General features: G+C 32.9%; 1 protein-coding gene across 4 annotated transcripts; it reads right to left on the bottom strand.

Moving 5' to 3' along the window:
• Positions 1-1,689: 1,689 nt before the first annotated feature.
• On the bottom strand, positions 1,690-43,026 carry LOC118194045 (uncharacterized). 4 transcript variants are annotated; one of them, XM_035365230.2, is made up of 6 exons: positions 42,720-43,026; positions 16,322-16,400; positions 9,987-10,200; positions 5,396-5,611; positions 2,539-2,754; positions 1,690-2,262 (listed from the first exon to the last, which is right to left on the bottom strand). In XM_035365230.2, exons 1-6 carry the CDS (start codon positions 42,728-42,730, stop codon positions 1,979-1,981), a joined length of 1,020 nt encoding a protein of 339 aa, XP_035221121.1. In that variant the 5' UTR covers positions 42,731-43,026; the 3' UTR covers positions 1,690-1,978. The 4 variants fall into 4 exon arrangements, with proteins under 4 accessions (XP_035221121.1, XP_085676785.1, XP_035221122.1 ...); XM_085820659.1 differs by lacking the exon at positions 42,720-43,026 and adding an exon at positions 19,690-19,726; XM_035365231.2 differs by lacking the exon at positions 42,720-43,026 and adding an exon at positions 19,513-19,708.
• Between the last annotated feature and the right edge of the window lie 29,063 nt (positions 43,027-72,089).

The raw sequence follows: 72,089 nt of genomic DNA on the forward strand, positions 1-72,089 counted from the left end.
GAATGAACGCAAAAATCGCCGAAAACCACTTCTGCGCTTATATCCCCTCCACAATTACAAGCTCGGCAGAAGCACACGTGTACGCTTACGTATTCGACTCTGAGTATTTGCATAAATCTTCGGAACCTTTGGTTTTATACTAGTAAAAAAAATACATAATTCGTAGAGTCTTTTAATTTTGCGTACCAGTTTGCAAAGAACCTCGTTTTCCAGGTTTTAGGAAGACTGTCTGAACTAACCGGTTTAACAAAATGGAATTCTAAATAACTTCCTTTTTGCTCCCAAACATCCCTTTGCTTGTTATAAGCTTTACATTTTTATGAATGTTCTGTTCTATAAAATGCTCAGTTTTTTTATTCTGTGTAGTTATTTAACAGAATGCTGCTTTAAAGTTAAATGTTTTTCAACTCCTCTTACATAAAATTTTGAAGGATTGTGAAGGTATTATTTGCAAATCAAAGCAAAACTAAAGTTGAAACATGACATGGATGTGTAATGAGAAAAATCTTAGTGTTAGAAAAGCATTCAAGAATTGATTTACAAGTGTTAAAGATGTGGCAGTCAGCACTCCATTAATATGGTAGAAAGTTGAAGAAATAGCCATACAAATTGGAAATATGATTTTGTTGCAACAGATGGCTGGTATATCTGTTGGAAGAAAAGAGAAAACATTGTTAACAGACGCAATCATGGTGGAGAAAAAGATGCATCAAAACATCGAATGACTTGAGTCAATGATCGAGTTGCTGCGTCAACATGTATGGTAAATTCAATACATGTAGTCATTAGGTTTCGATAAACCTAAAGACCCTACAAAATGAGCTTTAGAGTCCTTTATAAAGACCATATTAGATTACATGGATATAAGTGTAAATGAATTAGTAAGGAAAAATAGTTTAATGTGCTGCATTTCTTTAACTTCAGTCTGTACCTCAGAAAAGACAACAAAGCATGTTAACCTTTTAACAAATTAGGATCTAGAAGTTGAAGAATTAAAAACAACATTTCTATTGTGAGGAATTTAATATTTGGGTAGATACTGATGAAACTTAAGTTGCATCATCAGCGATAAAAGCTATTTGCCAAACACTCTCTGAAACTAATCCAAGGACATCAATAGATAAATTTTCTGAAGAAGATAATGAAATCGGTGAATTTTCTACAAATGTTGAAATAAGTCATACTGTATGAGTACTAAAATTAGAGGTAAGGTACAACTTAAATAATTTCCAGAAACAACTTTTGCATAACAGTTGAAGACAATCAACTATTAGTGGCATTTTCTTTAATTAAAATGCTGTATTTGTGTGTTTCATATTTATATTAATTCAATTCTATTGATATTCTGAACGATATTTTTCTCATCCCTAAATGCTATGAAAATAGTCATGGACAAATGTGACACATTAAACAGCACCTACTGTAATTAAAATGAAGAAAATTAATTTTTCAGTAAATCAGTGCTTATATAGCCCTCTCAATGCAGTATATGAAATAATACAGTTGAAATGTGCATCATTCTAACTAATATTAACACTATAAAGGTTCATAATTTTTTAAAAATTCTTATTAAAGCAATGAAGGGCTCAGTGTTGTAATGTGACCAATACTTAATTACAGGTAAAATGGTACCAAAAAAAAAAAAAAAAAAAAAAAAAAAAAATTAATAATTTTGTTAAGAACTAAAAATGAATAAATTATCATGTTTATTATACTGTAAACATCTGAAAATGTTTTACAGGTAATAAAGAAAAAGACTTCCAAATTCATTACAACACATGCAAGTTCTACATATGCTGTTAAACTGAAGAACTTTTCAAGCTTAAACTGAAGCTTTTGTAAAATTTTAAAATTTAAGTGTTTATTTATTTTATAAATTTTCTATATGATTATGACACAATTTTTAATTGCTACATCTTTTTTATCAAGGGAACTGAAGGCATTTTCTCCTATTCAATACATAATACCTAACATCTAATTAAACTGGTTTTATACTGTTTGAATCTTTTATAGTCTGTTTATATTTGGAGTAAGAATACAAAATTCCTCCAAACAGGTTTAGACTAATACCAAATGCATTTGTTAAATTGAGTTTTATGCCACCAAATGTGAAAAGTCCAATAACAGTCTGTAAAACACTTTTCAGTATTCCAACTAAACTGGTAGTCAAAGCTGAATTCTTTGCAGTACAAAGAAATAATGAGTAATTGAGTAGAATTCCCATGCATGCTTGAATACCAAAGCACAATACAAAAGCAGGATCTGGAAGAAGGGAAAAAAATAAATTAGAATTTCGTCATTAAACTTTAAAGCAGAAAATTGCAGACTTCAATATCATTCATAAATTAAATTTAGTATTTAACATTTACAGTGTCTGTGAAATAGCAAGAGAATACAATTTTTATTATTTATTTAAAACAAATAATGGAAAACCCTAAGAAATGTTTTGTTAGATTTAACATGGCCTTTCTCAAACAAAATAAGAAGCATTATAAAAAATTCGCTTTAAAAGTTGCTAGATATTTTACAATACTGAACCTGAGAATCCATTGTATTGAGTCACTTCCCGAATTTCAAACAGTAAGCACAAAATAATGAAGAAAGGACTAGAGTTATAAGAGTTAATATATAAGACATCTAATGCAGACATATCTTCTAAAACCCTTTGAGCTAAAGTAAGGTAGAGGCCTTGAACAAAAACACTGAATATCCCATATGCATATGCTTTCGTATCAAATTCCAAATCTCCTAAACCTGAAAGAAAAAAATATGTACATTATTCATATACATTCGTATGTACTGTAACTACTTCAATGGAAAAAAAAAAAAAAAAAAAAAAAAAAAAAAAAAAAAAAATGGAAAAGCTTTCAGATATTATATTACTTCCAAAGGGGCATATTTTCCATTTACACACACATACACATTTAAAGAGCATTTGGGTTAAAAATATTTAAAAACATCATATCTTTAGAACTTTTGATAACTACGCAGTCTCACACACTGGACTTAAAAATGTTTTATTTTTACAGTATTGCCACTGCTTACTATGAAATTGTTCAGTTTTTAATAAAACATCCATTAAAGTTTTACAAAATATGAAAGAGATAATAAAGTAAATTCCAAATTTCGGGCTTCCAGCTGCTCATATTACGTTGGAGGAATATGTTATTCAAAATTTGCTGGAAATCATATGCTTCATTCTAGTAACTAAGAGCTCCTGAATATTTGTTTCTTTTCAGAGCAAAAAAAAAGAAGCTCGAAACAAAGTTCAAAATTCTGGCTTTCAGGTACCCATATTTGGGTGGAGGACTATGTAATTCAAAATTTGCTGGCTTTAGGTATCATTGTTTTTTTACAATGTAAGAAACATACATTATTATTCATGCAGATTCTTCATTATTTAATTTCTTTAAATATAATACAGGGCGATAGTATCTGGTAGTAGCAATTTGAAAAATGATTTAACACTTTTAGTGATTCAATGCAAAATGCCATTTCAAGATTTTGACACAAAATGCCCTTCTAGGCTAATACCTCTTTGGACCCCTTCCCCCCCAAAAAAAAAAGAATTCAAAGTTTTAATTTTGCACAATTTTGGAATTTAATCCTTCAGTCAGCATAGTTTATTTGTAAGATACTTTTCTGTACTTAAGTGAATAAGGAAAAGCAACTGAAAGGCTTATTTTGTTTGGCTAATAAAAAAAGCATTATGATATATGCAGCAAAAATCATAATTTTACTATGGAAAATAAATTTAACTCTCTCAGAAGCAACACCATCTTTATCAGATCATGAGATTTTCTGTTGCTTGGATATACAAGATTATAATTTTAAAATATTTTATTTTCTTACTTTTTTAATAATCTAGATATTACCATAATGAATAGAAGTTTATAAAAACAGAAGCTGATAAAATACAGGTTTTCATGAGCAGATCCAACAAGAAATGCCACTCAGAAAGTTAATAACAGAATAGATAATGAATTCCTTCTCTCTGAATACAGTTTATGATTTATTTATTTATAGTCACTGATGTTAAAGTGGCTAAATATGATTCTAATAATGATTTAAATTATTACAGCTAATTATAATATATTAGAAATACTAATTATGGAAACTGATTACAGTTACATAATTATCCTGATCAGTTACAAAAAGAAACAATGAGCAGACAAAATTTTACCTGTTTTTTAATAATATAAACACAGGTTCTATACATATATTTAATAGAAAGATGAAGAACTCAATTAAAATACTAAATTCCTTTAATATAAATATTTTGTGTGGTTCAAATAATATAATAAGGACCTCCTATGCAGTGGCGTAAATAAGGGTATGCAAAGAATGCTGTCGCATAGGGGCCCGAAGGCTTAGAGGGCCCTTGAATACCCTGCTGAACTACATTTATATGTTTAAAATTAAAAGACAATGGATTCTTTTATAAATACTATATATATATAATAGCATACGTCTTCTTTTAAATTTCCAGGGGCCCATTTTATAATTTGCTTATTAGTGTATTATATAGCATAGTGTATTATATATAAAGCAAGGTGAAAAAATAGATAAAATACTAACTTTAATTTGCAGTCCTTGAATGCTTTTTTCTAATTTGATCCTTTTCCCTTTCTGTCCTAAAAAATGTAGCTCTTTAAAATAAATATCTATAAACTTTTAAATTTAATCCTTCTCACATGATATTTGCATAATGTTAATGATGCAGGCATTTATATAATGCTTCAGCCAATAATAATTTCAAATTAAGGACCTGAAGTTTAAAATTAACAAATAAGGATAAATCTTAACCGAAACCATGAAGTCATTCTGAATCAGTTTTCTTCTTGGATACGTTGCATTTACTCTCTCACTGTTTTTCTGCTGGCACACTACTACCTGCTGCTCATTCCACCATTGAAATTCAAAGTTCTACAGATATCATAAAGGCGTAAATGTGAACAAGAATGGGCACACATATTGTGCCCATTAAGCTGTGTGTGTCTATGTCAAGAACTGTTTTATTCAAAAATAAAAGTGCTAAATCAACAACGACTGAAACTACTTTGCACACTTACATGTCAACATCAACTAGATAATCTCAATTTTAGATTATCATAATCAATATATACATGCATTATTTAAACAGAAGATTTCGTAACATATTTTAATTTAATTGTGTTAAATCATAATTAAAATGGAAAATTCAGTCAAAAATCAAGGTCTAAATGTTACTAATGAAATAAATTTCCAGAATCACATTTTTTTTGACATAGTGGCAAGTCATGTTTTTATTACAATTCCATTTCACATATGAATTTAAAAACTTATCACATATTATCTCTGAACAAAAAGGCAAAAACCTATCTTGTATAGAATAAATTAGAAGAAATATTTATACCTGCTAAAAAGCATCCAACGCATATAAGAACAACTGCTGTAACAATTTTTAAATTGGGAATTTTCTTTTTTAATATCACAACTGACAGGATAAGAGTGATGATTGGAGCACATCTTTTGACAGCAGCATACATCGGAATAGACATGCCACCAAGAGCATGCAAAGCAGTTACAGAATGTAGGGCATAAAATGTAGCTGGCCATGCAAAAGTCCAACCTAAAATATTTGCCTTCTAAGTAAATACATTAAGACAATGCAGAATAAAAACAACATATTTAATAGCAAATGTTTTAACAAGTGAGCTCTGATTAAACTTCTTATTTTGGGGGATTTTTTTTTAGAAGTTTTATTGTTTTAATTATTCTACCTCCAAAATTTTTATTTATTCATGAAGCTACATTATAAACTGAACAGTTTGTATACTAACATAAAAACATAATTAAAAAAAAAAAATACCTAGCTATTAACTCTTTATGATTTATTTTGTAATTTCATTATTTTTAATAAGACATTATTATCTGTTGATTCATTCCCATATAGATTTATAATAGTGTTAACTATAGTTCTCGAGTGGTGTAAAAAATTACACCATATTCTCATATTGAAATAATACAAGGGAGGAGCCTCATTTCCAGATAAAGATTCAAATGGTTCTTTTATAAGCAACCATAGCATTGGAGGGCATTTGATCTTCTTTGAAAAAATTCTCAGTTTCACAGATTCAGTATAAAATGCCTTGCAAAAGCAATAGGTTAGGTTATCTGAATATGGCAAAACGGTACTTTTCCATTTCGCCACCGCAAATCTCGCCAAGCAGACTTTGTAGGCGATAGCATACAGTATACACATAAAAAATTTTAGTTCTAAGAATTTTTTATTTTGAAGGCATAAACATATTAATATAATTTAAAATTTTGTAAAAAGCCAATAAATAAAGACAATAAATTTGTAAAAAGACATTAATTTAAGAATTTACTACGCTTTCATGGTTCAACATCATGATTCGCCGGCTCGTATCACGTGACTCAAAGTGATCTCATCTCATGTAAACTACGCTACAAAAATATAATTCTCTCAGTAATTATCTACATTAATTTCAAGTTAAAATCTTAATTTGGAATACAAGTTTAAATGCAAGAATTATTTCAATTCGTACGAATAGCTTACTCAGAAATTATGTAAAACCGCAGTGCCTTACTTCGCTCAAGCATTCTCATTAGAATTGATGAATTTAACCCTTAATTTTTCCTTTACTATATTTTCGCCTTCGGGTGAGTGGTGCGATTGCATCCTAATTGACTTAATTACCGCAAATGGTCTTAGAGTATAAAATTTAACTATCTTTTGTAAAAATTCTATGTAACTGTATGCCAGTATTGAAAGAAACAATAAATCTGATAAAAAATGGCTGTGACTTGTTTTGAAAATGAAGCGTAAAAGGTTACCATAGAAGATATTCTGTTTGGCTTCAGTTGTACCATTATTGGCGACTTTATTGTTTGCACCAGCAAAATGGAAAAGTACCGGTAAAACATATGAGGGTTATCCACCTAAGGGAAGGGATGCCTTTGTGCTTCGCAAAACCAATAGGTTAGGTAATTTAAATATAGTAAAACAGATGAGGTTTATCCATCCAAGGGAAGGGATGCCTTTATGGAAGGATTTCTAAAAGAAACTGGCTCATATTCACATTACACAAGGAAAAAATACCAAAAAAAAAAAACAAACCATGCAGTCAACCCATTAGCTTGGGACTGAACTCATGTTAAACAACCAAAATAAAAAATTAAAAAAAAAAAAAATTAAACAAAAATAAAACTAATATACTTTTTATACAGATGGTTACTTAATCAATTTTATCAAATTTTCAATCATTTTTGTAATATTTTATTGGATTATTGTTTTCATTAAAATATTTTAATCTTTTTGGTTAATTTTAACCACCAACTAAATTTTGTATTATTATTATTATTATTGGCCTAATTTTTCTTTGGATATTCCGTTTCAATAATTATTATTAGACAAGACTGCACTTGCTGTTGACTTAACCTACTGCCTGATATGATTCCCATTTAGAAATTTTCTGCATGTGCTTAACACTGCACATTTGCAGGTTATTGTGTCTTATGAAGGGAAAAAATGTACTACAGTCAAAAGTCGTTAATTCGGACACCCATAATCCGGACCTTAAAGCTAAAAACTTTCTGCGCATGCGCCGCGTTGACACATGCGCATGGGCGTTTACGCGTGCGCACAAGACCTTTACGACTGTGCATATGTGTGCGCGCAAGCGCAGAATACGTTTTCGCGTGCGCGTTTAATGTATAACGGACGGTATCAGCTAAAATTATCTAATTATCTAATCAGTTAATGTTGATGATTGCGTTGTTCCTTAATCTTCGAATGGGATGCTACTTATTATTTTTTGCAGACTGTAAGAGCAATTTTATAAAAGTAAACTTGAACTTTCGATTATATCAAATAGAATTTCCGATGCTGGAGCTCTCAAAGGATCTACAAAACGAAAGTATGTTTCGATGTCCGTCAAACAGAAAGTGGAATTGCTGCAAAAAAATGGATAAAGACATGAAGAAAGTGACAGAGAGGTTAGTGAAAACGAAGAAATTTTGATTGACAAGTTAGTCGGTACTCTCGGCACAGCGATTACGGGACTTGAACAGCGGAGCTGCTTTGTAACTGAACAAGAAATTATGTCTGTTTATAGAATTAAAGAGAAAGTATTATCACATAAAACGAAGGAACTTAAACAACTTACATTGAAAGAAATGTTTAATAAAGTAAACAAATAAATATTAAGCTTTATTTTTGGAAGTTTTGATACCCTTTAGATCATAATTGTTCTTTATTTCATAAATTACGGTTTCATATTTTTAATTTTAGAATTTCTGCATGCCATCTTACGAGATTTAAACCGATGATCTATAATCTGGAAAAATCGATAATCCGGAATTGCCGAAGTCCCGACGAGTCCGGATTAACAACTTTTGACTGTATATGAAAACACATACTGGAAATCAGTGTGATAAATGCTGTGCCTGATTCTACACAGAATACTTTACACAATATCATTAAATAGTTCTCCAAATAGACATCTATTAAAAAAACATGATTGTTAACCATAATTGATATTTTTTGCTTAAATATTTTAGTTATACCATTATGGTATAAAAGAAAATGACTTTTAGGACAACATTTGATTAAAAATTTGGCAGTTAATGGGTAAAACAATACATATATTTGCATCTGATTAAACAAAATCTTTCATTTCTATATATTAAAGCTTGAGGTTTTGGATATTAAACCAGTACATTTTCTGTTCAAATTTATGAAATCACCAGAATGACGGGATATGAAAATTCTTAGCTTTTATGCTATGAAGTAAACAATTAGATTTAAGAGTTATGAATTTGAAATTAGCTAACGATTACAAGGTTAAGATGATGAGCTTAGTATACTTACCATAATTATTATTATTATCATTTTGTGTGGGGATCACCAGCACCTTGGAAAACTTCCTAAATCACCAATAGCCACTGGCCATATTAGTGTCTTAATTCTATGTTTTTGGAAGTATATGCTGTTAGGTCTTGTTTTGAAATTAAAAAGTTTCAAAATATGAACTATTCATATTATACTAAATAAGATAAAATACAATATGAATCAGTATATTTTTTTTTGGTCACAGTGTTTATAAATTGGAAAAATTTCAATAGTCATACAGAAGTTCCAAACTACAAAATATAGTAATGAGTTTTTGCAAAAAAATTCTATATTTGCAAAACTTTCATTATAATCATGACACTATTGAGCATGTTATAATGGATCTATTGAAGAAGATTATACCGGATAATTCACAGTGTTGCTATACCCTACAATGACTGAAATGATGACAGTCTCTTAAAGAACATTGATGGTTGTACAGACTGGATTATTTGATTACAGTGAAGCACCATGTGCAGAAACAAAGGATACTTTCACGAAGGGTTTTTATAAGAGATAGCACTGTCTTCAAATAACACTGAAATCATGAAAATTAGATGCAGTCACTCTTCAACTATATGACAGAATCCGGGGAGAACTAACTAGTGTTTTAGGCTTTAGTCACATGACCATTGGTTGGCTTATTTTGAAGATGAAAATAAAGATTTGTTATCTCTTATACATATATAGTTTCTAGCAAAGATTCATTACTTTTTGAATGCACATATATTCAAGACTTGCCTTGGTATTCTTTTATTTATTTATATATTTTAAGAAATTAGAAAACATCATTCACCACATTTACCATACAAGAAAGCAAAATTGATTAAGCAATAAATAATAATCAAACAAAGAATTTTAAAAGCATACTTAATTAACATAATTATATTAATTAAAGAATGCTTTAATATGTTTAAGTATGTTTAATTAACAATTAAAGTAGGCTTTATGATATTAAAACATTCTTTAAAGTAAGTTTTATGTTATTAAAAACATTCTTTAAATAACATAATTAAATGACATTTTATTTAGCAAACATATATTTAATAATATTAAAAACACAAAATCATATGTTTGAAGTTCAACATACCTAATTTCAATGAGTACTTAGGAATGTGAGTTAAATGTAACAGTCTTCCCACTTCAAGAATAATAATACAAAGAGACATCTGACAAGACATGATGAAAAATGGAAAATTAAAGCTGAAGCTGGTGATAACTGCTTTGTTTGTAAATGCCATCGAGGTTGAACAAAACCCATACAAGACTGCAGAACCAACACTTTCCAGAAGTGATATAAAACTCTGCATTAACAATTAATAAACATATTAGCAGTCTGTTTACATTAGTTGTCATAACATTTACAAGGGAGCAATATTATTTATTTATGTAAATTGTATTTTATTGAACCAAGCATTCATTTTTAAAAGTATTGTTAATAAAAGAAACTTTTTAAGCTATTAGAACTTTATTTATAACAATTTGATTTAAATGAATCAGTTTAGATTTCTTATGGCCTTTTATTTTTCTAACCACATAATGAAATTCATTGACATATTTACATCAAATATTTAATTAACAGAAGTATTTTCTTTACCAAATATCAATAGAATATTATACATTTACTGCAGTCCTAATTGAAGACATAAATTTAATATATTATAACTAGGAAGCCTGGCGGTCATACGAAATGACTGCTGTTCTAGATATTATAAATTGTAATTGAATTTATTTATGCAAAGGTGTCTGCTAATAAAAACTGAATTACCCAGGGCGGGCGGCAAGGACGCCCCTTTGCTTACTGCCCCACGGATTTTCCTACTTCAACTTGCTTAATTGCTTAAAGTAGAGTGCAATGAAGAAAACCACTGGTGGCACATTTCTAAAGAGCCCACCACTAGCTCAATAAATAAAGGTTATTTAAATAATAAAATGTTAATTCACATGTCAAAGACCTCTTTGTACACAACATTTCTTGTGTAGATCTTTCCATCATTTTTAAGCTCACCTTGCAGAGGACTATCAATTATTTTTAACTTTATGTCTGTTCTTTCACAAACTCTTGAACAGGCACCATAAAGTTGACTGTGTCCAAATGCTGGCTCAGGTACAAAATTGGCAACACACTTAAGTGTTTGGCCCTGAGACTTATTGATGGTCCTAGCAAAGGCAAGTTTTACAGGAAATTATCTACGTCTCAATTGAAACAAAAACTCTGTTCCGTGGCAACTTCACCCCATTGGCTAGTACAGTTACGCAAGCAACCAATAAACTATCGGCAAGAAACAGGCAGTTAAGCCGCATATATATATATATGGGATGAAGTAACATCATCTCCTCCATTGTCATTTGTGTGAATTGTCATGGATCCATTCGGATTTTCTTCATCTTGTCAAGTTCCGTTCACCTGCCAGATGACTTTGGCCTTGTTCCTTTTGCCACCCCTCTTACTTTTCCTTTCTCTGTTTTCTCTTCCGAAATGTCTTCCATTTTCAGAATTCATTATGCATTAGCCCTTGGGCTTAATTTAAGGAACCGGCAACGTTGCGCTTGCTCGGTAATATAGATGTGTCTAAATCATCTCCTCCGAAAGGGCTGGCTCCCGGGCTTAGCGAAGCACACTGTTGCATTCCGCAGATCCGTGGCACGCCATTTTGAACATTTGTGTCTTCGTGGGGCTTTAATTAGCCGAGATATTAATTAAAAACTAATTTTCCTCTACATTTTCCACTTTCTTTCGAGACATGTATCCTCGGATTCCAAAAAATTCTCCGAATCCATCAATGCTGTTCTACTGCGGAAACGTTAATTTCCGCGCTCATTTTTCCAAGTGGCAACAATAAACTATCGGCGACACACACTTTAGCCACTTATATATATAAAGAAGAGAATTGGGTTGCTTAAAGATAATATCCAATGATGAAAAGTATATATATATAATCATTATCAAGTAAGATAAAAAATATGTATTATCATGCAATAATACAGAATATATAACAAGAAGCTACTATTAATTACTTTTTTTCTGCCTTTGAATTTAGTGTATAAAATATTTGTAAATCATTTACAAAGTCCTGAGGTTCAATTAAGTTATTATTGCCATTTTTATTTGTTTAAATATGAAAAAGTATTTAAATTATGGAAAAAAAAACAGGACTGTTATAATTTGAATAAAGTTTTCTTCACTTAATCTTTAAATGATACAATTTTGGTGATTTTTTAATTTTTAAATTGATTATTATTATTATAAAGCAAAATTTAAAACTTCTTTCTTGCAGTTTATCTTTGTCATTCAAATATATCATAAAATGTGTAATAATGTTACAAAAATTATCAAGTTCATCACAATATTTTAAAACAAATTATTTTCTATTATCAAAATACACTATTTTCTTTTATCACCTTGTCTGATTTTTTTTTTTTTTTTTTTTAAATATATGATGTTGCTACTGTTTTGAAAAGACCGTTAGGTTTCCCAGAGGAGAAAATGTGAAAAATTAACTATGTACCACCATGATTTGAGCCATGTAATGTCCAATTTGCCAAATAAATGTGTTAACTACTGATACCAATAGAGCATGCATGGGGGAATATGAAAATTCCTTACATCTTTTCAGTTTTTATGATAAGGATCTTTGCGTGATATGCATCAAACAGCTTTCAGTATAGTACACAGTACAACATAGTGCTCAACATAGCATTTAAAGGGGGGGGGAGAACTGAAGAAAAGAAGTTTTTGTTATTTTTTAAAAATTTAAAATACTATCAAAGACCAATTATTTAATTATTCTTATTCAACACTCATAGTTAGCAACTGCTTTTAAATTTTACTTAAACCACATGCTAAATTATAAGAATTTCCTTCAGTCTTCATTACTTTTTGATACCTAAAATAGATTTTCTCAAATTACTACTTTCATATATCATCTGTATCACATCACTACTTTTTGATACCTAGAATAGATTTTTCTCCACTTACTGTTTTCATATATCATCTGTTTAACATCATATCATAATCATATCCCTGCAATTAAAATACTATCAAAGACCAATTATTTAATTATTCTTATTCAACACTCATAGTTAGCAACTGCTTTTAAATTTTACTTAAACCACATGCTAAATTATAAGAATTTCCTTCAGTCTTCATTACTTTTTTATACCTAAAATAGATTTTCTCAAATTACTACTTTCATATATCATCTGTATCACATCACTACTTTTTGATACCTAGAATAGATTTTTCTCCACTTACTGTTTTCATATATCATCTGTTTAACATCATATCATAATCATATCCCTGCAAAAGTTTTTGTTTTGATAAAAAACACATTTAAAGAACTTGAATTTAAAACAAAGTTAAGACATTTATGTGATAATTTTTTTAATAAAGATTTTAAAGAAATACATTTAATAGCACAGTATAAAACATATTAAGAAAAAGTCTAAAAAATTCAAATATAGGAAATAGTAAAAAATTCAGATTACTGCCAATAATGTCGAAGAAATAAAAATAACTGATAAAAATAAAAAAACATTCAAAATAAATAAAAATACAGCTTTCTTAATTAGCTATTTATCTAAATTCCACATAAAAACTTCTAAAGCGATATCTCATATAAAACTGCTTCACAGAGTAACATTATTTAGAACTATTATGTTCAAGTTTTTTAAACTTAACAACAGATCAATAAAAATTAGAATGTGCTTATTAAATAAAAGTACTGCTAATTTTTAGTTGCATGAATGAATGACTTATTGGTTACTGACTATTCATACAAAATCATTTATCAACAAAATCCAGTCCTTATTTGTCAATCCAAATAATCTCTATGCTCAAATTTGGCACATTTCATTCTTTTCTAGTGTCAGTGAATAATTTCATGTCTCTAATCAGATATGCATCGAACAATTTGTGGAAAATAACTGATAATTACTGAAATATTAAACTTGCATACGTATAAGCTATAGTTTGACTGCCTCATCCATGACCATGAGCGCAAACACGCATGTGCCATTCATACCGAATTATTCTCAAAATATGGTGGAAGGATGAGGACTTTTTTCACTCGAGCATATTCTTTCCAAAGAAAAGAAGACTTTCATGTTGCAGCAAGTAATAACACCCCTTTTGGAAGAGTCTATGTCTTTTGGCAGAATGCCAGCCAACGTTGCATTTGAGATGTCGAACTATACTTATGGGGATTAATTTAAATTATATATATTTTGATGCAAAATTTATGATTATAAAGTTATCTATAGATTTTACATATATCTTAAAAATAAAACTGTGACATTCATCAATTTTTTTGTCTCGAAAAATGAATTAGGGCCTTGTTTCAAAGGACATCTTATTTGTTTGTGCAAAACATTCAATATTTATCAATATATTATAGAATCTATATTTATTCATGCATAAAATATTACATTTCTTCAAGTACAATCATATCATCTTCTGGAACATCATAATAAAGCTGCAAACCCAGTCTGATTTTCTTTTGACTCCATGCCATTAGAATTAAAGATCATAATCTATCATGTTTAGCAATACTTAAATACTTCTTAAATGAGCATTTTTGTCCCTTTTGCCAGTTCATACACAAAGCTTAAGCTGTGTTTAAATAAGAGGGCTCTTGCATTTCTTTTATGCAAATAAACCACAATTTCAATAAAAAATTTCTTTTGATCTTAAAATTTTAATTTTAATAATAAAATTAAAAATCATCTCTAACTTCTGAATGCATGCCTCTCTTTCCCTGGGAAACTAGCCCTCAGAAGAATGTTGAGACTTTTAAGAAAAGAAAAGCCTCACCCACATGTCTAAGGCTTATTCTTTAAGACGTACAATGAATTTATGATAGCAGGTAACTTTTTTCATTCTAGTGCTTCCGTCTTCCTCTAGGAAAAGCACTTACACAGACTTTTTTTAACCATGTAACTAAGTACGAGGAACGAAAATTTGTTATTTTGTTCACAGCTTACTCTTGGATTTGGGAAACTTTTTTCACTCTGTCATACTCTAATTAACAACTAGAATTATATAAGCAGGAAATTGTGAACAAAAAATATGAAGGCTAAACAAAAAATATGAAGGTTAATAATAAAATTAAAAATCATCTCTAACTTCTGAATGCATGCCTCTCTTTCCCTGGGAAACTAGCCCTCAGATGAATGTTGAGACTTTTAAGAAAAGAAAAGCCTCACTCACATGTCTAAGGCTTATTCTTTAAGACGTACAATGAATTTATGATAGCAGGTAACAAGAGGCTCTTCTCTCTTTGCTTTTATGTCTAAATACGGTCCATTAAAATTACCTTCATACTCCGTAATTGTTTATAGCATTTTTTCTATTCTCACCAGTGATGCTTTAATCATTTTGTTTTTCATTGGTGTGCTGGATAAAGAATGGTCTATCAATTGTTTCTATCATTTCTTGAAGTAGTATATTATACTATACATTCAGAGCTTAAATTCAGTCAGTGCCGGGTTGAGTTATTTCTTAGTTTTTGGATAAAATTGTAATTAAAGCCAGAACCCAAGTAGGATGAGATCTAGTAGGTTATTTTCTTATTTAAAATATTTATCTAATAATTTATTTAAGTTTTACATTTATTTTGTTTAATAATTAATTATTTTACATTCTCCCCCCTCGTGTTCTTTGATAGAGCTCAGTACTTCTAATTTTAGAAATTAAGACTTGCTCATACAGTTTTGATTATACAGCTATCATTGATTTTTTCCATGAATTCTTAACTCAAGTCATTACCCTGCTGCAGATTATCATACTATGGTCACTATTTTCTGAAATCTATCTTCTCTTTGCAGAAAGCTGAAAAATTCTTCTCTGAGAATCTTCCATAACTCCTTTTTTGTACTTAATGGAATAGCTCATTTTATTTAGGGATCATAATGCTGTTCCATTTAAATCTATTATTAAATAAAGTGTTAACTGAAGATTTATGAGACAGGAGTGATTACAAAAACTATTAACAATGATGAACAACATAGAAGTGACAAAAAATTTCAAGTACAAAATTCAGAAAAGATTTCTTTATTTCATATGAGTACATTAAATATATCTATTATATTAAAAAAGATATTGATTTAAGATCATTCTAATAGTCACAATCATGTCCATTCAGTAACAAATGCTCACGTGCGTTGAGTCAGTACTTCAAATGGTAATTCGGAGGTAAGTCTTAACTAGGTCTAACTTTGGCAATAAGTCTTATGTAAGGTGATGATCTTAACTATGGCATTTTTTGGGTATAGGACTTAAATTATGAGTATATTGAAATATCATGTTAGGGCTTACTTTGCAATCAAGCTTCATTTTCAGGAGAATACAGTATAACAGAGCTATTCCTATCATAGGCATATTTAATGTTGAAAACTGACATAGCTTACAGAAAAGAAGAAAAGTACCTTTTTATCATTCTGAACTGAATACTTTGTCACCTCGATAAATGTGTTGTCTTTCTTCTTAACATTTGGATTTTGCATTCTGAAAATATAAAAGAAAATGGTGAACTATGAACACAAATGTTGATTCATTTTATTAACTGACATAACACATATAAAAGCAGTAAAATAAGCAGAGATAAGGTACACTTGAACTATATCTCTATTCATTTTTCTAAAATAAAGAAATTTATATTTTTTTCTGAACTTTTAAAAGAACACAAAATTTTGAAGAAACAAATTATATTTTCTTAATAGATAGTTTACTCATAATATAGACACACATGGAGTACGAGTAAACTGTTTCAACAAAGTAAAATGAGTGATAGTATTGTTAAGATAAACAATATTTACAACAGATTCTAGAAACCCATTCCACACACAGTTTTTAAAAAGCATAAAATTAAATATCCAAATTGAACTTTCTACTATGAAAATAAGAGAAATCATAAAACATAAATTGTTGCATTACTCATTTGAATAGAATGGTTGTTAGCACATGTGTTGACTGTGCTACAATAAATTTACTAAGAAACTGGCAAACTAAATAGTTTGTTTACATAAAATATAACTGACAATAACTATTAAAACAATTTAGAAACTTTAAATTAATAAAAACAAAAACTTTTTCAAAGACCATTTAATTTCCTTAATGAGTACAATAATATATTTTGAGCCATATGAACTGCAAGATTTATAGGACTATCTATAAATACACAAAAGGAAAGCGCAAAGTGAAGAATCGCCCTCTGCTAGGCACGTTTTTAAGAATTGCACATACTCGGTATCCATGTACACATCGACCTATTTTCACTTAAAAAAAAATCCCAGAATTGCACAAAAATGGCACTGCGCACTCCCTTGACGTTATCCATGTACACATCGACCTATTTTCACTTAAAAAGTCAAGGAAAATTGACAAAAATCCAATTCTACTCTTGTAAAAAGCGCCAATCAAATAAGTGGGTGATTCTGCACTTTAGCCAAAGGAAATTCTAGTTGATCTTTACATTATGGTAACTTGGCGTTTTTTGGCGACCAACTCTCCTACAGCAACCCTCTATTTTTTTTTCCCGCCGCCATTTTGTCTTCACGAAGTAAAGACATGTTTCTTTTCTTTTTATCTACTGAACACTTCTTCCAACAATCTACTAGCCGAATTACACTTATGCTAGAAATTTTATCTAACAAAACTACTTAATCATGACAAATATTCACTGCAAAATTGGGAAAAAGTGCACAATACCATACTCCTTATGCGTTTTTCAAAATAACACATACACATAAACCATGTACACGCAGACTTATTTTTACTTAAAAAAACATCCCAGAATTGCACAAAAATGGCATTGCGCACACTCTTCATTATATCCATGTACACTGCTTTTTTCTCATAAATTAGAAAATACATGACAATTTTCTCAATCTTTAAACCCGGTAAAAAGAACATATATGAAATTACCTGATCGCGAAAAAGTATTTACCCTTTCCAAATATAAACATTTCCACATATAAAATAAATAAAATATCCAAAAACTTTTACCTCTAAATCATCCATTACATTATACACGTCACCAACGAATTCATACCGCAAGCATTACAAATACTTAGTATCAAATATTTAAATTATTTCCATGCACGTTTACTTCAACTTAAACGTATACCAAATTCCTACAAACATAAAATTCACAAAATAACTATCATTTAATTAAAATATCACTAAACCATGTACACGTCGACTTATTTTTACTTAAAAAAACATCCCAGAATTGCACAAAAATGGCATTGCATCTTTAAACCCGGTAAAAAGAACATATATGAAATTACCTGATCGCGAAAAAGTATTTACCCTTTCCAAATATGAACATTTCCACATATAAAATAAATAAAATATCCAAAAACTTTTACCTCTAAATCATCTATTACATTATACACGTCACCAACGAATTCATACCGCAAGCATTACAAATACTTAATATCAAATATTTAAATTATTTCCATGCACGTTTACTTCAACTTAAACGTATACCAAATTCCTACAAACATAAAATTCACAAAATAACTATCATTTAATTAAAATATCACTAAACCATGTATACGTCGACTTATTTTTACTTAAAAAAACATCCCAGAATTGCACAAAAATGGCATTGCGCACACTCTTCACTACATCTATGTACACTGCTTTTTTCTCATAAATTAAAAAAAATTCACGAAAATACATGACAATTTTCTCAATCTTTAAACCTGGTAAAAAGAACATATATGAAATTACCTGATAACGTATACCAAATTCCTACAAACATAAAATTCACAAAATAACTATCATTTAATTAAAATATAATTAAATTCAAAAACACTACTTAAAATATAAATGAGCACATACATTAAATTAATAAAAATTACCTTACAATCCTAATTACTTTAAACTAAATCATTGCTAATAACAATTTTCCCAATAATACCAAATTCCTTTACTTCCACCTTACATTTAGAACAATGCATAAAAATAATATCCTCAAATAATTAAAAATACTAACTTACCTAATCTTCTTCAGAATCTTGATTACGCGTCCGATAAACTTTTCTTTAGTTACGGCCATGGGATCCAAAAATTCACGAACACTGTTTCACACAACACAGAATAAACCAAATACAAAATTTCCAGATTTTTTTCCCGATTTCCCCCCTTTTCCGATTCAAGAACCGTAATTCGTCCATTAATATCACATGACATATCCCATGATCTCTCATTTCCCTCACACAAAATAATGCGTAATCGGAACTGAGTACTGCTCACATTATTACCAAAGTCCCAGGTAGTAACCTTTATCCCCTACAAAATGTCGCCAAACTACCAGTTACCATATTGTAAAGATCAACCGAAATTCTTGCAAGTGCTGATGCACAGTAAACTGTTTACATACATTACTTATGTTTTGCACACACATATTTAAAACAATATGTTTGCATTAAGAAAAATCCCGAAAAAACGGTATGAGTTTTTATTGATTTACAATCAGTATTGATTGAAACAATTATCTGACGAATTGGGTGACATTTATTGAGAAAACAACCTAATAATAGATGCAAATTTCGCTTTAGAAAATACGGTATGTTTGAAAGGGATGAAAACAACAGGCACAGAAACTTACTGCACTATAAAAAAAACAGAATAAATGGAGCTGATGTGATTATTAAAATTGTTTTTCTAAAAATTTTAAGATCTGAGTGCATCCTCGATACGCATTAACAAATTTAATGGATTAAAATAAAAGAAACAGAATTTTCTTCAATGTAAAGGATTTGTTTGGATATCTGAACTACATTACCGCAAGTAGAGATGTCTTGTTTTGCACCTACTAAGTCTTTCTGCCCGCAAGGCAAAAAATCAAGATCAAGGATCAAGGAAGTTAATTTACAAAGTGCAGTAGACTAGGCCTTTAACTCCACATCATCACAGATAAAAATAATTACATCAAAAAAGAGGTTCATCTAATAAGGAAAAAATTTTGAAGCCTAATTTATAAAAAATAAAAGCTTTTCAGATAATGCCTTCCGCATGAGAAAAAGGTAAAAACTCATAGAAGGCCTTTTTAATTAAATTCCGTGTCTAAGAAGAGCCAGAATTAAATTTTGATAGGGCAGTCATCATTCATAAAATTTTGAAAAGATAAAAAAAATGTGCAATACATTTCCTTGATTCTTGATATCAACAGTAAAACAAAATCCTTAGAACTAGCAGTCCGGATGAAAGGAGCTAGCGCGGGTTCATTGAACTCGCACCCATTTGGAGTAGCTGGGCGAACTGGGCGGGGGGGGGTGGACCCTTTAGGCAGGTTCTAGAACCGGATAAGAGTATACAGCTAATGGAGAAGAAATTTTGGTCGCTATTCCGTGCGACGTTTAAAGGCCAGGTAAGAGCGCCCCTTTGGGGGTCGAAAGCAACCCGTTTAGCGGGTGAAAAGAAGCTTCTAAGAAGTGATTAAGAAATTAAATGCAGTATCGTGCGGCTGCGGAGATAAGTTGTCCCTTGTAAATGAGACGTTAAAAGACTCTTCTTAAAGAATTAAGAAACAGGGTTCCTCCGGTCAATGCCCATACGGATTGTTAACGTGGGGTTGGTTGGGTTTAGGAACATGAGGTAAACATCCACTTGAGCATCTGCATTCGCATACCAGCTCCGTTTAAAAGGCAGTTGAGCATATTCAGGATGTAAGATAGCTCTGGGTCGCGAGGCAACCGCAGGATCGTATACCGGCAGGTTATGTAATACTGGATTTCCAACAAGATGGATGTTTTTGAAAAATCTTTCCGAAAGTTGCTGTATAAAGCGATTTGTGGGTATAATTTTGAGGTCGTTATGAATGTTATCTTTCCTTATGAACCGCTGAGCAATATCTGTCGTAAAAGTTTTGATTGAAAAATTTGAATGTGTTTACGGTTAGTAAGAGCAGCTGAGCCCCAGATGGGACTCGCGTAAGGGAGAATAGGCCTTATGATAGATTTGTAAAGCAAGATCTTGACAGGTTGGTTCAAGACAGGTCGCTATTTTTCGCGAAAAAGAAGCGCAGGTTGGTTTTGATAGCTTTCGCATTCGCAATGATTTTTTGAATGTGATGTTGCCATGTTAATTTTGAGTCTAGTAAAACACCAAGGTATCTGTAAGCAGTAAATCAGGGAATAGGTTCACAGAAGAAAATTAGATTATCTAAACGAGGGATGTTTCTTCGGAGGAATAAAGTGGTAGCACATTTAACGACATTAATTTTGATTTCATACAGTTCGAGCCAGAGCTCTAAGGTAAGTCTGTAATGTAGAGATTACCGTGGTGATGCTGGTATGTTGGTTAGGATGGCCGTATCGTCTGCATATAAAGATAGATCGATACTAGGTGCCTTAGACACGTTGTTATTTCTATGATCCATAGTTCTATTTGGGAGAGCTTTCGATCTCTATATTCGATTCAAATCATTCCTTCAATTAAGTCTTAATGACTTTTATTTACACACATCTTTTATATTACAATATATACATAATTCGAGATTAATTTCAAATCAAAAGATGGGGATTATCCCCCCTTCGTATCAAATTCTATCGAGAGAAAACCGAGTGGGCGACCGCTCTCTTCCAAGTTCGTTTTCCGACTCCCTGTTGCCACCGGCAGAAGAGAAACTTTCGCCCATTTCGCGTTCGAGTTGTAACACACGTCGTTAATATAGATATTGAAGAGCAGAGGTGAGACAAGACTGCCCTGAGGACATCCAGCATAGATCGGGCAAAGAGAGAAGAATTCGTGGTAACTCGCACGCGGAAGCTTCGCTCAGTTAAGTATGAGCTAATAATTTTAATGATGTGAGCCGGAAAACCAAGCCGCATGAGCTTGTAAATAAGTCCGTCCTCTCAAACCCTGTCAAAGGTTGTCAAACCCTGTCAAAGGTATCTTGACATATGTCAAGATAGACAATTCCAGGTTTCTCTCGCTTACGAAAGCTTTCGTGAAGGAATTCCATTACGCGTAGTAACTGATATACCGAAGAGTATTTAGGTCTGAAACCCAATTGTTCGAAAAGTCAAGCTTAGATACGAAGAAAAAGCAACTAAAATGGTTTGAAAGGGAATAATAATAATAATTGATCTTATAATTGTGAAAAAGCTTTAAAAGAGAAAAAACAAATTATTATTGTAAGTCCTCTACTTCAAAAAAATTTGAAAGCTTTCAGATTTTATATTACACCGAAAGAGACGTTTTCATTTACCCACACATATGTGTTTCGAGAGCATTTGGGTTGATGCAATACATATTTTGGAAGTATTACTTGATACCATATAATCATAAAATGGAAAGGAAGATCTAACGGAAATACTTATATTTTACAGAACACCTGCAGTCTTTTTTGTAAATTTATTACTGCTTATTAAGTGGGGAAGTAGATATTCTGACAGAAATTCTGCTATATTCCACTAACAACTGTCTTCATGCACTGTATGCTTGCTGGTAGATTTGTAGCAAGAAGTTGTTTCGTAGTTAACAATGCTTTCTTATGAAGTATTTTTCAGTCCAAACGGCCTTTGTCCCTGAAGGACAATTGTTTTCGTTTTGCGATTTTGCGTTGAATCACTAATAAATGTCCGTTTCATTTTTCAAACTGTTGCCACCAAATGTTAGAGTCCCGCATTATATTTGAAGAAATTAAATAATGAAAAATATGCATAAATGTATGTATATTTTTCTCCTTGTGATAAAACAACGGTACCTAGAGCCATCGAATTTTTAATGACGTAATCCTCCTACAAATATGGGCATGTGGAAGACCAAATTTGAAATTTGTTTTATTATCGATTTCATATTTTGTAAACGTTTAACGAATTTTTGATAAACAAACTCAAGGATTTCAAAGCGAGCAATGGCAACGCTTCGAAAAAAAAATGTTTTTATTTCCAGCGCGCGGAACTGTGTATCGGAAATTCTAAAGATATGCTCATTTTAAAATTATTTTGTGACATTGCTATTGAAATTAATTTTATGGTTTAAGTGCAAAGAACATGAAATTTCATAAATAAAGATAATCCACAAAACGTTAAAAAACGCTCCTTTGGACGTAATTTAAAATCTGAAACCTGCGGATTTTTTTTTTTTTTAAATTTTAAATAGTGTTTAGAGCAAACGTGTCTAGTTAACCGAGGATATTATTATTAATCCAAAGGGCATTTTCCCCAGAAGGACTATTAATTTCGTTTTGGCGTTTTGCATTGATTCACTGTAGACGTTGATTCACTTTTCAAATTGTTGCCACCAAATATTAGAGCCGTGTGTTATATTTAAAGAAATTAAATAATGAAGAATCTGCATAAATGTATGTATGTTTCTCGCATTGTGATAAAACAACGGTACCTAGAGCCTTTGAATAACGTACGTTTCCACCCGATTATGGGCATTTGGAAGCCCGAATTTGGAATTTGGAATTTGTTTTATTACTTATTTCAGATTTTGTAAAACTATAACAAATTGATTAACAAACTCAACGATTTCAGAACGAGCAATGGCAAGACTGTACGAAAAAATAAACATTTTTATCTCCAGTGCTCGAGACTGTGTATCGGAAATTATAAAGATATGCTCATTTTAAAATTTTTTTGATATATTGCTGTTGAACTGAATTTTATGGTTTAAGTGCGAAGAACATGATATCTAATAAATAAAGGCAACACACAAAACGTTAATAAAACGTCCTTTTGGACCTCAAGTTTAAATGCCAAGAAGATATAATGTTTTTGGCTGTTTAAACAAACTTCTCTGCTTCTTCGGTGGAATTTAAACATCCTTAGGAATTACTTACATGGAACGAATTTCTTAAAATTTGTGCAGCCAACAAATTTTCTGGTACTTTGCTCAAATGATGATCTAGTACTTTGTTAAGAAGATGGGGCTTAACTTCAATCAGAAAGCTACTCTGTTATGACGATATATTTTCCCTTTACATTTCATCGCCGAGTAATAAAATTAAAAAAATTGCTGTCCTCTTCTTTTACGAATTAAAGAATGTCTTTTAAATGCCTGAAGAAACCGAAACATAGTATTTCCAAAAACCGATTGAAAATGCTAAATGAAATTTCAATTAGATTAAGTCTCTTCGTTAAACAATCCCTAAAGCGATGGAGAACTCTTCGTTCGTGCAGAAGCAGGCCGAAGTTTCGTGGTTTGGTTTGTTTCTTCAATAACTGGCAGGTAAGGTAAATAAATAGTACCAGTTGCTGCTACTTTGGTAGACGGTTGCACGGATTTTGGCGAAATTTGGCAATTTTTCTTTTGGCGAGTAATACGACTTATGATAAACCCATTGCTGGATAAGTTATTTATGGTAACCGATACTTTGTTGTCATTTTATTAAAAAAAATAATGCGTTTTATTATGCATAAATTCCGTGTTTTAAATATTATTTATGGCTTCTAAGTATTAAAAAACAATTTAATTTTGCATTTTTATTTGAAATAAAAATTTTATTGTTTATGATATTTTATGTTGTGGATGATGTAATCAATGACGTCACCTTACTTTAAAAGTAATTAGTTTTAATATCTATAAATTTAATCTAATGTTTTAAACATTATTTATGGCTGTTAAATATTAAAATACAATTTAATTTTGCATTTTTTAAAAAATGTTTGATGCTACTTTGGTAGACGGTTGCACGGATTTTTGGCGATTTACGTTGGCGCGATTTTCACAAACGTCAGCCATCTTGAAAAACGCTGTTTTTACGCATAGTAAAGTATTCAAAACTTTAAAAAAATAAATATCGTTAAAAGTAATGGATTAATTTTTTGTTGAAAATGTCGCTTTTTAAGATGGCAGCAAGGTTAAATAAATACATTTACTATGAGTATAAAATAGTAAAGTAAGGTTACTATTACTTTCATATAGCAAAGAGAATAAAAACACGTCTATAAAAACATTGTGCCAACGTTTAATTAGATTAAAATATTACTGAAATTGAATATCGAATTAAAAACCATCATACCAACATTTAAAAGAATTATAATATTATTAAATTCAAATACTTTAAAATACGTTATATAGAATATAATTAACATTAAAACATATGGACAATAATTATCTCAGCAATTTTTAAAATAGTGTATTAATTTTTTCAACAAAAAATTGAAGTATACAATTATAAATTAAAGGAAAAATATGTACTTACATTTTTTTAGTCATTTAACCTATTGCTTATTGATAAGTACCACAAAAAAATCGGAATCATAATTTAAATAACATCTTTGAAGACATCTTTCAAGGAATTCGAAGATATGAATTCAATTTTAAAACGGCGCGGAAATGCACAAATTTTCAGTAACCAATCAGGGAGCTGATTATAGCTCGTTAATGCACAAATATTCTATAACCAATCAGAGAGCTTATTACATCACGCCTAGAATTAAAATTATTTAAAACTTCATACATAATAAAATCATTTTTTAAAAAAATGCAAAATTAAATTGTATTTTAATATTTAACAGCCATAAATAATGTTTAAAACATTAGATTAAATTTATAGATATTAATAAAACCAATTACTTTTTAAGTAAGGTGACGTCATTGATTACATCATCCACAACATAAAATTATATAATATATTATAAACAACAAAATTTTTATTTCAAATAAAAATGCAAAATTAAATTGATTTTTAATATTTAGAAGCCATAAATAATATTTAAAACACGGAATTTATGCACAATAAAACACATTATTTTTTAAATAAAATGACAACAAAGTATCGGTTACCATAAATAACTTAACCATCAATGGGTTTACCATAAGTTGTATTACTCGCCAAAAGAAAAATCGCCAACAAATCGCCAAAATCCGTGCAACCGTCTACCAAAGTAGCACCAAATGATTTTATTATGTATGATTATTTAAATAATTTTAATTCTAGGCGTGATGTAATCAGCTCTCTGATTGGTTATAGAATATTTGTGCATTAACGAGCTGTAATCAGCTCCCTGATTGGTTACGGAAAATTTGTGCATTACCGCTCCATTTTAAAATTTAATTTATATCTTCGAATTCCTTCAAAAATGTCTCTTTCAAGGATGAATGTTGTTATTGGTAAGTACCAAGAATTATTGGTATCAGAATAAAAAAAATTGTTCTTTGTGCTTCAGGGAGGGGCGGTTAAAGGATCTTCGAAATCTTATAAACAATACCTATTATTGGAGTTTTTTTTCAATTTTTTTGTTATTTTTAATCTTTATGATCCATTAATTTGGCTCTAAATTGCTTTATCTATTTATAAATTTTTTTTAAAAAATTTTTATTCCTGCTCTTGATATTACATTTTTCAAATTTTTTTTATTGATATCTAAATTATGTTTCCAATTTTTTTGTGGTACTTATCAATAAACGACAGGTTAAATGACTCAAAAAATGTAAGTACATATCTTTCTTTTATTTTATAATTGTATACTTCAATTTTCGTTAAAAAATTAATACAATTTCTTCAGAAATTGCTGAGATAATAATTGTCACATATGTTTTAATGTTAATTATATTCTATATAACGTATTTTAAAGTATTTGAATTTAATAATATTCTAATTCTTTTAAATGTTGGTATGATGGTTTTTAATTCGATATTCAATTTCAGTAATATTTTAATCTAATTAAACGTTGGCACAATGTTTTTATTCTCTTCTTTGCTGTATGAAAGTAATAATAACCTTACTTTAGTATTTTATACTCTTAGTAAATGTATTTATTTACATTTGCCAGCCATCTTAAAAAACAACGTTTTCAACAAAAAATGAATCCATTACTTTTAACGATATATATATTTTTTGGTACTATTCGGTTTCGAGGGCCGCAAAAAATCGCCAAACTATTGTTGATGCCAATGCTGCCAAAAATAATTTAGGCAACCGTAATAACTGCGGCATGAAAGGAATGTTTTAATTCAGATGAAAGGTTAATTTCATATAATACTTTTTTATTATTATAATTTATATGAAAAAGACTAAACATGACTGAATGGAAGCATAAGAGTAAATAACTATTTCAGATCATTATTATAATTTATATAAAAACTGCTAAACATAACGGAATGGACGCCTGCATCGCTATTTCGCTACCGACTTATCGCTAAAGCATAATTTCATCTCGTTGGTTGTTCAAACTTAACTTTCTATAAAGAATGATGCCTTTTCTTTGAAAATATTCTCGGTAAAGTGCAGAATTGCTCACTTATTTGTTTGCCTCTTTTTACATGGGTAAAAACAATTGGATTTTTGTCAATTTTCTTTTCCTTTTTAAGTGAAAATAGGTCGATGAGTACACAGATAAAGTCGAGGGTGTGCGCAGTGCCATTTTTGTGCAATTCTAGGATTTTTTTTTGAAGTGAAAATAGGTCGATGTGCACATGGATACCGAGTATGTGCAATTCTTAAAAACGCGCCAAGCAGTGGTGATTCTGCACTTTACCCAAAATTCTATTGCCGACTTTTCGTCATGGGCAATTCCCAAATTGTTAAATCCATAGGATATCAAAAAAGGATTTAAAATCAAAAAAGCATTTAAAAATTAAACTAGTATTTCAATGGCGTCTTAAGAAATATAGAACTATATAAACTTACGCAATCTGAAATCAACGCGTACGCTAGATTTGACGCGCTGTTAAATGGGAGCGTTTGCTAGATTTGGCGCGTTTGCTCATACATTTTTGCTGCAATTTTTTTACGGCCCTCGAAACCGAATAGTACCGAATCAGCAAGCTTAAGTTCTGCCCTACGAAGATATTTTTCAGCTAGAATTTTGCAGTTAGTTAAAATAAGACTATTAATAACGCACGGCAATGATATCTCGTAAAGCCTGTCTTAATTTGTTTTTACTGTGTCTAGAAAATGTTTATTCTCCTCATCTTCTGACATAGTTTTGTTTTTGTTTTCTACCCTATCTAGTAAGTCTAGTGTCTAAACGCCAAAGATAGGCAACCTGGGCATTAGAAACATACAGGGACAACGAAAATGTAGAAAGGGAATTTTTCGATGGTCGATTTTCCTATAACAGTCCACACAGCTCTAGTACTAACAGTCAATAATCTTCCTCAAGGAAGAGGTTCAATTCTGCCTGTTAATTTGTAGGAACATTTGCTACGAACAGCAAATGGAGCAAATCTGGGAGGTTCTTCCGAAATAATCTCTAATTTTTGTTTTCGGAAACTTCACTGATATAAATTCCACTTTTTCTAAGTTCTCTTATTCAATGTACATTTTTAATTTTATGAACAGAAGAAAATATTTTCCTTTTATCCAACACATCGATTTCAAAATCAAATTCTTAAAATCTGGGCTAATCAGTTTTATTCTATAACGGTTACGCTTTTCAGAAACATCTATATGCATGTTACTTTTTTTTTTACTTAAGCTTTTCAGTTGTATTCTTTCTTCCTCAGACCTGCTTATGTAAGACTTTGACTTCCGGTGCCGATTAATGCTCGAATAAAATTATTTCGCCTTCCATAAGTACGAAAAACTAAAGTGTATAAATATACTTCTGAAGGGTATATTCCAACTGCGCGAATAAAAATTGCTCCCCCCCCGTTCTCTACAGGGTTGCAATTTAATTTTCGAAGCCAACTGTAACCAAGAGGAAAATAAAAATAAAGAAATAGAATTAAATATCACAATCACAAGAACAAGTAAAGAATATCTAACAAGCAGGCTAATTACTTGAATAACAGTAATAAATGCGAGAGCTAACAAAGAAAATCAAAGGTATTAGTAAACATACATATTAGCATTACAAACATCTTTTATTAATTACAATATTAGAGCAAAGGTTATTATAATAATATCATAAATTAAGTAATTATAAAGCATACCAATTATATTTTTTATAAATTACATCAATAATGGTCATGATGTCTGAACTAGACTGGAAAATTTAATAAAGCTCACTGGTATATGCTGGTTTAATATACTGGTGCGCAAAAGATTATTCCGTACCAAAGTGTGTTTAAGTGTACTAGAAATATTTTTTGTTAATTAATTGTTAATTAAAGTAATCATGTACATATTTTCAGAAATTAATAGTTAAAAAAAACTTAGTTTGAAATCTATTATAACAACATTACTATGCGTTTGGAACACTAACATATAAATTTTAAATAAATTTAAATTATTATGCTAAGAAGATTTTTTCTAAAATTTATCTAGAAGAAAAGAATTAGATAAACAGTACTGCAAATTAATATAATCAATCAGGTCTCTTAATAAATAAAAGCTTACTTTTTTGACCAAAAATAAAAATTGGGATGCAGAAGTTTGTGTAATATACTTGGAAATATCTGAATATATATAATTAATTAGAAACATATAATTAAATTAATAACAAGGTAATTAATAGTAAAATTAAACTTAATTTCATTCAATCTAAAACAAACAATCGATCAGGAGCTCCGCATAACTGAAGTTTTATTGCTATTTTACGTAGATTTGCGTATAAAATAAAAGATGCAGTTGTGAAACAAGTGAATAATGTACTGATAGTCAACAGGAATTAAAATACAGTGGTTAAAAATATAGCTGCTTGTCAGAAGGTATGCATAATTGCCTTAGCTACAGAAATGAAATGATTACTCATTACTCATAAAACTCGTAAAGTTAAACGCTGCAGTGTGAAAGGAAAATTCTGGAGTAAACATGTTAAGAAAATTAGATGGAGAAACAATCCATAATTTACTGATATCCATATTAACGCTATGAATTTGGAAAAAGTTACATATAATTTGCACCGAGGTATCAATCAAAGAAATCGTGTTAATTTCTTTCGTTATTTTTCCTTATTAAAGGGTTTTATAAAGAGATATGTTAAGGTAAAGGTGACAATTTTTGCAGTATTCTTAAAGAATAAATTTAGAAAGTATTTTTACTTCATGAGCTGAAATGTTTACAAAACATTTTTTCACAGTAAATATGTACAAAAAAGGGCAAGAGCTGGGGGATCTCTGGAATTAGAAACTCGGGTCAAACTACCAATGTTTAGTGACTTTTCCGCTTGATCATAAAACCTTTTGAAATTAGGCTGAATAGTATATTAAAGCAAATAGAAGATACAGCACGTGTAAGAACAAAAGTGGGCTGAATTATAGGTTTACATGTTTGGTGAATGAGTTAAACTTATCTGTATGCCATTATGAAATATTAGGAAGGTAGCATACAAGCATCAGAGAAGAAAGCAATGACAATCTAAATCATTGTAATCTAAATGTATAGCATTATCAGTATCTGCTGTTAATTTCAATTCTGTTGAAAAAATTATAAATGAATTATATTGTAAATCACATGAACTTGCTGCATTATAAATTAAAACAGTTAGAAATATTATTAGCGTGATTTAGCGACCATCTTTGTTTACAAATACCTGTAATTTCAAGTAATTAATTTTACAAGCCTGAAACTAGATTGAAAATAAGCTGCCTATTGAAGATTAATCTGTGCAAAGGTGTTAGAAACATCTTATGTTAACTAGAGTTATGATCCAAGAATTTATATAAAAATTATCATTTAAATATAAATTGGCATAAATACAATACAAAATACATAAATTTCTACACACATGAAAACTTGAATACAATGCAACAATATGTGGAAGGGGAATGGATTAAAAGGGAACTGAAAATCACAAAATATGAATATAACGGCATTATTCTTTTAAGCATAATAAAACTTTAAAATAAGTGTAAAAGAAATTCATTTTTACTTTAGCACGCGCGATGATTTTAAATTAATATTTGTTTTGTATGTACAGTTTTTACAATATCTGATAAACGAAAATAGAGGCTTGTGCATGATTTGAAACTACTTTATTTTCTATCTCTTCGTCCTTTTTAAGCATACAAAAATCCTCCACAGAAGAATTTCATTTATTACGTATAATATTAGCATCCTTATTCTACAGAAAGAGCAAGTTATTTCAAGTTATTTTTGCTTTAAAATCTCGTACTAAATGATGCGCTTTTAGAAGTTTGCAACAGAAACTTTCTTTTTTGAAAATGTCCATTTTCTCATTAAACGATAAGCAGGAAAAAATGGAACTACAATCATAATTCTTGTAGAATTGATTTCAAAATATACAACTCAAATTTTCCTTACTATATTCGGATTTTATAAACAAATCTGTAGCGGTCGAAATCTTCTCTTCAAAAGAATCAGACGGGTTTTTGTTTGTGTGAAGTTAGTAGATATGTATGGTTTATCGTAAGTTTTTAACAGTTAATTTTGAGTTAAAGTCACTTTCCTATCCTTCTTAATTTCAGCTTACAATTTCCTGCCAGAACATATTTCAGAATCGCGGTTAAATGCAAATAAAGGAAGAGCAAGTATTTAATGTTGAAGTTCAACTGACTTCGTTAGACAGAACCAGAGATTCTGACCAGCGCGCATTCGCCTTTTGGCCTTTTGACTACTCTCTCTAAAGCTATTTCTACGCCCGGTCGTACTTTAGGCCCTTGATAGCTTCGCCATTTAGTTAGCATTAGGGGGCTAATTCCTGTAGATTTGTGATAGCTTCGACTATATCTATTTAGTTTAGTTAAGTTTTATTTCTTAGCATTCTTGAGTTCAAGCCCTAGTAGAGGCTTTTTTGTACTTGCTGACAGAGGATCGACTGTAAACTTTATTTGAGCACTAAAGGATAATTAACCCTTCGTGACTTTGCGTTTCTATCTTTCTGAACTAAGCAATTATTCGCTTACCAGTTCTCAAGATTCCACACATTTAGCTGTAAATTATAGGTTGGAACATTACAGAATATTACCTCATATCGTAGTTTTTTTTTTTTTTTTTTTTTTTTTTTTTTTTTTTTTTTTTGCTGTTGTGAAATCGTTGATATTGCGCCTTCGTAGGAAGTTAATTCTCGGTGTAGAAATTTCATCAGATAATTTATTTTATAATCGGCTCCGAAGTTTTGCTTTCGAATAAATTAAAGTGTCAACTGCTGAGGCAGTAATTTTAGAATCATCGGGCACAGGAATGCACCCAAGAATCCAACACAATATTCAACACTTCTAGACATCTTGGAGAAAAAGAGTCTGAGGTCATCCAAAGGTGCTGTTTTAAGTCTGCGAAAAATTGCCCTTAGGTTTTCTTTCCTAGTATCAAGTAGATAAAATTTAATCTAAGCCTTCTATGCAAATAAAATAGCAGATTTTAATAGTTGTTCGGTTTTATATAGCGCCCTCCAGGATCAGCGCCCTCTTGTGAGAGGAGCCAAATTTAGTTTAGTTGGTTGTTGAGGAATGTACGCAGTGGACCTATGGTATGTTCGCTCGTTCCACTTTGTCTGTGCTAACAGAGCACTTAACTTTGTACATTATGTAAATAATTAAATATTTGTGTGGCCTAACTTAGTTTTATTTTGGAACCAGCGTCAATTTCTCTTGTAATTCATCGCTCGCATTTATTACCAAACAATAGTTACATGAAGTCTATGTCCCAGTGAAATTTCCCTTCAAACTCTTTTATTGACCCATGAGATGTGCTCTGTTCAAGCTTGATGCTTTAGTGCAGCGGTTCTCATTCCTTCTGACTAACGCGTACCATCTAAACAAAAATTGAAAACCTTTAGTACCACCACTATAAAGTACTACTACCGCCACCACTCTTGAACAAAGCTCTCGCATAAATTTACCAGTGTTAGACAAAAAACTCAATCAGGATGTTGGGGTTTAATTTTAAAATTTAATAGTTAAAAATACCTTGCTGCTTTGCGTACCACCTATTTTTCTCTTGCGTACCACCGGCTGAGAACCCCTGCTGTAGTGGAAATTTTGAAATTTTTGCTATGCAAGGAAAGAGGAAGTAGTAAGTAAGGTTGAGGCTATACAGGTAATTCATATTTTCGGAAATGCAATTTCTTAATCTCTGGCGGTTGTTTGTATCGTGTAAAATTATGAACGCATGGTGAGATAGAAAAGCAACAAAAAATTTAATAAATGCATGTAACAATAATGATAATTTATCCTTAATATGATTTGTTTTCCAAATTAATTATTAATGTATTTTGGGAGATGTGACAATACTGTTTGTATGATTCATAAATAAATTTTTACACAGATTTATGAGGTGACTTATTTTGTCTTATCAGATCGGATATAGCGAGCCACCGGATACTTTGAATCAAATTATCATTCCCTTGAAGTTTATCATAGTGGGACTCGATAGTAGTTATATTTACTCGTATTTTAAATTATCTCTGCAAACAACACAGTCAAATTGTAAGTTTCCAACCTATGTACTTTTAGGTTAAAGTAAGGAACCTTAAGAACTGATAAGCGATTATTTGCTTGAGTTCGTGAGACAGAGAACAAACGTGAGAAGGGTTGAATTGCCCTTTATTATTCCAAATAAAGTTTAACAGATGATTCCCTTCTTGGAGTTACAATAAAGTCTCCACTCGGGATTGAACTTAGGAAAATAAGAACTAAAACTTAACTAAAAAGATATAGCTGAAGCCATCAAGATTCTAACAGAATTGGCCCCTTAATGCTGAATAACGGCGAAGCTATCAAGGTCCTAAAGTACGGCCGAGTGTAATAATAGCGTAATAATAGGTTAAGAGAGAGAGTAGCCTAATAAAACGAACGTGCGCTAGTCAGAATCACTGGCAATCTAACGAAGACAGTAGAACTTCACAGTTAAATATTTCTCATTTGCATTCAAACGCGATTCCGAAAATAAGTTCTGGCCAGAAGTTAAAAGCTGAAATTCAGGAGGACAGGAAAGTAACTTTTAACTAAAGATTAACTGTTCGAAATATACATTTGGTCAATTAATAAGAAGGGTTTTCGTGTATAGGAGTATTGATGGAATTCATACATTTCATTAATTCAAATATGTACAAAATGCTTTTGCTAAAATACTTAATTTTTCGCATGGCAGTGCAAAAGTCAATGCCAGTTTCTTCTCTTGATTTCAGCTAAGTGCTTTTAAGAATATGTAATGTGCTCACTGTACCTTATATAAAAAAAAAAGGTGTGACCCTAGTAAATACATCAGGAAGTTTTCATGTAACACAACATTATTAAACATTTTTGTTAATCTTATCATGATCCATGGAAAAAGAAAACTCCCATTGGCAATCGTAGTTGGTAATAACTAATTTAAATCTTGATTCTTAACCATTCTTTTAATGAATATTTTAATCTAAAATATTTGGACGTGAACAGAACAGATGCTCAGCTTTCTGCTTGTTACTTAGTTTTTGTTTGCTGTTTAGTGTTATGACGAATAAAATGAGCCCCAAGAGTAATCACCATTAGTCACAACAATGTCTTAATGATACTCCTGTAGAACGATACCTCAAACTGCAGCTTTCAGTTGTAATAGTTTTAATTTCGAATATTAAGTTGCATTGTTAACAAAAGCAATAAATAAAAATATAATTAAAAAGATTTTTTATATAATAAGCACTTATTTAAAATAGATATGCTAACTAATGCACTAAAAGGAGAAAATAATTTATCATCTAGTTTAATGGAAGCAGTACATTAAATAATCCTATTTATAGAATTCATCAGCTATTTGATATCTCAAATAATAAAAGCATGAGGCACACATGATAAATTTTAAAACATGGCTTAAGCATTTAATAATACAGTAAAATTAACAGAAAATTTAAAATTATAATGGCAAGTAGATTTGATAGAGAAATTAAATTAACAGATTTCGTTAGTTAAGCTCTCCGCACTTTTATTATTGGCGGTATCAAATTGTACATAAATTCTGTAAATAGAATTATTTAATCTGTTATTGCCATTAAACTATGTGATCAATTTTCTTTTCCGTTATCATATCCACTTTAAACAAACGCTCATTTTACAAAAAAAAAAAAAAAAAAAAAAAAAAAAAAAAAAAAAAAAACATTTTTTTAAAATTGTGTTTTATTTTTTGTCTTTCAGTCTCGATTGCAGATTATCAATCATTAAATTTTTAGTCCTTATTGAAGCACAGGTAATGAAAATTATGAAGCAAAGAAATAAAATCTGAAAGCTTTCAGATTTTATATTACGCCCAAAGGGGCGTTTTTTAACGTTTTATGTGTTACCTTTATTTTATTAAATATTATGTTCTTCGCACTTAAATCATAAAATTCAACAGCAATATCACAAAATATTTAAAAGAGCATATCTTTGGAATTTCCGATACACAGTCTCGCGCGCTGGAGATAATTTTTTCCCCCTGTACAGTGTTGCCATTGTTTTCTTTGAAATTGTTGAGTTTCCTATTCAAAAACTCATAAATGCTTTACAAAATATGAAATAGATAATAAAACGAACTCCAAATTCCAAATTTGGGTATCCAGATGCCCATGTTCGGGTGGAGACGTACGTTATTCAAAACTTGATGGCTTTAGATACCGCTGTATTATCGCAGTGCGAGAACCATATATACATTTATGCTGATTCTTCATTCTTTAATTTCTTTAAATACTATAATACAGGGCTCTAATGTGTAAATTTACTTTTGCAGGACACTTTCGAACAGTTCACCAACGTTCTGACGATATATTAATGTATTATAAGCGATCGTTCTCCGGTGATACCCTCTCTTACAAGGCTCAAGTGTTAAAGGATATATTAAACTGTGTTATAGTTCCGAAGATACTTTATGGAATTGGTGCATGGGGTTCCAGAGAGGGGGACTAAGGAGCAAACTCGACTCAATACAAAGGAGTTGGTGCCTAGCGATCACAAGATGCTCTCGTACAGTGTCGACTGAGGTGCTCTGTGTTCTTGCCGGCACATCGCCTCTTTTTATAATGTATAAATTTTATTATGAGAAATTTTTATTTAGCACTCAAAGAATGGAATTTAAACTTTATAATGACATTTTAATTACAAAACATATGTTTGTGAGATTTTTTACAGATTTTGTACATTCCTCAGAGTATTGTACCTTTTGCTTTGATTGTGTTCTTCCTGCAATAGGAGAAATAGACGTTTACACTGACGGGTCTGGACAGGAGGGTCAATTTGGTGCAGCTTTTGTAATTTACTTTTTTGGTGTTGAAATTGTAAATAAAATGTGCAAGTTGAATAGTTACAATTCTGTTTTTCAAGCGGAATGTTGTGCACTCCTTAAGACTTTACAATGGATTAAGAGTAATTTGACCTGTGTAAATATTGTACATAGTTACTCTGACTGTATGTCTATGCTGCAGTCTCTGTCCTGGGCCCGTACAGCCAATGCTCTAATTTTTGAAATTAAGTGCTTGTTGAAATTGTTGAAACAATGCATGGATGTTTATTTACATTTGGTAAAGGCCCAAGTTGATTTTACTGGAAATGAAAGAGCCGACGTGCTGGCAAAACAAGCCATTTATGCTGAAAGAGTTGAATTCTTTGAGATGTCCGGTTCGAGAAGCTATGCCATTAGAAATATGAAAAGTTTTTATTTGAATATCTGGACATTACAATGGAAGGAGTCTGAGAGGTGTGCGGGTTTATTGCAGTATATTAAAATTAAAAATTAAAAACGAAATGAGGACGATTAGTGACATAGATCTGAATGAGTTCTTGACCGGACATGGCCGTTTCCCGCGTACCTCTTTAGGTTTGGTTTGCAAAATACAGATTTATGTGGCGTTTGTCATGTAGTTGGGAACGCAGAGCATTTCCTCAATTACTGTCCTTTGTTAAAGGATTTGAGAATCGAATGCTTTGGTGATAAACCATTAAGTATTGAAACTTTAAAAAGATTCTCTAGATATGATATGCAATGTCTTATATAAATAATAATAGAGTGACATTTGGTGTATTAGTTTAAATTAAGTCTTTAAATATTTCAATTATTTTGTCTAATTTATTTTTTCCTTTATGCATTATTCATGTGTATGTATTGTATGGTGTATTGTCCGTTTTTTTTATTAATTTAAACATATGTCACAGCACATATTTACAGTTTAGGCACACTGTAATAACATCATAGATCACAGTCTAGATATTTTAATTGAATTTTAGGCTTCTAAATGATTTTATATGTTTTTAAGATAATTTTATCAATTTAACGATCATTTGTGAGCTGAGGATTTTATTTTACTTTAGTGTAGTTATTTTGTTCTTGTCTAACCAGGGCTTTAAGTAGCAAAGTTAAAATTAATATTGCTGTCAGATTATAATTATTTTCTATTTCATTTTTAACTATAGAACACCTCATTACGCGCGGCCGGCCTTGGTGTGACCTTCTGCGGGTTCTTTTCCTTTTGGGAATTCCTCAATGGACCTTTGAGGTGCTTAGTTATTTATACTGTTTTATGGTTTGAAGCGAGTTTTATTATGCGACAGAAACTGCCTCTCTGTGAGTGTTTTTGTCTGTGATTGTTTGATTGCGTAAGTGTTTGTTTGTGTTTTGTGTCATTTTCTTATCTTTACTTTTTCTACTAACCGTTCTTTATTTTTGGTTTGTTATTTTATGTTTCTGTGATGTTTTATCAGCATGACTTTTAGAGTAAGTGAGAGTTGGAATGCTGATTGTATATTTTTAAGTTCTTTTTGGTTTCTTTATACTAATTTTTGTGTACTCGGGACTCGGGCTTTGGGGACCCAGTTTTAATGTGTGGTTTAGTTGGCTTTTAAATTAATTTTTTGTTTTGCTCAGCTAATGAGAGGAGGAACCACTGGTCTCTGGTTGCCATCGTTTTGGTTTGGAGGAGGGTTGACCTATTTTTAATCATATGGTCCCGCTGGGGCAAGGCGGATTGGGTCTCCCTCGAATAGTTCGCAGGGCTCTAATATTTAGTGGAAACAATTTAAAAAGTGATTCGCCGTTTATAGTGAATCAACACAAAATGCAAAAACGAAATTAATAGCTCCTCTGGGCTAATAACTGAGTGTCATTCAAAGAATGAAGAAATTGCTTTGAATATTCAGTTTCGGAAATTGAATGAAATAGCAATGGTAACAAGAATTTTGCTTAAAGATACACGAAGAAAAGAATATCGCCAATTATTTATTACGTCATTAAGTACACCAAGATGGCAAACTCAAACTGCTTTTAATGCAACACTTTAAAAAAGTGTAGAAAACTACCAAATTGATATTTTTTTCTAATCATTTTTATTTTAGAAAAAAATGAAAAGTTTATTTATAATCTGTGAAAATTTCAAAACTTTATATCCCATACATTTTTTAGATGTTGAAATTTAGAAGTTATAGAGGTCAAATAATCTAAAAAAATGAGCGATTTTCAAAAATCCGCCAATAATTCAAGAATTAAGTTATAATTTTCTTTCATTGAAAAGATTTTTGCACATGAAATGATGCAAACAGTAAAATTAAATAAAAAAATCTAAATTGAATTTTGACAAAAACGCTTCCCCATATTACATTGACATCAAAAAGCCGCGTTTTTACAAAATTTAACTCGATAGTTTATTAAAAACAAACTAAAAATTCTGCCTTCCATAGCCTCAAATTTGTTTTCTATTACGCAGGTAATTTCCCTTTTCATTTTCTCTTGATCTCTTTTATTGCTTCTTTAACATATACTTGACCAGCTTTCATCTTTTTTTAAATGGCTTTCATCTTTTCTTTGACGGATTCCTGTCGCGCTTTCATCTCTTCTTGGCTCGCTTTCAGAGTTGACGCCCCTTCCATTATTTCTTAGAATGCAGTCATCGGTTGTCTGAATTGTTCTTCCATCGCTCTTGTAACTTCACCATATTTTTAAAAAATCCTTTATTTTCATTCAAAATCCCACTCTTGACACTAAAAAGTGTTGCTTGCATACAAGTTCGTAATACATTGAATGGACAAGTCCGATGAAAAGTGAATAAAATTTATTCTTATCCCAATAATAAATACAAAATATTTAAATTTCCATAGAGAAATTCGTACAATATCGCAATATCTCACAGTAGTTATCGTTTAAACTAGTTAAACGTTTTAATCATATTTAATTCAAAACGAAGAAAGCTAATCCAATTTCACCGCGAATCTCCTGCAATAAACAACAACAGTTTTCGAGAAACTTCTCATATTTTCACGATTTTTATGGATACCAAGAGTACAATTACGAGATATTTAGTATTTATTAAAATGTTAAATGCGCGTGCTCTTGCATTTTAATTTTTCGGCGTAGCTTTCTCTTGAAAATAAGTCTCGTGCTGCATTGCACGGGGATATAAAACAATTTTAACCAGTTCTATTTAAAAATAGTTAAATCAATACAAAATTTGAGATTCTTTAAATTCATGAAATTCAACAGCAAATTCACCATATTTTTAAAAAATCCTTTATTTTCATGCTCTTTTTTACTTCCTTGTACGAGGTAAAGAGAGTATTATAATCAAGAAAATTGGGGGAATCATATTTCAATATCCATTTCAACGAATTTTTGCATGACGTCTATACGTACGCACAGAATAAAGGATTTTTTTTTTTCTAAAGTAGATTGTAAATTTAAAATGGATTCAAAAGGAATTTTTTTCGTGATATCTGTACGTGTATCTTCGCGTAACTCAAACAAGATTAGCCGTAGAATATTGAAATTTTGTATAGGGGATTGATATAAATCTAGTTATGCTCCTCCTCAATTTTATCGGAATCGACATACTATATTCCCACCCCTTTACCCCGTCTTTATGTTCACAGTCGTTGAAAGTAGTCATACACTTCCAATAACATATGCGTTTGAATGACGGAAATATTAATGTTTCGGGATTTTCAAATTAAAAAAGTTAAATTTTGACAAATTACGAAATCTAACCAACAAGACTGTCTACTAACTGACTCTCTACTTAAAAAGCATTTCCAGGTTCATACTATGACACTCTGATGAATATTCACATGTAAGTCATTTCATTTTTGTTTGCTCTGCTTGAATGCTTTTAATTCATTATTAATAACAATCAATGTTAGAAATCATATTGACAACGCTACACCCAAAAAAAAAAAAAAAATTCTGCATGCATCTGTAGCGTAACACGTTGTCAGTCGACGATTTGCATATTTTATATACTTACCTGCACATAAAAATCCATTTTTGCGTTCAATTCCAGATAATTAAGCATAAATAATTTTATTTTTTATCCCCGATTAAAACTTTATTCAATGAGCGCAATTTTTGCTTCTCATTATCCTTTGAATTTGAGAGGCAGTGTATTTACATATGAGACTGCATATCTGAGAGTTCTCAGCAAGATTATAATAACTCTCATAAAATCGTAACTAATTTTTGTATCGCCGAAATGTGAAATGAAATATAACATATACATTTTAATATTAGAAATATCTAGCTTCATGATTTTACAAGTTTCTGAATTTGCCGCTCCTCTCTGCACACAAGTAAAAAGGTCTCAAAATTACATAGAGGAAAATAAGCTAAAACTGTACTTTTTAAAGGAAGACTTTAATTCCAACGTTTTGAAACTATACCATTATTTTGATCTCTCTCTCTCTTTTTTTTTTTATATAATATTTGCGAAACCATTGATGACAATTTTACAATTTAGAGGCCTGCTTAATTTTTCCAATTGCTGTTATATAGACGTTACCGAAAGATTTCTTAAAGCGAACATTGGTAGTTCTTAAATAATTTTCATTTAAAAAACTCTTCTCTCAATTAGCAACATTTACAGAAATTGTGAGACAAGTTCGCAGTACTATTACAATACTTGGAAAATAGTTTTGAATGTTGTATTTTAAAACAAACTGCAAAAATTCAGTAGTATCGGTCTTCTAAGTTCCTGTTTTGTTTAATCCTAGCAATAATGGAAATACTTCACTATTAACGAAGAATTCTTCCTCAATAATTTCACCGTGATCCGTGTTTATAGTTCAGCTGAGATACGTAATTTACTATCAAAAGTTTTGACAGAATAAAAAAAATGTATCAAATTAAAATTTCATATTGAATTCTTTGAATACTTGCTCTGAAACACAACCCTCCCCACCCAAAAAACCCACTAATATTATTACAAAAAATCTAAAAGGTTTCAGATTTTAAATTACTTTCAAAGGGGCTTTTTTTTAACATTTTGTGTATTACATTTATTTATTAAATATCATATTCTTCGTACTTAAACCATAAAATTCAGTTCAAGAGCAATATCGCAAAATACTTTTAAATTGAGCATATCTTTAGAATTTCCGATATAGAGTCTCGTGCCCTGGAGATAAAAATGTTTTTTCTGGACAACTTTGCCATTGCTCGCTTTGAAATCCTTCAGTCTCTTAATCAAAATTTCGTTAAAGTTTTACAAAAATGAGATACCCATATTCGCAGTAGGATTACGTCATTCAAAATTTGATGGCTCTAGGTACCATTGTTTTATCACAATGGGAGAAAATTACATACATTTCTGCAGATTCTTCATTACTAAGTTTCTTCAAATATAATACAGGGCGATAATATTTGGTGGCAATAGTTTGAAAAGTGAAACGGACATCAGAGTGATTCGACGAAATATCGCAAAACGAAAGCAATAGTCCCTCAGATACAAAGTCCCTTGGGACGGGACTGGGAAAAAAAAAAAAAAAAAAAAAAAAAAAAGAAGAAAATCTGAAAGGTTTCAGATTTTAAATTACGTCCAAAGGAGCGTTTTTTTTTTTTTAACATTTTGTGTGTTACCTTTATTTATTAAATATCATATTCTTCGCACTTAAACCATAAAATTCAGTTCAACAGCAATATCGCAAAATCATTTGAAAATGAACATATCTTTAGAATTTCCGATACACGGTCTCACGCGCTGGAGTAAAAATGTTTTTTCTGTACAACGTTGCCATTGCTCGCTTTGAAATCCTTGAGTTTGTTAATCAAGAATTCATTAAAGTTTTACAAAATGTTTTATAACACTTCTTATATCATCGATAGTAAAATAGATTCCAAATTTCAATTTTGAGCTTCCAGATGCCCATATTCGTGTGGAAACGTTCAGTATTCAAAATGCAATGGCTCTAGGTACCGTTGTTTTATCACAATGGTAGAAACAGATACATTTATGCAGATTCTTCGTTATTTAATTTCTTTAAATATAATTCAGGGCGATAATATTTGGTGGCAACAATTTGAAAAGTGAAACATCGCTTTTAGTGAATTAACTCAAAATGCCAAAACGAAATTAATAGTCCTTCTGGACAAATTGCTGCTTTGGACTAAAAATTCTTCTAAATTATTTTTCCATGTGGTAATTTAGGATCTCATTATTCTTCACCTGCCTCGATGGTCCACGTGACTAACCTCTATAATAAAATAATGCTTCAGGGGAAAAATGCCGCCCGCCATAATTTTGCCACCTCTGGCCGTCCGCCCTCTTCTAGCTATGTGACTACATCTTTGCATTTTTTTTTTTTTTTTTAACGTTTAGCTCCTTTATTTTATTTACTACATCCAGGTTTACACATTTCTTAAACAACTCTGCTTTTTACCATGACAGCTCTGTAAGGTGCTTAGTACAGGCTCTTATTAATTATACATAAGGCATAGACACAATACTCAGTAGCAGATTTTGCTTTTTCAATTATTTTAGTATTAATATTTATGTTATTGTTCACCACATATTATCATAGTTCTTTCAAAGCGTAGTACTGTAGGTATATAACTCTTATTCTATAAAAAATCTTTAATGTCTTTTCTGTAATTCTGTTTTCTGTCTGTTTATTTTTTTGATACAGTTTAACAGAAGTAGTATGTAAAGTAAATAAAAACAAAATAAATAATAGTCCATTATTAAATATTGTGAATACAGATCTGCTAAAGAATTATTTTCAAGTGTATTTTTATTTCAGTATTTAACAGTTGTGGAAAAAAATTATATTTTCAATTAATATTCTTCTGAGACAAATTTGCTTAAAACTCACCTGTATTCCATGTAGAACTTTGTGGGGTGCTTGATGATTATTCGAGATGTAATCCTTCTGCTGTAAAGTTTTTTCCTTGTAGTAATCTTTCTGTGTTCTGAGGAGGCTTACGTAGAATGCTGGGCATGTGAATTAACATTTGATATGAATTCCATTTACATGCATATTGCTATATCTTTTGAAAGCGTTTGAAAGTTAAAATAAAAAAAGGTAAAAATTTTGCTATTTTCTTTATTGAAACACCTGCTTTGAGATCGGCAAAGAATTTTTGTTAAAATTTGCAACGATTATGTAATTAAATAACGGAATCCTTAATCCTCTTTTCAAACCAATGTAGAGGTCAAAACGCCGGTAGTAATGATGAAATTTTCAGCGCACAAGCTAAAAAGAAAGGATTACAGTTCTCTCTCAGGATAACAAATAAAATAGCGAGATAACAAATATAACCACTACATCAAAGCGACATAAAGCTATTCTCGAAATCTTTCCAAAACATGGTTGAATAATTCGAGCTGAAAAATATCGTTGTTATGTTTCCTTTAAGCACCTGTTATAGTCTGAATCATCAGCCAAAAAATGTCGGTGGATCACCGGAACGTGTTTGTTCAGACAGAATGTGAATATACTCGTATGTGAGTGAATTCTTTTAACAGATATCGGAAACCCAATGATGAAACCATGACTTTCGTATTTTTGGGAAATGAAATGGAACGAAGCGGATGAAAGCACTGGTAAAGAAAGGGGATATTCATTCTGCTAAATTTACACGTAAGTTTAGTACCTTTTAAAAGCTTATTTGGAACGTTATTGAGTTATGTGATTAAAAATAGAAATGAATTGTTATAAGCTTGATAAAGACTTCACAGGAAAACGCAGTTCGTATTTAATTGCTTTTCACTGGACTGCAAATGACCTTAGTTTAAGTGTATTGTTTTATAACACTTCTTATATCATACAAGTCACTATCCTTATATCAGAATCCTTTCTCAATATAAAAGTTAGGTTATTTGTCTAGAATAATTCATAATATGTCTAGATAAATGTGTAGATTATTTCTGAAGCTATATAAAAAGATTCCTTTTTCACACCCACTTCGACGCTTGCTCTATGATAGAATGGTATTTAATTCTAGGTTGCCACGAATAAATATAGCTTTATCTTTGTCAGACTTTATAGCTTGTATCAAGCTATCAAATTTGATAAAATAGGAACACTTTATGAAATACCGTGGTTCATTATCTTGCAAACTCACGATTTGATTAACTTTCACCATCACTTTTCATTTTGATTAACTTATGAAATATTATTAATAATATTTTATAATTTGTAGCACAACTATCAGTGAACAGATAGTTTCCTTAAAATTTAGAGCATTCACATGTATTAAGCTGTAATGGAAAAGAAAACTAAAAACTGGTACTTTGTCATGGGCTCAGTTCTAGTCGATTGGAATAATCATGTGGAGATTTCATAGTTCATTATGTGGACGAGATCTGTGGTCGATTAACAGGAGCCCAGGACAAAAAGCGTCTCCAAAAAGTCAAGCATGGGGCTCTAAGGTTTCTTTTATATACCTCATAGCAGTCAGGGAGCATTTGTCAAACACATGCAGCGGTGTACGGCCATTCAACATAATGCCTGCTAAAACCATTAGACGTCCAACATCGTAATGATTCTTTCCCCTGATGAGGAACAGATGGTACGATGTTTTAGGATCTCTTCAGGAACACGTAGGCTGAGAATAGTGTCCAGGTTAAAACTCGACTCAACGTGAAAAAAGTACGGTGCTCCACTGAAGTCAGAACAAGATGCATGTTGTCTGCATCATACTAAACGTACTTTCTTGTATGCCACAGTGTGCAGAATGCAAACAGCGGGTGTTCTGGTATACAGCTCTATCTTATGAAGCCATCGAGCAAATGCACATCGTGAAACTCGCGTTCCAGTGGCAGCATACAGCTCACGTGAGAAATGTGAAGCTCTAGCAGTCCTGTGGTAAGTGCCAAATAATGATCGTCATTCGTCTTTTTGGATCTTGGTCGAACTTATTCAGCTCTTTTCAATGTAGATCCAGTATCCTGAAACTGTTTCCACAAATTGCAGACGAAACTGAGTGTTGCACTGAGCTTTGTAGCCACCTGCGCTTGTGAGTGGCCCGCCTCTAGTCTACCGACATTTCTCCACGTCATTTCGGCATCTATACACTTGCGGCACTCATTTTATCTCATACTTTATAAAATTTTCCCAACTTTTGCGAAAAACACGGAAAATGTCGTGAAGGAGTACGAGCGCACACATGGCCGAAAACTCCTTGTGCATATATCCCCTCCACAATTACAGCTCCGTAGACATGCAAATATACTCTTATATCTTTGAATCTGAATATTTGGATAACTCTTCGGTGGCATAATTAGCACTTTTGGTTCAACACTTTTCGTAAAAATAGCCATAATATTCAAATTCTCTTAATTTTGCACACGAGTGTATTAAGTTCCTAATCGGTTATTTTTGCGTTTTACTTTAAAATTTTGTTCTGTTTCTTCTAACTTTATACGCACAACAGCTCATTTTAGGAAAATATAAAAATGAAATAAAGAATAAGGAGGTAAGGAACTGGATATAAATAGTGGAAGTTAACTAATGATTGCATTTTTTTATGCGCATTCGTTACTAGTTAAACTTGATCATCGCTTGATTTAAGTTTGAGTAAAGTGTTCAGTTGTAAATTTAACTTTTGAATTCATGACCGTTAAGAAACAATCAGATGTAAAATAATTCTAGGTGTTTATATCAACTGAATTTGAATAATTATGCTAGAACTTCTGATCGCATTACATATTCGATTTGTCAGACGCAGTTTCTATTGAGTTTAAATGAATTACAAATCGCATTAATAAAGTTTTAGCTTAGTCGTTATATGCATTGTACTATATATCTTAATTAGTAATAAGAAATTCATCTTAAATGGCTTGTTATATTAGATGACGAACCAAGGTACTTAAAAAGTGGTTTTAAGGGACATTTGACAAGGAAGTATTTTTTATCATGTTATCATTTTAAATATCTGATTTCAACACTTTTAGGGCTTGGTTTCTCAAAAATTCGGAAAATGAGTAATTTAATTTTGCTGACGTGTTACTTCAGGAAAAGAGAAACTGTTCTTTACATATACATTTATTAATAGAATTTTGCCCAACTGTGTTATATGTACTGTTATATACCTTGTAGGATGATTCATACTAAACTGAAGTTTTTTATTACTTCTTAACTTAAATAAAAATAAAGCTAGTAATAATTTGTTATGCCTCAAGTAAAGAATATCTTTTCGTTTCTCCCCCGGCGGGACAGCCCCGCTTAGGAAAGGTGCTTGTCGGCCTATTTAAGTCCCGTCTATGATTAAAATAATTTATAGCGCCTTAGATCAAGTTACCCAAAGTCTCTCTTTGCAAGGGATGTAATTAAGAAAAATAAAATAAAATAAAATAGAAAATGGAAGAGGAACTAAAAAAGGAATAACATGTTGGAGCAAGAATGACAACAATGTTCTAGCTTTATTAATGCGAAAGTACACATACCGAATACTACTATTACAGATATTACAAATAGTTAGATATAAATATACAATGACTATTAAATAGTACATCAGCTGGTTCGAGTGAATATGATGGTGCAAGCATTTTTAAAACAAATATGCAGGTACTTAGTTCCTGTTACGCAGACGGTAAATTTTTAAATAAATGCAGGTGTATATCTATAAACTTTGAAAGAACATGAACATATTTAATGAATCACTTTTTTATCAACAATTTTTAAATGAATACATGTATTTATATAAGAATCACCGAAAAGAGAAATAATAATTAAAAAACTAAACAAAAAGTACGCTTGTTAAGCTGTTATGTTGAAGCAGAAACCCCTAATATACACTGGTGTAAGAAATTAAAAGAATTTTTGTACTCCAGAACTACTGGACAGATTTTAATAAAATTCGGTTTGAACATACGTTGATATAATACAAACAAAATAAACACTCAACAGTTATCATAGACACACATGTTCGTGTGTAACACTCATGGGAGTCTGAAGGTCTGAAACAGCGGCTGCAGAAGACACAAAAGAAATGGGTTAATAGGGGGTCTGGTCCCCTCTTACAGTCATACAGGCCTCGCAGCATGATGTCATACTGGAAATAAGGCAGTTTATCAGTGCCTGAGGGAATTGGTCCCCCTCATTCAGCAACACTGTTTTCAATTCCTGGATGGTTCTCGGAGGGGGTTGTGATTTGCAATTGCCCTCCCCAGAGCGTCCCAGACATGCTGTATAAGGTTGAGGTCTGAAGACCTGGCTGGCCAATCCATCCGTCGAGTATCCTCACTCTCGAGAGATTCGTTGAGCAGAAGAGCTCTATGTGGCCTCGCGTTATTATCCTGTAAGATGAACTCGGGGCCCACTACACCCCAGAAAAGGCGAACATAGGGCTCCATGACCTCATCCCTATACCTCACACCAGTCACAGAGCCTCTGTCAAAGACGTGGAGAGGTGTGCGACCATCCAATATGATGCCTGTCCTGACCATTACACCGCCACCGCCATAATTGTTGATTTCGCGGACATTGGAGGGTAGGTAGCGGGTCCCTGGCTCTCTCCATATGAAAGTACGGCGAGCATCTATGTTTAGACTAAAACGGGAGTCGTCGGTGAACAGAACGCAGCGCTCATTGCTCCATACTCCAATTACTATGCTGCCTGCACCATGCTAATTGGACTCTTCTATCCGTACACGTGAGTGGGACGCAAACAGCCAGTCTTCTGGCAAACAACCCTCTCTCATTCAGTCTTTTGGAAACGGTCACTTTTGACACGAGTTTCTGTGGCTGCATACACGTTACGAGAGAGATGAGAAGCTGTAGCCCCTCTGTTACGCCTCGCTAAAATGGACAAATAGCGATCTTCTCTGAAGTCCTGGCTCTTGGACGACCTTGCCCAGGCTTGCCTGGCTCCGCTTACGCTTCTACGCTTACGTATTTGCCGTAGAAGATTTGTATTTTAATCTAGAAGCAGTGGTTTTTCCTTCAGTTGAGTTCTTTTCATGCAATTGGATAAAATATGCAAACTTTCTTAATTTATTTCACCAGTGTAGTTAAAACATACTGCGATATATATACATGTAGTATATAAGAATTGATGTGAGTGCATTAAGTACAAGTTTGGAAAATATAAACTGATTATAACATAATAAATATTGTGTAACACAGACATCATAAATATCGTGTAATATGAAGTAACATAGGCATATGTATATGTAATACATGTAGTCTAGTGTAGGAATTAAATAAGATAAAGATTGCTATCACAAATTAGCAAGTAGGTTCCGTGACAGTACTATATATACGCATGCTAATGCTGATACTGTTGATGAGAAATAAATATAAGCAAACACTAATCCAATGAGCTGGTACCTGGTGAACTAACCTGAAGACATAGGAAAAAATGCACGCGATAAGAAGGTAAGTGAATAAAGCTCTATGTAAGTGCTGAAAATTTAGAAGGCAGCATGATATGCAACCACAGCACTGAGGCGGGAATTATACCGAATTGTTGGAAATCATAAGTGAAATATTAGTGCATTGCTTAATATGTTTAATGGCATATAGGTTATTAACCGTGCGTTTAGCCCATGCGTAGCAGTGTTCTTTAGCTGGCTTCCGAAGGTGAAATCTGGTTGTTTCCAGGCAATCGAAGATATATTGATCTAACTAAGTCTCCAGCTTCTCCGCAGATGCATTGATCACTTTCGCGAACTCCGAAGCGGTTTAAATAATTCAACTATATAGACCGTACGAATACAAGTCCCTGATGTCGAGCGAGGTCGTACAGATGGCCGAAATGTGTTGGCAGTTGTTGTTGGAATAGAAGACTCCGACTTTTATAAACTAGGAAATAAAAATGGAACTTTCAAGCAGCTTTATACCCATAATCAGCTCGTAAATTGTAAAGAAACATTGGTTTCCATAAATGAGATTTCTTCTATGGAAAGTATGTCGCTGAAATAAGCAGATGTAGCTAATTTGAAAAGTGGAGGGCAACGCCATACACGCTGTCACTGCAAAAGGTAATGTTACACAAATAATGCAGTTGTAAAAGCGGGGGACTCCTATGCAGTTCAAAATGTCATAAAAGTTTAAGTTGTTACAATAAATAAGATTTAAATCACATAATTAAGTAAGTTTTTTAATATTATTTTCTTTTCTCATTTGGAATATACTGTTTAAGTTCAAACGTTTTACGTACATTTGCTGCTACTTAACTTTAATTTTGACATATAAGGTCAAATACGACAACACATCAATACATATACGGTTGTCAATACGAAATATGACCGTGGTGAATGTCGACATTCTCCAAATTTCGATCTTTCACAGTAACATACACTCTATAACAAAAAAACTTCACACACCAGGAAGAAGTTGTCCGATGGAGGCAAAAATTGGAGGATAGGAAGATTATAAACAGAACAGAAAATGATTAAAATTTCAGAACAATTGAATGATTTATTTCAGAGTTACATAGTTACAAAATGACGAGCTCAATAAGGTGTTGACCCACCTATAGTCTAGATTCAAGCCGCCACACGGCGTGGCATAGACTGATAAAGCTTCCGGATGGTCTCCAGCGGTATTTCTTGCCAAATCTGCTCCATAGAGCTGTAATGTACTAGAGAGAGAAAGGGCAACCCTGAAGGGAACAGGAATGCGAACCACGTAACATATGGAACATTTCCCAAATCGTATTTCCCGCGAATCTTCCTTACCATTACAGTTCTATGGAGAATTTGTGAGAAGCAAGTGTTTTGCGTGTAAGCGCATTGTTTCGGACTTCAAAAATGATACTTTCATGCTTCGCATATGGATGTAATTCCAGATATGTGAAAGATGGAGGAGTAACATTTCACAACTGAGCTTTTTCTAATGTTTTAAAACCTAATTTTATAAAATGTAGAGGTTTTTTTATCCACTCTACTTTCCTTTTTCTAATAAAAAATAGATTTTCTAATTTTATATAATATATGCATACTTGAAATAACATTTAAATAAAAGTATCTTAATATATATGTATGTTTCTAATAACTGTTTTCTGAAAAAAAAAATGTTAAAATTTTAGTAACACAATATAATTTTAATTAGTATTCTGCTTTGGCGACATTTTTTATACGCCAACAGACTGCTTTGAATGCGTTTGTTTATATATTCTTTGTATGTGTTTGCTCATGCGGACATGTGCGAAGTAGTAATGTATGTATTTAATACTTGGTAATGTTGATGTGTAAGAACTGCATAAAATTATGTTCCTTTTTTTTGGGGGGGGGACATGAATGACTTTATTTTATCCCCTTTTCTTGCATCCAAATATAACAAATTTGTTTACCTTCAATCACGTATTTTCTTTCTTATATCATGTTTCTGGCATTTATTCAAATATTAAGAATTTGTTAAGTATTAAGAAAATAGCAATTATATAGCAGTTAAATTTCAAAACTTTAATAGTTTTAAGTTTCTTTTTAAAAATAATGAACACTATTTAAATTTTACCTTCTAAAATTATTTAAAATAAGTGCGACTACATTGTGCAACGTGCATAATATATATATATGTATATATATATATATATATATATTTGCTAGTAAAAGGAAGTCTTAATTTACCACCTTTTTGTTTCATAATTTAATTATTTACCACTCTCTCTCTTCCTTTTAACTTATATCTGCTATATTGACATTCATTTTTAGTTCATTTTATTTAATATCTTTCTCACTTTGATTTGCCTACTCTGTAGTTCTCTGTAATACACCGTATTAACATTAAATTTCCTTTTCATATTAAAATTAAATTTCCTTTTCGTATTAATATTAAATTTCCTTTTCGTATTAACATTAAATTTCCTTTTCGTATTAATATTAAATTTTCTTTTTTTGTACTATTTTCTGTTTTCACTCATTCTTCTTATGTTATCTATTTTTTTATTTTTTATTCTGTCCTAAGTACTAAAAAGGGTCTTCTTTTTTATTTATTTATTTTACTTATTTATTTTTTAGTTTGCTATTAGTTTATTATTTATTATTTAGTTTATTATTTAGTTATTAGTTTATTATTTAGTTTGTTCTCTCCAGTTTTTTTTATTTTATTTTAAATTTTGTAGACGCCGATGGACATATTGCAAAATATTATTCTACAGCATGAAAATTATTTAAATTTTAAAAATTAAAATTTAAAATAAATTTTAAAATAAAGTGTCCAATTTTAGGGAAATTATTAATTTTGGCTGGTGTTTATCGATCTAACCTCTTCTGCAAATTCAACGGCAGCTTCTGCGAAATGACGTCTTTCCAAGTTCGCAGTTCGAACTGAGAGAAAAGAGAGGAAAAAATCGCCAGCCATGGCGATAGTACGCCAAAGTCTGGATTCAGTTCCATTTCATGCCCAAACTCCTGCAGCTCATTCCTGTGTCACTTTTTCACCCGGTTTTGAATGGCGATGCTCCGTCTAGTATATAACAGGTCTATGATCTGCTCCAATTGTCGGGCTAGGTCATCAACATTCCCTGGTAGATGCAGTCGCCTTTCTGTCGATGGAGAGTCGATGGGAGAGAGATCTGACGATCTGGTTGGAAGAGGAAGTGTTTAGCAAGCTGTAAGACAGTTATAGCAACACGTGCCGTATGTGATCTGGCATTATCTTGCTGAAAAATAAGGCCAGGGTACTGCAAAAGGAATGGTAGCAAAACAGGTCTGAAAATGTCGTCGATGTTCCGTTGTGCTGTAAGTGTGCCTCTAATGACGACCAAAGGGGTCCGGTTATAAAGGGCAATAGCATCCCAAACCATAACTATTTGTTGAGGGCCTGTGTGGCTCGCAATAATGAAAACAGGATAGGCGCGCTGCTGTGGTCGTCTCCAGACATGTGTTCGAGGATCGTAACCACACAGATGGAAGCGAGATTCTTCGCTTAATACTATACGTCCCCAATCAGCATCATTCCAACCTGATCGAGCCAAGCCCCACTGTAATCTGGCTCGACAGTCTGCAGGCATGAATGGCGTAACTGTCAGTATGAGTGTAGATTTCTCTCTATCAGCCGTTTGGGAATGGCCATGATGGACACTCGTGTGCGAGCCGCACGTCTGAAGGATGATAGCGATGAATCAGGTGCTGTGACAGCTGATCTGAAAATCACTCTGTCCTCCCAATCTGTTGTGGCCCTAGGTCAACCGCTACCATCATGACGCTGAAATCTGCCACTTGTCCACCCATTCTTGCCAGCATCGTCGCATCACTTCGACTCATATGACGAAAAATTCTCCGATTTTTCCAGCCTGTTTCTTTCAATCCAATCATACGACTTCTTTCAAACTCTGACAGCTGCTCGTACTGAGCTCGAATCCTGTGGCGAGGCATTTTTTCAGTCGTTAGAAGGTATCCCAAGTCGTAATACAACAGGAAGTTTTAACCAACAATCAATCCAATCCAATCAGAACAATTATCGCTGGGTTAGCGCTCGAAGCGCGCTGTTACCAGCTCACTAAAATCAACCCAGTGGGCACTTGAGTTTCAAAGTGTCTGGGTAGGTAGGGTGGGAGGTCCGAGGTAAGAGAAGAGGAAGTGACCATAAGTCACAAGGTCCGGGGAGGAGCTAAAGCCAAACAAATAGCGAACGGGGAAGCCTAGGAGCAGTTTGCTTTGGAGAGGTCGAAAGCGCTAAGAGTGCAAAGACTACATCCTCAAGTAGTTATTCCTGATAAGTACGAAGACGTGACTGAAATGAAGTATACAAAATGCAGATATAAAATCCACATGCATTAAAATACGTTATACATAAGATATTATGTAGTTGTAAATGCATAGCAAGCGAGAAAAGAAAAACATATTTACAGTATATACACTATGTACAAATGGATACACATGCTATGTCGGGGAGTTTAAGTTGCGGGTGAGGTGAGCGGCTAGTGGTCTCAACTCTTTATCTTCCTCCAGTATCATATAATCAAACACCTTAAGGATTTTCATACGAGGGCAGTTCAGAGCTCTCGTAAAGAAGTTACGATTCAATTTATGCAAGAAAGTGAGGATCGGTTCAATTTTCAAGTCTTCATGCAGAGTCCTGTTCGAGACGAAGAAATGCGCGTTGGTCATGGTCCGAAGAAGTTTATTTTGAGTAATCTGCAATTTTTATAAGTCCTTATCTCTGATGGTGGCCCAGGCCGACGAAACAGAGGCGACGATAGGGCGGATTACTGCAATGTATAAATGTCTCTTCCTTCTTAGGTCCAGTTTCGAGTCTGAGTTAAGGAGTGGCATGAGGCTCTGGATAGCCCCTATCGTCTTGCCTCGAACACTGATGATATGGTCCTTCCAGTCAAATTTTGAATTGATGACAACCCCAAGGTAGGAAGCCTTGTTCACCATTGTAACCTCAGTGTCGAATGGTCTAAGTTTTGTCGTTATTACAGTTCTGGTGTTCCTCTTCCTGATGAGTAAGAGTGGTGATTTTCCCGCATTAATGCAAATTCTCCACTTACGGCACCAGAATTCTATCTGAGGCATAACCCTTTGCAGTTTCATTATGGCAGGTGACAGGTGACGGAGGACGGGGACGCCTGGTGTTTAACAGGAGTAAGCAGGCATATGTCCCACGCCTTCCACTATGGAATCCACTATGCAATTATTGCAATCTTGCAATTTACAATAATAATTACATATACACATACACTGTAGTGCAGTACTCATATGATACAAAACACTATACCCCGACACTTAAATTACTATACATAGTGCACATATGTAATAAACAGGGATATAAACATGCATGACATATATCATGCTTAAGAAATTTTAACATATGATGCGCTAGGTCCGTTATGCACGTTTGTTGCACAGATTATAGCACAATTAGCGTAGCACAGTTAGCGTAGCTCAGTTAGCACAGGCACTCAGTATACTGCGGTTGAGGACTTCTGTGAAGAACGGCAATGGACGTTTTAAGTCGGGTGACAGACGTCTTGACCCTGTGTGGCTAGGTAGTTAACCATTTGGCAAATTTTATTCACCACTGCACGGTTTTTAACCGTGAAACGGAGAAAGGCATCGAGATCGCTGGTAGGCTCTGGAAGGTGCATGGCCGAGGTAAGAGGGCATGCGGACAGGTAGTGGTTAGGGTTGCCTTCTTGTCCGCATATGCAGATGCCTGTGGTGGATATACCATGTCTGTGGTAGTACGTGGGAAAGGGCCCATGCCCTGTTATAAACCTGCGGTATGGAGCAGAGTCGGCTAGTTGAGACTTTTGGTAGAAAAATGTGAGCCCGACGCCCCGTGTTGCAGCTGTCCCAGTCGCGTTGCCAAGCTGTAATGGTTGCTCGTGTGAGCTGTGACTTGAGGTAGGAGGATGGAGCTGGTAGGTTCACTTCTATGGCCTCATGGTTGGTGGCTGCCTCGTTGGCTAGGGCATCTGCAGCTTCATTGCCAACAAGGCCCACATGGGCCTTCACCCATATAAGTCTTGCTGGGTTGGAACGATGCTGCTGCAGTAGACTTTGAATGTCTTTGATGATTGGTGATGTATGTCTGTGATTTTTTATGGCATGTAGTGTTGACTGGCTGCCAGTGCAGATTATGGGTGAGCGGTAGTTGAAGCGTGCAGCGTGTGCTATGGCCTTCAGGATGGCGAGTGCCTCAGCTTGGAAGATGCTATTATGTGGTTGGAAATGGCCCTTCCAGCTTGTGATGACTTCATTATGGTGGGTAAGAAGGAAGGCGCTGCCGACTCCTGCGTCCTGCTTAGAGCCGTCCGTATAGTAGACAGGATGAGCGCTTGTGATATTTGAAGAGGGAGCTTTTGGGATGCTGATGATGCCTCCGTTTCCTTTGTCACCTGGATGTTGTCTGCTGTGATGCCTTATGTGTTCGTAGGAGGTGGGGCTGAAGGTGTGTCCATTAAAGGTGGCATCTTGTCTGAGTTGTAGTATCCTGGTGGTCGCTGCTTCCTGCGTGGCTCTGTGATAAAGGGGAGGGATGCCGGCTAGTGTTAGTTCTGCGGATGTCGCAGTGGTTCGAAAACCTTTGCATATCATAAGCGCGAAAGGGCGCTGGATAGTGAGTAGCTGTTTTTGCTTTCAACCCTGCATTGGATTTGCCCAGATTGTTGCGGCATACAAGCAGATGCGTTCTATGACGGTTGTGTACAGGATTTTGTTGATATGAGGATTCTGACTCCAGTTGATTCCTTGGAAAAGTTTGGCTTTTCTGGCTATTGCGTTTGTTTTGCTGCGTATGTAGTGAAGATGGGGATCTACGTCAGGCCTCGATCCCAGATAATCCCGAGGTATTTGAGCTCAGAAACGATCTTGATATTGGTTTGCTGTAGCTTGATACAAGGTTTCCGTGTTGGGTTGGTGCCTGGCTTTGGAATAATTAGTGCTGCGGATTTATCGATGGAGAGTATGAGTTTGAGTTTGGTGCATAAGGTGTTGAAAATTTCACATGCGGCTTTACCTCTTTCTTCTAACTCATTTCTCGTACGTCCTTGGATGATGACAGCCGCGTCATTCGCGTAGGCAGTGATCTTTGCATAGGGCGGCCATGCATAGGTGAGGACTGTGCTGAACGTAAGGTTCCAGAGGAGAGGGCCGGCACATGAGCCTTGTGGGCAGCCTCTCTCCTGGACCTTGATTGTAATGCCTTGGTTGTGTGGCACTATCAGCTTGCGATTGCTTAGATAGTCGCTGAAGGTACTGAAGAGATTTTATGGGCAGCGAGCTGTTCTGAGGGCCTGTCTAATGGCAGGCCACCAAAGTGTATCAAAGGCGCTGCGCAGATCGAGAGAGATGAAGGCAGTGTGAAGTTGTTGTTTCCTGTTGCTATGGATGATGCGGCGAATTTCTTCAAGTGCGTAGATGGTGGATCTTCTTGGTCTGAAGCCGTATTGCTTACTACTGAGGATATTATTACATTCAAGGTGGTGACTGAGGCGCTGGACTAACAATTTTTCATAAATTTTGCCCATGGCTGGGAGCAGGCATATTGGTCTTAAGGAACGGGGGTCTTGTGGGTCTTTATTCTTTTTGGCAAAAAAGACAACATGACCTGTTTTAAAGGCAGTTGGAAAGATTTTGAAGTTTAAATAGACCATTGAATAGATGCAAGAAGAAGGCAGGTTGTGCGGCGAAAGCTGTTTTGAGAATATTGTAGTCCAGGCCGTCAGGCCCTGGCGCTTTCTTTGTTGAGATAATTCAAAAGATTTCTGAGATTTCTTGCATGCTGAAGTCCATGTCATTTGCCGTGTCAGGGCAGGTGGTGTTCTGTCTGATGCTGCATTGTTCAGCTGTGTCTGTGGTTGGATCATCGGGAGGAAAGATCGCGTCCATCGTGATGGTGGCCGTGGCGGATGTAAGGTTATTGTCCTGTGAGCCTGCGGCTTGTTGAAGATGAAGTTGATGTGGGCGAAAGACTTTATTGGTGCAGATTTTGTGCAGGATGCCAAAGGGGTTTGCATTTGTGGTGCAGAAGCGTTTCCAGCTGGTAGTTTTAGCGGTAAGGATACTTCTTTTGTAAGATGCTCTCTCCATTCTGTAGAGGCAGTAGATAATGTGCCTTTTCTTCATCGCCTATGACTTTGTTGATCTTGCGTCGTAAGGCACGGCATTTTTGTCGTTGTGTTCGTAGGCTCTTGAATAAGGATAATGTCAATGTTTTGTTGAATTGCGTGTGTTGTGGCCTGTGTTGCTGCGGCTTTAGCTCGTTGTAGGTTAATCTGTAGACAGCACAAAGGACTGGTTAGCTGCAGTGAGGTGCTGTTGTTGGTGGTCAGATTGGCACTGTGCGCTACTTGCGTGCTGCCTTGCTGGCTGGAGGTCGTCGTAAGTAGTACTTCTGCGGACGCGGTCCACGTAATTGCTGTAGGAAGGGCAGGTGGTATGGTATGCTGGATGGTCGCATGGGATGTTACTTCTTGTCCTGTGGTTGTAATCAGCACAGTTGATACAGGCTGGTCTTTTGGCAGTGCAGATTTTGACGTTATGCTCACCTGAGCAGAACGCACAGTATTCCTTATTGCGACATTCGTGCTGCAGGTGTCCAAACTCGTGACATCGGTAGCAGCGTTTTGTGCTGAAGTGTTCCGTGATACGGTGGGCTCTCCAGCCAATGTACAGACGTCCGAATTGGATAATCCTGTGGAAAGTGGAGGGTTGGCACTCGGCGATCCATTTAACATTTTGGTTTTCTTTTAGTCGATGTAGTAAGTTAATTGAAGATTTTCTGACACCAAGTTCTGATTCTAAGGATGCTCCTAGGTCTTGCTGTTGCAAAGTGGCAGGTAGGTTATGGATGGCAATGCGCGGGAGTCGCGTGGTAGGGCTTTTGATCTTTACCAATTTTTTAGCACTAGAATTTGAAAGTTTCTCGGAAAGCCTGTCGTAATCTTTTGTAGTAGCACACTCTACGGCTAAACCTCCTTTTTGTATGTGCCTGATTCGATGCACTTTAACTCCAATCTTTGGTAGTGGAAATTCTTCTGTCAGTTTTTGCCTTAAGTCTTTGCTGGTTAATTCCTCTTGAGGATAGATGAGTAGTGTAGGTAGTGATTGCGGCTGGGGAGAGGCAGCTGCGACCTGGGAGTATGTGCGCACAGCAGTTGTATGCAGCTGTGTTGGGTTGCTTGGGAACAAAGGTACTGGAACGTCTGGGGCAAGTGAAAGTCCTGTATTTGAAGCACAGTCGTGGGTCTCCTTAATGCCTGGGCCCTTTAGGGCTAGTGTCTTGAGGACTCTAAGTTTTTGGTGATGGCGTCTCTTACGTCCGTGGGGAGGAGGTATCTTCCGCCTCTCTTGCATGTAGCAATGCAGTAGCACTCTTTAAAAAGTGCTTGGATCGTTTCTTCGTAGGTGTGCTCCGTAGAGGTGAGTAGTGTTTCTGGAACTATGCCGCTGACATAGGTGTCTGGATCAGACATCTTGCGGGAACTGTGACTTTTGCGTTTGCTCTGCAGCTTGTGAATGTGTAGGCGGCTGAAGGAACATAAACTTGAAATCCTTTGCACGGGATAATTGTGCGCTTATGGCGTAGAATGTGGGCACTGAAGCAGCACTAGAAATGTGCCAAAGAAGCTGCACTTGAAGTTGAGTATTTTAACTCAGTGGAGAGAGGTGTTGAGCAAATATTAGTGACACTGAACTTGAAAACACACACTGAACTTGAAAACACACATTGAACTTGAAAACACACACTGAATTTGAAAACACACTTGGTGACACTGGACTTGAAGAGACTTTGTAATACTGAATGCACTGTGACGTTGTGGGCACTAAAAAACTAAGAGAAACTGTGCACTAATATAGTAAGCTGAGGCCTTAAGGACAAGTACTTGTCATTAGGTGCTCTGTTATGTTAAGTGGCATAGTAAGTAATTGGCAATATGATACAGAATGACAGAGCTGATACCAGTAGCTGAATAGCAAAACAATGTACAATGCAAATACTATATAAGTTTGTTACGCACAATACAGACACTAAACAACACAGACATTAGATGAAGTGCTTTTCAGTCATGAATAGACAGCATTAGTGAGCTTATAAATGCGACACTTCAGTGATAATGGCTTCACAGGGTTGTAGTGGTGTACCAGAGGTTTCGAAAATCGTAAAAGTAAGAGAGAACAAAAAGTTCAGTTAGGAATGAGAAAAAAGGGGCAGAATGTAAGGAATAATTAGTGAGAAAGCTTGAAGAGTGGGAAGGTGGTGGTAGGAGAAAGCCGAAGGGTAGAGAAGGTGGTTAGAAGTGGTCCTGAGTGAAAGGGACTTTAAGTATCGGAGGAATTGAAGAAATAATAAGTGGATTAAAGGCTATTACAAAGGGAGAGAATTGGAATTGAAATGGATGTGCTAAGGAGATATATTTTTTAAGAGCTGGTCTTAAGCTGAGAGGGTAGGTGAGAGAATTATGGGACTAGGTGAATAAAGTGGGGAGTTATGGGAGAAATAAAAAATCAATTAAAGGGTATTAAAATGGAATAAAATAAAAATGGAACGGGTGAATTAAAGAGTTATATTGTTAGAAAGCTGGTCTAAGCAGAGAAGGGAGGTGAAAGAATTACGGAGTTAGGAGAGTTAGTTGGGGAGTTATGGGAGAAAAAAAAGGCCGATTATAGTCTAATAAAAATGGGAAAATTAAAAGCGATGAAGATGTATTAAAAATTTATATTGCTAGAAAGCTAGTCTTAAGTAGAGAAGGGAGGTGAAAGAATTATGGGATTAAGTGAATTAGATGGGGAGTTAAGGGAGAAATAAAAGTGGGAAAAAGCGATATAATTCGATTATAAAGGGGGAAAGAACAGGGAGTGGGGGAAGAAAGTTGTTGATGAGATAGGGTTGTAGCTTTGGTTATTAGGAGATGAAGGCAAAAGAAATTATGGTTCTATTGAAATTAGAGCGGGAGGTATAGTGTAAAAAATTATAATATAAATTTAATATTAAAAGAGGAGGAGGACGCTTGTATATTCAAAACTATTAAGTGAGTAGGATTCTGTAAGGGGAAGAAGACAGGATTACGAAAAAATGTGTTTGGGAGAGGTTAGTGCATTAGGGACCGGGAAATTGGAGAAATAAAACGAAATTAAAGGTAATTAAAAGCAATTAAAAACGTTATAGATAGAGAATTAATAGGAGTTAAGATATGAGAGTTGTATATTTTTGAATGGGAGGTTAGGGGGGTCTTCTATTAGAAATTGGAGTGTTTAAGTCAAGAATAAAGAATTAGGGGGGCTAAAGGTAAAAGTTTAGACTTAGGCTTAGGAGCCTCGGGTAACTCTGAAACGTGAGGGACCAAACTATATGGCCCGACCCTGCGCAGCTACACGTAAAAAATTGAACCGAGGTTGTGGACTGTTAAGTGATCAGTCGCGGGAAAATATGTGCACAAAAAGAACCAAATATAAAATATTGCATAAAATCAAAAAAGAACTATAATTACAAGGTAAGCAAAGAAATACATGTAAAAGCTTCTTTAGATCGTAAGTCTAGCGTAATTACAGGCTGAGATATTGATTTTTACAATTTTAGCCAAATTAGCACTTGAATAAAATTGTGGGAAAGGAATCAAAACATTGAATTAAAACTGTTTAAAATGCATTTAAAAATGAAGCAATTAAAACAAAACATACATGAATATAAGTGACATAAAAAGTTAAACATATACACTTCAGATTGGAACTTTATACAGATTATAAACTGAATTAGTAAGGTGGTAAAGTTAATACTTTGTCAAATTTCAAATTTGCGGAAAAAGTTCTAAAAGTCCGAAAAATAGAACTAGAAAAAATTATTTTAGATATTAAAACTGTATTGATATGGATAGGTAATCAGAGTCCTACCTTGTACTTTCGCAGATGGAGACTTTGTGATTACAGGAAGCTGAGATAATGAAATTTACACTTTGAATCCATTTTTGGCACTACGGTAATCGGTCTGAGAACTTAACCCTAGCAGGGCACCACGTGGCAGCGGGCCGTAGGTCTTCCGTCGATCGCACGGCGTAAAAGGTCCACACAAGACTCAATCTTTACGGAATTTTCAAATTTCACTAAAACACTTTAAAATGAAGATATCCAATAAATTCTGGTATTGGCGTAATCCTTAGAGTAACACGAGCACACATAAATAATAATTTATGCTCTTGCTGCAGAAATACCGCGGATGGCAACAGATTTCCGAGGAGCGCACGTGTGTCCAACCTAGTCCTACTGTATTAACAGCAATTATGTTTCATTATGGCAAGGTTGGGACAAGCAGACTTCACCCCAAGGGCGGTGTCATCTGCATAACATCCTAAGAAGTAATTATAATCTAAATTGGTCTTGGGCAGATCAGCCACGTAGAACAGATAGAGTATGGGACCGAGGATACTACCTTGGGGGACCTCGGCTCTAATTATCTTGCTATCCGAAGTGTATTTACCAATTGAGACGTGGAAAGTTCTCCCAGTCAAGAAGAAGTGAACGAGCTTCATAAGTGCTGGTAAAAAACCAGCGCTAATGAGCTTAACCCCCCGAGCGTTACGGGTTTTTTCAGAAAACGACGTAAAAATAATCGTGTTTTCTTACCAGGACTGTCGCAAAAGCGGCAAGCATTTTTACTCAAACTGCTTCAAAAGCGGGCCCCCCTTACCATGTGGATATAATTAAGCTAATTCTCCCCTCCGTTGAATTTAGCGAGTGAAATTAGTTTTTCTCCCTATGGTATCTTCGTCACGAGACTTGTTGCTAAAATAGTATTTTATCTCCTGTTTGGCTACTTTATAATTTGCACACTAACACATATGCTATATATTACTCGTACCTTAAATCAAGATGTGTGCCGAATACAGAAAGTTAGTCAATATACATCGGTAAGAGAAACTACGTAAAATGCTTTAAATTTTCAGTTTCTTTAAGGAATTGCTTCGATAATGGTGAAAAATTAATCTTGCATTTTTTTTATCCTTATTTTCTGAGGAAATACTTTTTAATATACAAAGGGAATTTGTGAGAATTTTTTTCTCTCCAATTTTTCCAATTTTTCGAATACAAATTATTCGCAACTTATTTTAGTATTATGTTTATATTTAATTTTCAAATATTATAAGTTTATTTCAGTTTAAAGTGTTAGATTTAAATGATTCTTTAGATTGCATCATAAATTTATTAGTAGTTAGTTATTTATGACACCGTTTTGACTTGTGAGAAATAAATAAAGTATTGTAATCGCGAAACATTTCGATTTTCATATTTCATAGGAAATTTCCATTTTGAATAGTTCCATCATGACGTTTACACGTACGTATGACGCATAACTTAACATAAAATGTTGAAATTTTATGTTTGGGACTTATGACTAGTTTTAGCGCGACGTATGTCTGTACGTATGTATGCATGTATATCGCATAACTCAAAAACGGTTAACCGTAGAATGTTGAAAGTTTCTGTATGGGGCATCTGTATAACATCTAATTGTGCACCTCCCTTTTTTATTGCTTTCGGCAGTGCCAAAGGGGCATTTTGAAATGGAAGATCATATCTCATTTTCAAACGAAATAGGTTTAAATGAAGTTTAGCAAAAATTGCGTTTCATTTATTTGTCGTACAAGGAAGTCATGTGGTGTCCGCATCAGATTTTTTACATTATTAATTATCTCATTGCTGTTACAGGAGGATGTTGTGTGTAAAACGTCCTTTAAAAGGTGGCAAAAACACATAAGTGTTTTAAGTTTAGTTTTATTTATTTGATTGCGGCAAAACAAGTATTCGTAAATATTATCTTCCTAATGAAGGCATGCTTTCGTGGAGAACTGCTTAAGGAAAACTGGTTGGCACTGACGTTAACACATAAGGAAAACCATCAAAGCCTCCATGGAGTCAGCCTGTTCGCCAGAACTAGACACTGGCTCGAAGTACTAGTGTTCAGAGATATTACCGCTGTACTATGTTAGAATTTTAAATCTATGTCATCTTTAAGTTTAGCAGATACTAAGTAACAACAAATTACTAAATTCTCAGTGACTTGATTCAAGTAATTTTCTATAAAACTGGGCCTTCTGGTGGCCGATTGGATAAGCCCAAAGAATTTGAGTTTTCGACCTGGGCCAGAATCATGGCAAATGCCTGGCTGCATTTGTGGATTTCTCCATAGGGAGTACAAATGTGAGGTAGGTTTCCTTACAGAATCCTACACGAAAGCATTACGCTCTTTAGGCAGATAACCTTAGTATTTTTCATCGCTTACAGTTAAATCAAATGAGCTTCCGATAAAGTGCGATGTAAAAGTGTAAAGTGTCGACGAAGTACGACAGTCCTCTATATACATATATCGTTCTGAGGAAGTACGATATACATACACAGAGAAAGTATGACATAAAAAAAGGCAGTAAATACATTTGAAGTGTTGAAACTTTTTTCGAAGGAGAATAAAACGCAAACAATATTTTGCTTCTAGACACACTTTCCAAACTGGGATAAATCAGAGTGCAGAATGCACTTAAAACAAATTAGCTTGAATAATTTTATCAAAAAACTTATTCATGAATGAGAAATCATAAACACAGTTTTTGTTATTTTTTACGTTCTAGAGACATTAGGTATTTTGGAAGCAGAAAAAATGAAAAATAAGCAATGCCGGGAAGCGAACCATGGACCTTTCAATTATGCGCTGAGCGTGCAGACTACCACACCACGAAGGCATACCAAGAAGGTGGGATTTGGCAACTGGGTTTTTAGGTCGCTTAATCCAGGGGAAGGAGAAACATCATCCAACACCCTTTTAGTTCGGGCGCCACTGTAAAGAAATTAGGTAATTTTTGGAAAGTAGGAGTCATGAAAAATATGCAACGCCTTTGCCTTGAATCGAACCCCGGACTTTTCAATTACGCGCTGAGCGTGCAGACCACCACACCACGAAGGCGGAGAAATATCTTATAATGTAATGAAATTTGTAAGTATTAAAAATTTTAATACAGCTAAATTAAAACTGTATATAAAATTAACTGTGATAATTCGATTCTTCGGTTATCGCCGTTTCAATTATGCAATTTTAATGTAATAACATAATTACAAAATATTTTTGCCGGTTTTTCGGCCACCTTCTAAAAAAGGAGCATATGATATGAAGTGATTTTCTTCACTGCTTAGTTGTTTGATATATTGCTCATTAGCTGTTTATTTATCTGATGTCTTACTATATATGTTATTAAATTAAGCAAAACTTTATGTATAATGCAACTTAATATTTGCCTAAGCAGTTCTGTTACAGATCGGACATACGTACATATTATTTGTCTCATCGGTATATCATATACCTGGGAGTCTAAATTCCCTTTTCTCATTATTTAAAATCTGATAAAATTATTACCTTTAAGTTGAGGTAATCTGGAATACCTTGTCACGCAAGGAAATTTCCCTTAAATTGTGCATTTTACATCCATTCGGTCGTTTTTTTTTTTTTTTTTTAACTCCAAAAGTACAGGTTGGCTCTGAAGGACTATTAGTTTCGTTTTGGCATTTTGCTAAGAGGCTGAATCACTTTTGAAATCGTTGCCACCATGTATTATCGCCCTGTCTTATATTTAAAGAAATTAAATAATGAAGAATCTCAATAAATGTACGTATGTTTCTCGCATTGTGATAAAACAACGGTACCTAGAGCCACCCAAATTTGAATAACATAATTTTCCATAGAATATGGGCACGTGGAAGCCCTAATTTGAATTTGAAATTTATTTTATTATAGATTTCAGATTTTGTAACCCTTCAACGAATTTTTGATTAAAAAAACGAAACAATTTTAAAGCGAGCAATAGCAACACTGTACGGGGGCAAAAATTATCTCCTGCGCGAGGCTCTGTATCGGAAATTCTAAAGATATGTAATTTGAGATATTGCTGTTGAACTGAATTTTATAGTTTGAGTTACAATGCAATTTCCTTGTAGTTAACTATATAAGAGTTACAATGCAAGTATTTATATACTACGTGCATTATCGAGATGTTAATAGAAACCCAAAAAAAAAAAAAAAAAAAAAAAAAAAAATTCTTTGTAGCAAAATTGTTAACGATATTATTTCTCCAAGACATTTACGCAGGTGTGTATTCTTTTCATAAATGATGAAAAATAAGTTAACAGTTTTCCGAGCAGATGCTCCAAATTATACAGCTTTGAAGATTAAGTAATGAAAACATAAACTCTTATTTCTGGTTATGTGCTGAAAAAGATATTATCCTTTTCAAAGAAAACACCTAATAGCGGAATCTTCAAGTTGACTTCAACGTAAATATACCTCCAGGGGGTACTGAACTAAAAGCTTACCACCTTTGTACATTTTCTACTTTGTATAGGAGACCATTACCTTTGTGCAAGGACAATCTATAATTCTGATCTTTCTCAGTTTGTTCCTTTTGTTAACTATGACGAGAAATGGAGCTGCCGTAAATTCTAAATTTATTGCTTCTTCCAAAGACTCTGATTTCAAGTTGTGTATTTGCCGTCTGTTAGTAATTTAAGCTAACCTGGCTTTAAATTCAGAAACATCCTTTCATCAGTAATTACAGTACATATAAACACAATATCATTATTTAAATTCAGACTTTAAAAGCTTCATCTATGTTAAACTATAGAAAGCACACGCAGTTTATTTCGTGAAAATTTATCACATTTTTCGTAGGAATTATTAAAACGGTTTTGTATGTAAACTATATATATATATGTAAACACACAGAACAAAACACTGTGTATACATATGGTGATGTATGTTTGTGAGCATGAGTGCGCGTGTATGTTATATTTCCCTATTATATATCACTATTTTATTGAAAGTAGTTGTAGACGACATTTAATAAATAAAAAAAAAAAAACTGAAAAGTATAGTAAATCTCAAAATGCCATTATGAAACTGAATATTACATGAAATCGAAAATTTATGTGAACCAACTATGGAATGAAAATAAATTCTAGTTAGGTTTCACAGAATACAAAATAACACTTTAATCTAACCACTTGAGTAAAACGAATGCCAAGAAAATATCCTGAAAATGTATATCGGTGAAAAAAATCTCCGGAAAATGCCTCCCGGAAAATATGCATCTGGTTAAAAATATCGCTAGAATAATAAACAATGTAAATCTTTTTATCAGGTACATATACACATGCACCTTGAAAAATATTTGTAATTTTTATACTTTGTAGAGATATATAGAGGATTCTTTAATATTAAATATATTTTTCATTTATTTATTACAAAATATTCTTTCTTACTAAAATATGCTTAATGATTACATCGTTTATATATCCTAATTAATTATAAATATTTTTTTAGTTTCTTGTTATTTGTGTTTCGTTTCTGAGAATTGTTAAAATTCAGGCAATCTGAATTTTACACAAAAATAAATTCTTTCCTTAGTAACAAGTATAACTTTTGCATTAGAAATTATTCACGATAAATGCAATCTTGCTTTTTCGCCAACAGAATGTTTTGGCTTATTTGACTACATCAAAGCATGCTAGAGCTGTCTGTCTAAGAGGAGGGTCTCTTCGTGGAGGACTTTTTAAATGTTAGGTTATTTAATCACGGCAAAGCCTCGAGGGCTATCTGCCTAAGGGAAAGGATGGCTTTGTGGAGGACTTTCTAAGGGAAACTGGCTCGTATACACATTACACATGGTGAAAACCACGAAAACAGCCATGCAGCCAGCCCGTTCGCGGGATTCGAACCTTGGACCGAACTACCAGTGTTGTTCAGCGACTTTATCGCTCGGCCGCTGGTGGGCCCCAGGACTTTTTAAAAAAACTGCTCGTATATATGTTATATATGCGGAAAACTATGAAAACGCCCATGCAGCCAGCCCGTTCTCCTAGAATCGAACTTAAGTCAGAACTCGGTATTGAGCGACTATTCAGCGACTTTACCGTTCGGCTGACAGTGACACAATGTCTGCTACTTATACATTAATCTACTACAGAGGTATATTTGTTTCCGAGAAAGAGATGCGAATGTGCCAATTGGTAGTGCTCTATTTAAATGGTCAACGTGTAAGTTAAGTGGGTGGCCAAATCAAGTAAATGTTTTAATGATATATCTAGCATCTAGATATGATTCGAAATTTTTTGAATTGGAACGGCAACGATCAGTTTACAAACAAACTTAAAAATAAATGAACATAATATTCATTTTCAAATACTATTCTATCTAATTTTCGAAGTTAAAATGCCCAACAATTCATATAATTAATGCTGTTGTGCTAGTACATTTATAAAGACTTACTGGTTTACCTTGCGTCCTGTGGTGGTGCAAGTAGTAGCAGATCCAGCTAGTAAAATTGGAAGATCTGTGGTTCGAATCCCGGTCCTTAAGGGAGGAGAATATAAGGAATGATCTTTTTTTTGGGGGGGGGTGTGCCCTTGTAAGGTAAATTGACAGGTCGTCTAGAGGAATAATTTTGAAGATTCATGATTGTGATCCAAGCCTCATCAGTGGCTAAGATACACCTCTGAATACTGGCAGTTCGACCTGTTTTGGGTTCGATCACAAGCGAACTGACCGGCTGCATGTTTGGTTCTTGTGGTTTTCCCCCTGTATAATATGCTAGTTTCTCTCAGAATGTCCTCCCCGAAGGCATCCTTCCTCATAGGCAGGTAGCCCTCGCAGCTTTGCGTTATTTAAATAACTGAATCGATCATGATTTTGATCCTTCCAAGGACGTTTTGAGTTTACCTGTTTCATGGCTTTATTATTATTAATGAATTCCACTCAGGATGTTATCCAAAAATATATTAACAACTCAGATTTTTCGAGAACTTTTTTTTCTATCCAAATACCCAGTAAACACCTTTGTTATGCGTGAAAACTCTTATTCATCAGTTTCGACTGAGGGATGGTAATTGAAAGAAATATGATTATTTTCTATGTGAGCTTTACTATGGAAGAAGAAAGATACTAGGATGCTGAAACAATGAAATTTTTATTAATTACATAAGAATAAACTGGCGGTTCTAGCTTCATTAATCGTTCATATTATGCTATTTGTAATTATTCAACTTAGAGTGGATTACTTAGTTTTAAAAAACAAGTGATTTATGCATTTACAATTACCAGACAAGGCATTTTTTAAAGCATAAAGAGAATTAAATGTATTTTAAAAATTGAGTTTGTAATCAAGCTTCGCTATCTAGGAATAAGATATAGCGCTGCAGTTAAGTTATATTCTTTCTTAAAAATATATTTCATTTGTTTACCTATTAAAAATAACAATCAGCAGCGTGTGTTTTTGAAAATATCCCTAAATGCAACATAAATGCAAGGCAGATTTCTTTAGGGAATCCTTTACGAAGACATTTTACCACTTAGGTGGAAAACGTTTTGCTAAATTAAACTCTAAATTTACAAAGGCGATTTTATGAGAAAACAGAAGGAGGACTCTACATTGGACTAATAATTAGCAAGTTGCTCATCAGGAAAAAATAATGGCAATTTGGATAAAATGAAAATCAGAATCAAATTCTTCAATAAAGCATCTAACATACTACAAATTAAAAATTTAAAAAAGCGTTCTTTATTTTGTGAGTTTATTTGTGAAACTATGTGAGAAATAATCTTAAACAGCAAAGGGATTAGAATTTTTGTTACTTTGCAAAAAGCACTTAGTAAAAAGATGGATTTCGAATTTGAAATGTTTTTGCTATTTGGTTAGTAAATTAATTAATATAATGTAGTATACTACTTAGTTAACTATGTTTTTATTGGGGGAACCATTTAAGGATATATTATAACGGTGGAAATTACTTTTTTTCTTTTTGAAGTTCCTCTATACATTATAAAATTAACCAATTGATCAAAATTTGCATTATACAATAAAATAAATACTGTAACACAACAACAACGATAAATAGCCTTCTTATATAACAGCCCCAATTAAAATTGCTAACTAACTAAAAACAACGAACGTGGAGACATTTCTATTATGTAGTAAAGTAAGCTTTAAAATATTTTGGAAGAACTGGTCATAAATTATGTGAAAGAAAGTGAATCCAATTTTCATTAAAAAAATTTTCTTATAATGTGTCAGCTTACTTTAAGCCATTTTATCTAGTAATAACAACATGATATTGTTTCAGATTAAAAATAATGAATGCAATATCATCCATATTTCGAAATGGGCTTATTTAGTTATGCTGTTATAACTACTAATAACTGTTGATGAAACATTTCCACAGCAACATAATTTTGATCTGCTATGAAAGTTTATTTATGTGTTTATTTTAATAAATATTGAGTCGCCGAATGTAAAAGAAAACATTAATAAAATCTTTAAATGTCTTTAAAATCTGTCTTTGAGTCTGAGTTCGAACACAGCATATTTAAAACAAGAGACTATTACAAGACTTTTGCTAGGATCCTGCTAGCCGCCCAAGACGCTTTGTTAGAAGGAAACAACTGATTGAAACCATGTGTTCAAATATCACATCTGTCATTTATCTGTCGAAGAAAAGGTAGGACTTTTGTATGAGTATGTTTCAAAGCTTGTTTTTCCGTTCCCTAAGTATGCCAATCCCCAGGGGTGTAATTAGCCTTTTGCCACAAATCTGAACTACTGCAGTTCTTCCGAAACGTGAAGAGAATATACTTACGATGACATTACTGAATGATCTGAAAGCCATCTGCTATTCTGAACTATTTTGTACTTTCTTTAAAAATGCAGAAGGTTATAAGTACAGGTTTTTTGCGCATCTACAGTTATTGTTTTCTAATTACTGTCATGTAACATGTCATTACATTACTGTCATGTCATGTAAATAAATATAAATGCAAAAGCATTTAATATTTATTTAGTCTTTCACATAATATGTCAAAACAAATTTCTCTTAAGTCATCTGTTTATGGCTGAAGTTGCTATGTGTATTTCTTTAATTTATGCTATGGAAGTTAAAAATACAGCAATCAATAAAAAATATAAAAATTCGGCACATGTGAAAATAAAATTATGGTAAAATGCTTGAACACCATCTCCAAAACAAGAGACTAAATTAAAAAAAAAAAAAATCATGTTTAAGCTAAAATATTAATGTCTTGCAAAATCTTTTCTAACATACGTGACAATTTTCTATAGAGGGACAAGCTTTTTTTTACTGCTTAGACCTAGAGTACTTTTTCTTTACTTCTTACTAAACAATCATAGATCCTTTCCCAGATTTTACTAATCAAGTCTTGCTGGCATAAGATGTAATACTTTGATAAAGAAATTCTAAAAAGGTTAGCTTTTTTTTATTTCAGTAATTCTAAATACTTTTAAAAATTCGTACTACTACAAATTTTATTAAAACTCATACTATGATTCAAAAAGGTGCTTCAGACCGAAGTTTTTAAATTAAAAAGAAACTGTATTTGATATGGTAATGAAGTTAAAATATCATTGCACCTGCTTAGACAATATTCAATCTAAGAATGCTACTATTTTAGAGAATTCTATGCATTTCAAATAAAAAATAGCACAAATAATTATTATATATTCAGATTATACACTACTACTGCGTCATTCGCCAACAACATATATTCAAAAAAACAATAAAAATTAAAAAATTAAAAAAAAAAAAAAAAAAGAAATACGTCCAAAAGGACATTTCTTTAACGTTTTGTGTGCTACCTTTATTTATTAAATACAATGTTCTTTGCACTTACACCATAAAATTCAATTCAATAGCAATGTCGATAATTTTAAAATGAGCATATATTTAGAATTTCCGGTACACAATTCCGCGCGTTAGAGATAAAAAGGTTTCCACCCCTGTAGAGTGTTGCTATTGCTTGGTTTGAAATCTTTGAGATTGTTACTCAAAAATTCGTTAAAGTTTCACGAAATATGAAATAGATAATAAAACAAATTCCAAATTTCAAATTTGGTCTTCCACATGCCCATATTCGTAGGAGGATTACGTCATTCAAACTTGGATGGTCTTTTTTCAAACCTTTTTTTTATCACAATGCGAGAAATATACATACATTTACGCAGATTTTCATTATTTAATTACTTCAAATTTAATGCGGGACTAATAACATTTGGTGGCAACAGTCTGAAAAGTGATTCGCCGTTTTTAGTGATTCAACGTAAAATAGCAAAAACGAAAACTGTATTAGTATTTAAAACAATAGTCTCTCACGGACTATTGTTTTAAATACTAATACGTCCCTTTGGACTAATAAATAAAAATATGAAAGCTTTCAGATTTTAAACTACGTCCAAAGGAGCGTTTTTAACGTTTTGTGTGTTACCTCATTAAATATCATGTTCTACGTACTCAAACCATAAAGTTCAGTTCAACAGCAATATCTCAAAATTATTTTAAAATGACCGTATCTTAGAGTCTCTCGCGCTGGAGATAAAAATAGGATTTTTTTCGTACGGTGTTGACATTAGTCGCTTTGAAATCGTATAGTTTTTTAATCAAAAATTCGTTGAAGAGTTATAAAATATGAAATCGATAATAAAGCAAATTTCAAATTAAAATTAGGGCTTCCACATGCCCATATTGTATGGAAGATTACGTTATTTAAATTTGGATAGCTCTAGGTACCGTTGTTTTATCACAATGCGAGAAACATGCGTACATTCATGCAAATTCTTCAATATTTAATTTCTTTAAGTATAATACAGAGCGATAATATTTAGTGGCAACAATTTGAAAAGTGATTCGCCGTTTATAGTTTTCAATGAAAAATGCCAAAGCGAAATTAAAAGTCCTTCAGGGCAAATTGCCCCTTTGAACTAAAAATAAAGTAAGTAAATTTAAAAAAATAAATTTTCGTGCTTCTTTTCTTAATAGTATTTCGTTTTATTTATTTACTGCGGTCTTTTTAACTGAAATTTGTTACTTTTAGAAAAGTTGCGTGTTATATTTCGGACATTCAGTTGTTAGGCTGGAGGTTGGTTATTTTAATAATTTATATAGCAAAATACAGAAATTTTAACACACCTTTGCCTTTCTGCTTGTAGTTATTTTGCGTTGAACAATGTAATTACAATTATGTAAGAAAATCAAACTCATTGAATTTTTTTCTAATAAAAATCGCATTGAAATCAATGTACATAAAAATATTTGGAATATTTGAAATGAATTTGAACAGAACTTCATCAAACCAGTATAAGCCACGAATATTGTTCCAAAATGAATAAATAATTCGCCATTATTATTTTTACTATCAAATTAGATTATGCTTCATAAACCCGTTCAAAATACGCTTATTATAACTTACTGTTGATGGCTAATTTTTATTTGAATTATTGCTTAATTATGTTATTCTTTACATGTAATTATATATAATTCATATTAAATGCAGTAATTAAATGCGCTTCGTTTCGCTCGAATAATTAAAATTTATAACTTATCGGTTTTAATCATGTATCTATATATCCATAAGTAAATTTGTTTAAATATTTCCTAATGCTATTTTTTAATTGAATTCACGAGCATTTTGCATGTTTCTGAACATTCAATTTAAAAACTAAAGGATATTTTATGAAAATGTTATCTGTTTAAAGAGAGTATTGAAAAAACATGCTTACATGCTACTTTTTTATTTCGCAAAGAATGTCCACGTTTGTTTGTTTTTATAAACCACTACATGCTCAAGCGTTTTCTTGGCGATTAAACATATCTGTCTAAAACGAAAAAGAGCAACCCTCTTTGCCTCCTACTGAGAACTGTCATTTAGAGATCTCCAGGGTTCCAGAAATAAGGGGGGCAGGAGACATCTGCACGGCCGCTTTAAGGCGGTCATAACGCTTTCGAGGTCTTCACCACTGACCGCCTA

This window comes from Stegodyphus dumicola, chromosome 7, assembly GCF_044657685.1.
Source record: "Stegodyphus dumicola isolate Sdum_Otavi_A_Nest chromosome 7, ASM4465768v1".
Taxonomy (NCBI): Eukaryota; Metazoa; Arthropoda; class Arachnida; order Araneae; family Eresidae; genus Stegodyphus; species Stegodyphus dumicola.

Excerpts from the sequence above, each read along its gene's own strand:
- LOC118194045 (XM_085820657.1), bottom strand. The coding sequence starts at position 18,960 with ATGGCCGTAACTAAAGAAAAGTTTATCGGACGCGTAATCAAGATTCTG. Across the intron at positions 16,401-18,901 it reads AAGATTCTGAAGAAGATTAG|AATGCAAAATCCAAATGTTA; the intron begins GTAAGTTAGTAT and ends TTATATTTTCAG. Across the intron at positions 2,755-5,395 it reads CGTTGGATGCTTTTTAGCAG|GTTTAGGAGATTTGGAATTT; the intron begins GTATAAATATTT and ends TTTTTCTTTCAG.